This window comes from Myxine glutinosa, chromosome 1, assembly GCF_964187855.1.
Source record: "Myxine glutinosa chromosome 1, kmMyxGlut1.1, whole genome shotgun sequence".
Lineage (NCBI taxonomy): Eukaryota > Metazoa > Chordata > Myxini > Myxiniformes > Myxinidae > Myxine > Myxine glutinosa.
In genome coordinates this window covers 17,374,401-17,446,489 of record NC_136261.1, presented here as the reverse complement: position 1 = coordinate 17,446,489, position 72,089 = coordinate 17,374,401, and the positions used below count along the sequence as shown (strand labels likewise).

General features: G+C 42.7%; 1 protein-coding gene across 1 annotated transcript; it reads left to right on the top strand.

The window, feature by feature from the left end:
- Positions 1-35,367: 35,367 nt before the first annotated feature.
- LOC137419022 (uncharacterized) lies at positions 35,368-67,978 on the top strand. The gene is made up of 7 exons (XM_078780376.1): positions 35,368-35,382; positions 36,874-36,981; positions 37,169-37,245; positions 45,654-45,766; positions 48,495-48,539; positions 52,074-52,124; positions 65,494-67,978. Exons 1-7 carry the CDS (start codon positions 35,368-35,370, stop codon positions 67,851-67,853), a joined length of 2,769 nt encoding a protein of 922 aa, XP_078636502.1. The 3' UTR covers positions 67,854-67,978.
- Positions 67,979-72,089: the final 4,111 nt, after the last annotated feature.

The window sequence follows — 72,089 nt, the reverse complement described above, 5'->3', positions numbered from 1 at the left end:
AGGGTGCAATGTTGCGGATATGGGATTTGGCCTCCATATCCGTTTGTAAATATTCCCCTATTTCCCCAATACTCCCCAACTATCCCCAATCCCCCATTCCCTAGTCCCATTGTCTGTAAACAATACTCTGTAGAACCGACCTTCCCCTTTTTCCCCCATTAAATGTCGTACCCAGGTCCACCGCATCTCACGTAGACAACTTTCGGACATCTTGCTAGTTATTCTTAGTCTATGTCAGTTAAGGACTCGTTTCCATTAATTCTGACTCTTCGTTGCACCAGAATGTGATTGTATGGCACCAGTAGTGAGTTTAGGACCTCCCAATACCTCCCCCCAACCTCATCTCCGCATCCTCCCATCTTCCCCATGAAACAACAACAACAACAACAACTACAACAACAACTACAACAACAGAGGGGGGCGGCGCGGCGCGGCGCGGGGATTGTGCGTCCTCACTCCGGCTTGGTTAGCCGCCATTGCCCATGCGCTCCACGGGGTTACCACGAAGGGGCTGGCTGTCAGCTCCTCGTCAGGGGCGGAGCCCGGTAACCCCCCGCAGCCAGTGAGAAGCGGCGGGCCGATTCCATCTGGGGCGGAGCTAACGAGCCGAGGGCGTGTCACTCCCCGCCGGATATGCGCAGCCACTTACCGGACGTGAGAAGAGATGCGCCCCCAGCTTGGAGAAAGAACGTCACCTTCTAACGCTGACGCTGAGAGAGACCTCCCGCATCTCTGGACCGGACCGGGTCGATTCTGTCCCTGAGCCAAGAGTGCACCTTGAGCCATCGAAGACCTGCCCCTCCTTGCCATCAATCCCCGTGTGAGTCAGTTTTGTCCCGTTTATCTGTGGTCTGTCGGGAATAAGATAAGACCGTGTTTAAGTGCCCACCTTTCTATGCTGTCTCTCTTGTCTTTGTAATCTAACCTTCCGCAATATTATAACCTCCTCCGGAGGTCTTGAGAACCGTACCCCTGGTGTCGTGTCATTTAATCCAGCCGTTGTGTCCTTTCCTTCATTGATTTAGCATAGCGCGACTTAGTCAACGTTCGAGTGTAATCGGGTAACTTGTGCGAACACGGCGGCCATTCCGCTCGGCCCAGCATAACATCTTAATAAGTCGTGTCCGTAACAATATTAAAGGCTCAGTGAGATTCAATTAAAATGTTGGACTGGGCCTCAAGTACTTTTCAGTGGACGGTGAAAATTTGTACTATTGTATCACAGATTCAGAATGTCAAGGAACAATTTTGTAAGAAAACTAGCATCCAAAGTTTAGTCAATTTAATCTTGCATTTGAATGTGTTTACTACCTACACATGAATAAATCTTTTAATGTTTTTTTTCTCTCTCTCTTTTAAGGTTCCGCAGCTGATCAGGTCAACATCGGAGACTTTGTCGCAGTAGGAGTAAAGGGGAGACACAGAACAGTGACGTACATCGCTAGGGTAATTGTATAGCTCCATCAAGATCTAATTCGTTATTCATACATGACATGCAAAATCTTGCTGAACCTACTAAAACTGTTTATTTTCCGGTTTTGTTCTTATTATGTACATGCACTTGGCAAATCTTTAATCAGACAGTTAACATATAACAGAAATAAATTTCATTGGAAGTGTGCATATCCAAAGGTTCCACAAAGTATTGGTGCAAACACAATGTGATAGAGCTACCAGCCAATGACCGTATTATCATTACAGCAGGTTCCTTTTAACATCACACTTTATATGTTCTTTTATATCTCCCAGGTTCTGGAATTAGACAAGGGCCGTGGTGAGGTACAGGTGTCCTACTTGGAGGAGGTAGCACCATCAGCCTTCTCCTTGCCATCTGAAGGTGATCCAGTGTTCTGGCATCCCCTTCGTGACGTTACAACTCCTATGGGGATACCGTCTGTTAAGGGAACAGCCTCAAGACTGAAATTGGTTTTTAAAGATCTAACTCCTCTTAAGATTTATGTCTCAGAACAATGAATTATCAATACCTGTTTGGAAGGAGCACTGTCACCTAATACAAAGTTGATTTCAAAACATGCAGACAAATCAGGGATGCAGATCAGTGAAAGTTTGAGCAAAATCGGGCAGGTAATTTAAAAGGTTATGGACGTTTTAAGTTCAGAAATCCTTGAAACAAATTGGCAACTTTGTATTCGGTGACAGTGTTCCTTTAAAGTTTAAAGGGAAATGAAGTCCTGATTGTAAGTTGCTTTCAATAAGAAGATAACATGAAAGTTCTGTGGAAATACTCAATGGCAAGTCTTGTCATGTGAGTCTGATATCACTGTGGACAACCTGTAAATCTTCTGTTAATTGAATTACTCCTATATTAATTTCTCATGAATGCATATGATATGACTTGTTTGAATCATTAAAATGGCTAAGGATTTGTATCGGCAGATTTCCCTTTTAAAATGATTATTTTCCAATCCCTGTTTGCAACCATCTTATTTACATATGCACTGGTACATGTAATGTATTATTGCATGGAGTAGACGGTCGACAGAAAAGCAAGTTTGAGTATGTTTCACAAGAATGTTGGTGTATGCAGAAAGTCATGTAATATAAGAAAACTTTCAGATATTGTGACTAAGTACTTAGTGAAGGGAAACGGAGTACTCATTGTACGTTTGTAGTTTTGCCTGTCATTTGGCATCTTTAAAGCAGGGTCAACCATGGAAAATATATTCTGGATGAAAATATTTGAGTGGCAATGCAAATAACCAATACAATTTCATTCATTGTAGTTTAAATGCACATATTTTAATTTTATTTTCCACCTTGCTTTATAAGTACATGTACAAGAGACAGAAGAATGGTAAAGGAACAAGCAATGTATTACACTTTATTCAGCTAATATGATGACTAGTTTTATGCAGCATTGAATTATATGACATGTAAATGGTATATTGGGGAAGAAACTAGTCATCCTTTCATGCAAAATGTCCAAAGGCCAAATTTCACTAAATAGTTGTTCATGTATAAGGATTAACAAGCGTTACGCCTAGGTCCCCCGTCGGGGAAGTGATGTGAGTTGACAAAGTGGAACACGCAGAAAACATGCTATGATATGATATTTCGCTCACAAGGGTCAGACAAACATGGAGGCGGCTATCTTGGATTTTGACGTGGCGACCCACTTTACAATAGCGGTCTTCCTTATGCCGAGATACACCCACACACCAAATTAGAAGTTGGTACTTCACTTATCTTTCAAGATATTCTTCTCACAAGATTCAGACATACATGGCGGCGGCCATCTTGGATTTTGACATGGCGACCCAATTTTCAATAGCGTTCTTCCTTATGCCTAGATACACCCACACACCAGATTAGAAGTTGGTACTTCGCTTATTTTTCAAGATATTTCGCTCACAAGGGTCAGACATATATATGCTGGCGGCCATCTTGGATTTTGACGTGGCGACCCAATTTTCAATAGCGTTCGTCCTTATGCCGAGATACACCCAAACACCAGATTAGAAGTTGGTACTTCGCTTATTTTTCAAGATATTCATATCACAAGGTTCAGACATACATGGCGGTGGCCATCTTGGATTTTGATGTGGCGACCCAATTTTCAATAGCGTTCGTCCTTATGCCGAGATACACCCACACACCAGATTAGAAGTTGGTACTTCGCTTATTTTTCAAGATATTCATATCACAAGGTTCAGACATACATGGCGGCGGCCATCTTGGATTTTGACGTGGCGACCCAATTTTAAACAGCGTTCTTGCTTGTGCCTAGATACACCCACACACCAGATTAGAAGTTGGTACTTCGCTTATTTTTCAAGATATTCATATCACAAGGTTCAGACATACATGGCGGCGGCCATCTTGGATTTTGACGTGGCGACCCAATTTTCAATAGCTTTCTTCCTTATGCCTAGATACACCCACACACCAGATTAGAAGTTGGTACTTCGCTTATTTTTCAAGATATTTCGCTCACAAGGTTCAGACATATATATGGTGGCGGCCATCTTGGATTTTGACGTGGCGACCCAATTTTCAAAAGCGTTCTTCCTTATGCCGAGATACACCCACACACCAAATTAGAAGTTGGTACTTTGCTTATTTTTCAAGATATTCAGCTCACAAGTTTCAGACATACATGGCGGCGGCCATCTTGGCTTTTGACGTGGCAACCCGATTTTAAACAGCGTTCCTCCTTGTGCCTAGATACACCCACACACCAGATTAGACGTTGGTACTTCGCTTATTTTTCGAGATATTTCGCTCACAAGTTTCAGACATATATATATGGTGGCGGCCATCTTGGATTTTGACATGGCGACCCAATTTTCAATAGCTTTCGTCCTTATGCCGAGATACACCCACACACCAAATTAGAAGTTGGTACTTCGCTTATTTTTCAAGATATTCATCTCACAAGGTTCAGACATACATGGCGGCGGCCATCTTGGATTTTGACGTGGCGCCCCAATTTTCAATAGCGTTCTTCTTTATGCCTAGATACACCCACATACCAGATTAGAAGTTGGTACTTCGCTTATTTTTCAAGATATGCAGGTTACAAGGTTCAGACATACATGGCATCAGACATACATGGCGGCGGCCATCTTGGATTTTGACGTGGGTTGCACCCACACACCAAATTCGAATGCGGTCCTTCACTTACGCACGCACGCACGCCGCACGCACGCACACACGCACGCCCGCACGGACGGACGGATGGATGGACGGATGGACGGACGGACGGACAGGAAAGCCATAGTCCCCCTTTCGCTCCGCTGAGCGACGGGGGACAAAAATGTTGCATTTAATGCACTTAACATTAGCATGAGTTACATAAAATTAACTTGATAGCTTGGAAATTAGAAGTGGAATTTCTGATTTTATTCTGTATTTCAATCCAATTCTCTTGTGTGAATTTGAACATTGATATATATGAATGAATGATCGTTTTAAGGCCATTTTCCCCGCTAGAGCGGGGGTTAGCCTTGCGGGCCCCATGACAATCATGGTTCCCTGTTTGAGGCAATGTTTTTATGGCCGGATGCCCTTCCTGGCGCCAACCCTTAGTCGCCTCTTACGATGCGCAGGGATATGGTGTACCTAATCTAAACCGGGGTACACACCGGGATCATTCATCCCAGCAAGCTGGTACTCAATTTGCCGACCTCGGAAGGATGACAGGCTGAGTCAACCCACCTGGTGTTAATTTAGCGATCGACCGGGATTCGAACTTTATGGTATTGAACTTTATTTGAACATTGATGGTATTTTCTATTAAATAAAGAAGAATTAAAAAAAACTTGAATTCCAGTTCCATTTGTCTTTGTATGTGCTATGTATTAATGCAGTTCTCCATGAAGGATAAAAATGCTAGGTCATTAAACTCCCAGATAAACATGATCAGCATGGATCTGTGGGCCTTGTCATGTTGATATCCTTGAATCCTGCTCTTCTCTGCTAGGTCTTTAAGATCCAAGATAATCATGATCGGCATGGACCTGTCATTTCTCAAAATAATCTGCAATTGAAGCATATAATAACTTTCGTATATTTTGAATAACAATACAAATACACCCACACGCACACCCTCAAATTACTCAAGAATTTGTTGTATTGCTTTAATCATGTGTTTCAGTTTGATTTATGATCATCATACATGAAATAATTTGGTATTTTATTCTGTAGAAGTAAAAAAAAAAATGTAACAATTGAGTTCATGCTGTGTCCGTCCCCTGTTACGCATGTAACGTGTTCCTTATGAAAGGGCATATCTACTTTGAAGATCAGACAAAAACTTAAAGATGCATATTGATATGCCAAGACTCTATAACAGGAATGTCCTTTCTGTTGAGAGTTTGCATGGATGTGATCAAGAACTGTGAATGGGTTTTATGACTGCAAGGCAAATGTAATGGAAGAAATACTTTTTAACAGTGTGTGGTATGTATGAATACATTTGTATTCATTTATCCAAACTTATTCTTTTCTCTTGATCAGTTGTGTGATTCAACATGGTAATCCAGGCTCTTCAAAATAACATTGCTGAGATTGTTTTCATTGATGACTGTAACCTCTCTCCAGAGTTAGAATTCCGTCCTCTGTTACGTGAGTAATACGCCCTACAGTGAGGCACACATTGTGTAGCAGTTTGGTAGAACCTTCCGAAGTTATCTTAATACTCTGTATTTTGAAAAGGCAAGTATGTGTGCATTCATAATATACACTGAACTTTTATCATGTTTTATTTTCAATTTTGGGATATTGTTTCACCCATGTGGACACTTTACTATGGAAATAGCCATATAAGAAGTGACTCAACCAAACGTCTTATTGAGTTGAATATATCTTGAAATATTTTGAAAATGGGTTCATCCATTTTATATACTGCAACAAAAAAGTTTGTAATATGTAAGGGGTGGGAGTCCCTATATAGCGACGGATTGCGTTGCCCATGGCGCATGCCGGGTTTTTTTTTGATGTACGAATTCCCGTTCACAAACATTTACAAACATTCACAAATGTTTGCAAACTTGCAATGTTGTACTCAAAAATCCAGAAAATCGGGAAATCGCAAAAATGTGGAATTTGGGAAAATCGAAAAAATTGGAAATAAATAAATAATTTTTTAAAATAAGTAAATAATTCGAACGCCTCCGGTTTGTACCCCCAACTTCCTCTTTTGGGGCCAAGGGGGGGATACGGGGATAATGCTCTGCACCAGAACGCTCATTCTATATCTACTCATGTGACTCATGGTTCTCCCTCTAGGCCCCCCCCCCCCCCCCCCGTTGGTATTTTTGTGAATATAAGATTGTTCTTCTACTTAAATTAAGATTGAATATAAGATTGTTCTTCTTATTCATGGTTCTGCTTAAATATGTTGATATATTCCCCTGCAGTGTTTTATTAAGTGGTATATTACAACACGCTGTTTTTCTTCCGATTTAAAAGGCTCTTTTCAATTTCCTCTTCAACTCATTCTACTTCAAAAAAAATAAATTCAATCTCTTATAATTCTTCCTCACTGCATGCTCTAAATTCACATTCATTCCACCCCTCCTCCATCGTTCTTAAATGGATCGCCAACTTGAAAATCGCAACAAACCCAATTTGTCATCAATGTTCGTCTTTCATTAATCATCCACTTTCAAAACTCCCCCCTTGCCCCTCCCCTCCAAATCTCCCCCCTTGCCCCTCCCCTCCTAAAATCCCCCCTTGCCCCTCCCCTCATAAACTCCCACCTCGCCCCTCCCCTTCAAAACTCCCCCCTTACCCCTCCCCTTCAAAACTCCTCCCCAACCCCTCCCCTTCAAATCTCCCCCTACCACCCCTCTCCAATTTTCCCCCCTCCCCCTCCTCCAAGCTGCCTCCTTCCCACTTCGTCTCCCTTCTTTCTATCTCATACCTGCACCTCCCCCAACCTTCTACTTTCCTCTGCCCCCCCCTCAAACAACCCCTCACTGTGCCTCATCCCATCACCATCAAACCTTTCATCCTCCTCATCCTTCCCTTTCTTGTAACTCTTCTGTAATCTCTGACACACGATCAACTGCTCTCCCTACCCCCCCCCCTCTCATCCTTCATCTGACCCCACCCCTCCCCTCCCCTGTCCTGCACCCGATGCTCCCCCTCTCTCCTCATTAACGGTATGGACCTAAAACATCCGGGGCCTTCGCTCAAACCTGATTGATCTCTCCATTCATGTTGCTTCTGACAAACCAGACGTAATCTGCTTAACAGAAACTTTCCTCCTTCAAGATGTCTCTGATTCCTGAATATCTCTTCCTGGTTACTCCCTCCTCCGGTATGATAGACCTGAGCCTCGTCCTGGTGGTGGGGTTGCTATCTTTATCAACAACTCTCTTCCTCACTCTCGTTGCACTGCCCTCTCTCCACCCCACCCCCAGGAGTACCTCTGGCTACGGCTTCCTCTCCGCTCCCACCTTTTGTTCATATGTGTTCTGTACCATCCTCCAAACAGTGATGACTCCATTTACATTTCGCTGTCTGACAACATGGACCAACTTCTATCAACTCATCCAAACTCTCTCTTCCTCATATGTGGTGACTTCAACTGTCATCATGCCAGCTGTCTGGGTGTGGGTTCCTCTCTCACCAGCCATGGCACCTCAGCAAAGGACTTCTGCGACCCTTTGGGACTTTTACAATCTGTCAATTTCCCGACCCGGATCTCAGTCAATGGAGTATCTTCTCTTCTAGATTTGGTTATGACAAACTTCCCTGCAAATGTCTGCTGCACTTCTTCTGCTCCAATCGGTTCTTCTGATCATGTGCTTGTTAAAGTGGACATCTCTCTGGCCATTCTCAGAGAGCCTCCTCAGTGCCGACGAGTCTGGCATTTCACTCAGGCTGACTGGCACAGTCTGCAAGCAGCCATCAATCATCTGGACTGGTCTCCCATCTCTACTGCCTCTGACATCAATTCTTCCTGGGAATTCTTCCAAAGCAAACTGCTCTCTCTCATGCACAGATAGATCCCATCTCGTCTTCAGTTGTCTTACCCTTCCTCCCGTCCATTGTACACTGAATCTTGTGGTGAGGCAGTTGCCCTGAAACAACTTGCCTTTGCCTCTTGGAAGGCAAATCCAACTGAAGGCAATCTCAGTTCCTTCCACCAAGCTCGGAACAGGTGTGTGTCTACCCTCAGGAGTGCCAGGAAGCACGATCTCTCCACACTCAAGAATGAACTCTCAAACCTGTTTCCTTCCTCCAAACCGCACATGACAAAGCCGAATGCCTCAACTCTGTGTTTGCCTCAAAATCTTGTGTCCCAAACCCATCTCTCTCTGTTCCCACCTTACCCAGTCGAACCCAACTGCTCCTGGACTCTGTGTCCTCTCCTGACAAGGTGGAGAAGTTTTTGTCAAACCTCGACTCTGATTCTGCAACTAGACCAGACGACATCAGCCCACGGGTCCTAAAATCCTGCTCTGCCGCTCTATCTCACCTTCTATTTGTTCTTTTCACCCTCTCTTTTGCTCAAGGTCATCTGCCAGCATCTTGGAAATCAGCAAACATTGCCGCTTTACACAAAAAATGTGCAAAAACAGATCCTTGCAACTACAGATCAATCAGCCTGCTCCCAATTATCAGCAAATTCATGGAATTCATCATTGCTTCGGTTATCAAATCCTTCCTCTTCTCCAAAGGCTTGATCTCCGATCATCAATTTGGATTCAGACCAGGTCATTCTACTCTGGACATGTTGCTTCTGCTGTCTAAACAATGGATGGAGGTCCTCAATGCCAAACAGTAAATCAAAGCTGTCTCCCTTGACATATCACGTGCCTTCGATACGGTCTGGCAGCCAGCTCTGCTCACCAAACTCTCCTCCTATGATATCCATGGAAATCTCCACGCATGGCTTGCGGATTTCCTCTCTGGTCGTAGTCAGCGTGTGGCCCTGAATGGATTTCTCTCATCTCCCCCTTCCTGTTCTGGCTGGAGTTCCCCAAGGTAGTGTTCTGGGCCCTGTGCTATATCTGGTCTTCATCAATGATCTCTCTGACTCTCTGGAAAATCCTCTCTATCTCTTTGCTGATGACTCCACTCTCTGACGCTCCATTCCTCATCCCTCAGATCGGCAGTCTGCAGCCTCCTCACTCTCTGCAGACCTGAACAAAATCAGACTGGTCAAACAAGTGGAACATGTCTTTCAATCCTGACGAATCTCACACTCTTACTCTGTCTCTCCGAAAAGACCGACTGGAAAACCCTCCCATCTACTTTCTCAACCATCCTCTCCATGAAGTTCTGTCGCTCAAGCTTTTGGGTCTCACTATCTGCCATGATCTCTCTTGGGAAAACCACATTTTCAAGCTGGCCGCCAAAGCCAGTCGCTGACTGGGCATCCTCCGTCGTGCAAAGTCCTTCCTTGGCACACCTGAGGTCCTCACCACATACAAGGCTTTCATCCGCAGCTCAATGGAATACTGTTCCCCCCTCTGGGTCGGTGCTCCTGCCTCACACCTAGCTCGGCTTCACGCTGTTGAAACCAAAGCTTTCAGAATCATTGGAATCTCCTGCGATGAAGCTAACTCCGAGGGCCTTTCACTTACTCACCGCAGGCAGGTTGGTGGTCTTTCTGTCTTTCACCGACTCCTCTCCGGCCTTGCTCCTCCAGCTCTCTCTGTGCTCTGTCCCCCAAATATTCCTACAGGTCACACAAGATCTGCCAGCAACCCTCTTATGGTTAAACTGCCAAAATCTAGGCTCTCTGCTCACCTTTACTCTTTCATTCCCCTTTTCTCCCGCCTCTGGAACAAACTCCCCCACTCCCTTCAATCCCACTCCTCCCTCCAAGTCTTTAAAACAGCTGTTCACCACCATCTCTTATCTTCCCCCATCCACGGTTTCCACGGTTTTTCGAAGCTGTTCCACGATCCTCACGCACGCTCGAAGTTAAGTAATTGTCACATTTGTATTTTTGTCGAAACTGTATTTATCTTACGTGTGTGTACCTTTTGCGTGTCCCTCGGGGGATTATATTATCGGTGTTAATCTTTCAAACCTGTAAAAAATAGTCGAGTATTTCACGCCACGCGGCCTAGTTGTTGAAGCTTCCGACCTTGTGGCCTGGTTCTCTCCGGGCATCCAAAGCGGTTATTTTTTCATTCGTGTGTTTGTCAAATTTCAACTCGTTATTTTATCGTCCATGCGTTATTGTTTGTTTATAGTTAGTTTTGGTTTGAATTTCCTGTAACTCGTAATTAATTAATCATGTTCTGCTCCTCGTGTGCGGCCTTGTACCCCCGTCGGTGTTTGTTTACGTAAGGCCCCTACATCGTGTTTTGCTTGGCTCTTAGTTTTTTCCCTTCTACCCCGAACATAATACTCTTTGTCTAACGTTTTAAATACATTTATTTAAAATACCCCCACCCCCAACAACAAAAAAAAACCAAAAACGTTTATTTTCCTTTCTCCACGTGTGCTTTGTCTCATCCTGTACTTTCTGTTCAGGTGTGCTGTTCGCCCCGCCCCCATTATCTCCTTGCCATCCACCTTTTGCCCTGTCCACGTGACTCGTGGTGGTCCCTCTCGGCTCTCCCCCGTTGGTACTTTGTGCATATAAGATTGTTTACGGTTCTGTTTTAATATTATTTAAATATGTATAAACTTTCCCCTTCAGTGTTTTATTCAGTGGTGTATTACAACACGCTGTTTTTCTTCTTATTTAAAAGGCTGTTTTCAAATTCCTCTCCATCTCATTCCACGTCAAAAAAAAGAAATTCAATCTCTTATACGTCTCCCTCACTACATGGTCTAAATTCACATTCATTCCACCCCTCCTCCATCGTTATGAATCGGATTGCCAACTTGAAAATCACAACAAACCCAATTTGTCATCAATGTTCGTCTTTCATTAATCATCCACTTTCGAAACTCCCCTCTAGCCCCCCCCTTCCAAATCGCCCCCCCCCCCCTTGCACCTACACTCCGAAACTCCCCCCTTGCCCCTACACTCCTAAACTCCCCCCTTGCCCCTCCACTCCGAAACTCCCCCCTTGCTCCTCCACTCCTAAACTCCCCCATTGTCCCTCCCCTCCTAAACTCCCCCCTCACTCCTCCCCTTAAAAACTCTCCCCCAACCCCTCCCATTCAAATCTCCCATGGTGACCCCGGCTGCCCCCGAACGGATTCGGGGGCTGCAAACGAACACGGCAGTTTCGATCGAACTGCCGGAGTTTTGGAAACGACGAGCGGCCATGTGGTTCGCGCACCGCACTCGGCTCCTCCTCTACGACCGGAGGGGCGAGCCTGCTCCAGGACCCTCCGAAGGGACGCAGTTACGAGATGTGGGTGGCACTGCTGCTCATCTCTTGTGCGCGCACTGACGTTGGCGGCACGGCTGCTTCGTTACCTTCGCGCGCGCTGCTGCTCATCTCTTGCGCGCGCACTGACGTTGGCGGCACGGCTGCTTCGTTACCTTCGCGTGCACTGCTGCACATCACCTTCGCGCAACTTCACTCTACAACTACAGCTACAGCTCACGTGTAGAAAGCTGCAACTCGCGCAACTATTTCTCCGACTCTGCAACCTCGGGAGGCCCGCGAGGAACCTCGGCAGCCTCCCCTGAGGACTTGACCAGCCCCTCGGTTGGCTCAACCGCTTTTCGTGTGCACCGAGGCCGAGCACTGCTCGAGCCTTCTCGGCACTGCCCGCGAACTGCAACCTCGGGAGGCCCGCGAGGAACCTCGGCAGCCTCCCCCGAGGACTTGACCAGCCCCTCAGTCGGCTCAACCCCACGGCAGTGTTTTTTTTCACGCGTACCGAGGCCGAGCACTGCTCGAGCCTTCTCGGCACTGCCGAGCGCGCCTGCGAACTACGTACATGCCCGTGGAGTGCATTCTGGGGGGGCGCATGTAGCGGTTAACTTATTCGCATGTGACGCTTACCTTATGTTTGGTCATAATCCACGTGCACGGGCCTGTGGGGCTTTTGGTTTGTTGGACGTGACGCACACACGGTTGTCGGAGCCACGCCCTCCGAAGAGGGTTTCGGCTTTATAAAAGCGGTACGACTTCCGTTCGCGTTAGAGTGTGCTGGAGATTTCTGTTTGAATAAACGAGCTTCGAACCCTACGAAATGGCCTCGTCTTCTCGCCTTCCGCAACTCCTAAAATGGCACCAATACAACCTGACTGATGACATCACAATTATCTATTAAAATTCTACAGGAGGAGGCGCTCCTATGGTGAAGATGTCGTGTCAATTTGACCAACAGTTGCAGAGAAAAAAAAAATCATACTGGTTGGAAATATCCTCTCAGTATCAGATAGAAAAAAAAATTCATACGCATTGTACTTGTCGAATTATGAGGTCATAATGAAGGTTCTTATGACATCATTAACATGTGCTATTCCCCATGGGGAGTGATTGACAACGCACCAAGTTTCAGTTTGTCCTTGGAGTCGTTTTGGAGATTTGTGCAACGTTTTTCGTTTTTTGCAAGATGGCGCCTGTACCACATGAAAATTCCATGTCTATCGTTGCGGAGAAAATGAATTTCATAAATGCAGACAAGCACATACGATATATGTACATAAGTCGGGACTCAGCAGATCGCTCAACCTGTTTTCGCTTCAAGAGAGCAGGTTAATTAATAACTGACTAATTTACCAACAATATTGTGTTTGTGTGTGTGCGTGTATATATGTTTCTATTCCTTTGGGTCACTATTTAAACCGAGCTTCACGTAGCTTCATCAGATGGAAGAAGTTGGTCATGAAGAAGAAGCCTCTATATTTGGAGGTCAAAGGGCATCTTCAGGTCGAATTTCTAAAATTGTCATTTTTCATCCCATTGACTTGAAAATTGAACAGCGTTTGTTTATTGAGTCAATAAATTGGAAAACCAACTATTTTTTACGAGAACACCATACGAGGAATTGTGGGTAAAAAGTCAAGATTTATGTTTCGTTTTTGATTACGACGAATCTGCTTCCGCGAAACCCCGAATTTGTGTTGATCGTGTTCGGCGGGTTTTTATCACGTGGTTTTCGGTTTAAATCCTCATCGAGACTCGAGAGAGATGGAGGTTGTGGAAGGTGAACCTGATACCTGTGGACGGCAAAACACACTTTACCATTATTCAGGTAAGAGGACAAGTTCAAAAACCTTGTTAATGTTTTCATCACGTGATAATAATGTTGGGTTAACGTGACGCGTTCAAAACCTTGTTAATGTTTTCATCACGTGATAATAATGTTGGGTTAACGTGACGCGTCCAACACCTTGTTAATGTTTTCATCACGTTATAATAATGTTGGGTTAACGTGACGCGTCCAAAACCTTGTTAATGTTTCATCACGTGATAATAATGTTGGGTTAACGTGACGCTTCCACAACCTTGTTAATGTTTTCATCACGTGATAATAATGTTGGGTTAACGTGACGCGTCCAAAACCTTGTTAATGTTTTCATCACGTGATAATAATGTTGGGTTAACGTGACGCTTCCACAACCTTGTTAATGTTTTCATCACGTGATAATAATGTTGGGTTAACGTGACGCGTCCAAAACCTTGTTAATGTTTTCATCACGTGATAATAATGTTGGGTTAACGTGACGCGTCCAAAACCTTGTTAATGTTTTCATCACGTGATAATAATGTTGGGTTAACGTGACGCGTCCAAAACCTTGTTAATGTTTTCATCACGTGATAATAATGTTGGGTTAACGTGACGCGTCCAAAACCTTGTTTATGTTTTCATCACGTGATAATAATGTTGGGTTAACGTGACGCGTCCAAAACCCTGTTAATGTTTTCATCACGTGATAATAATGTTGGGTTAACGTGACGCGTCCAAAACCTTGTTAATGTTTTCATCACGTGATAATAATGTTGGGTTAACGTGACGCGTTCAAAACCTTGTTAATGTTTTCATCACGTGATAATAATGTTGGGTTAACGTGACGCGTTCAAAACCTTGTTAATGTTTTCATCACGTGATAATAATGTTGGGTTAACGTGACGCTTCCACAACCTTGTTAATGTTTTCATCACGTGATAATAATGTTGGGTTAACGTGACGCTTCCACAGCCTTGTTAATGTTTTCATCACGTGATAATAATGTTGGGTTAACGTGACGCGTCCAAAACCTTGTTAATGTTTTCATCACGTGATAATGTTTGGTTAATGTGACGCGTCCAAAACCTTGTTAATGTTTTCATCACGTGACAATAATGTTGGGTTAACATGACGCGTCCAAAACCTTGTTAATGTTTTCATCACGTGATAATAATGTTGGGTTAACGTGACGCTTCCACAACCTTGTTAATGTTTTCATCACGTGATAATAATGTTGGGTTAACGTGACGCTTCCACAACCTTGTTAATGTTTTCATCACGTGATAATAATGTTGGGTTAACGTGACGCGTCCAAAACCTTGCTAATGTTTTCATCACGTGATAATAATGTTGGGTTAACGTGACGCTTCCACAACCTTGTTAATGTTTTCATCACGTGATAATAATGTTGGGTTAACGTGACGCTTCCACAACCTTGTTAATGTTTTCATCACGTGATAATAATGTTGGGTTAACGTGACGCGTCCAAAACCTTGCTAATGTTTTCATCACGTGATAATAATGTTGGGTTAACGTGACGTGTCCAAAACCTTGATAATGTTTTCATCACGTGATAATAATGTTGGGTTAACGTGACACGTCCAAAACCTTGTTAATGTTTTCATCACGTGATAATAATGTTGGGTTAACGTGACGCGTCCAAAACCTTGTTAATGTTTTCATCACGTGATGATAATGTTGGGTTAACGTGACGCGTCCAAAAACCTTGTTAATGTTTTCTTCACGTGATAATGTTGGGTTAACGTGAGGCGTTCAAAACCTTTATGTTTTCATCACGTGATAATGTTGGGTTAACGTGACGCGTCCAACACCTTGTTAATGTTTTCATCACGTTATAATAATGTTGTGTTAACGTGACGCGTCCAAAACCTTGTTAATGTTTTCATCACGTGATAATAATGTTGGGTTAACGTGACGCGTCCAAAACCTTGTTAATGTTTTCTTCACGTGATAATAATGTTGGGTTAACGTGACGCTTCCACAACCTTGTTAATGTTTTCATCACATGATAATAATGTTGGGTTAACGTGACGCTTCCACAACCTTGTTAATGTTTTCATCACGTGATAATAATGTTGGGTTAACGTGACGCGTCCAAAACCTTTTTAATGTTTTCATCACGTGATAATAATGTTGGGTTAACGTGACGCGTCCAAAACCTTGTTAATGTTTTCATCACGTGATAATGTTTGGTTAATGTGACGCGTCCAAAACCTTGTTAATGTTTTCATCACGTGACAATAATGTTGGGTTAACATGACGCGTCCAAAACCTTGTTAATGTTTTCATCACGTGATACTAATGTTGGGTTAACGTGACGCGTCCAAAACCTTGTTAATGTTTTCATCACGTGATAATAATGTTGGGTTAACGTGACGCGTCCAAAACCTTGTTAATGTTTTCATCACGTGATACTAATGTTGGGTTAACGTGACGCGTCCAAAACCTTGTTAATGTTTTCTTCACGTGATAATAATGTTGGGTTAACGTGACGCTTCCACAACCTTGTTAATGTTTTCATCACGTGATAATAATGTTGGGTTAACGTGACGCTTCCACAACCTTGTTAATGTTTTCATCACGTGATAATAATGTTGGGTTAACGTGACGCGTCCAAAACCTTGCTAATGTTTTCATCACGTGATAATAATGTTGGGTTAACGTGACGTGTCCAAAACCTTGATAATGTTTTCATCACGTGATAATAATGTTGGGTTAACGTGACGCGTCCAAAACCTTGTTAATGTTTTCATCACGTGATAATAATGTTGGGTTAACGTGACGCGTCCAAAACCTTGTTAATGTTTTCATCACGTGATGATAATGTTGGGTTAACGTGACGCGTCCAAAAACCTTGTTAATGTTTTCTTCACGTGATAATGTTGGGTTAACGTGAGGCGTTCAAAACCTTTATGTTTTCATCACGTGATAATGTTGGGTTAACGTGACGCGTCCAACACCTTCTTAATGTTTTCATCACGTTATAATAATGTTGTGTTAACGTGACGCGTCCAAAACCTTGTTAATGTTTTCATCACGTGATAATAATGTTGGGTTAACGTGACGCGTCCAAAACCTTGTTAATGTTTTCTTCACGTGATAATAATGTTGGGTTAACGTGACGCGTCCAAAACCTTGTTAATGTTTTCATAACATGATAATAATGTTGGGTTAACGTGACGCGTCCAAAACCTTGTTGATGTTTCCATCACGTGATAATAATGTTGGGTTAACGTGACGTTTCCACAACCTTGTTAATGTTTTCATCACGTGATAATAATGTTGGGTTAACATGAGGCGTTCAAAACCTTGTTAATGTTTTCATCACGTGATAATAATGTTGGGTTAACGTGACGCGTCCAAAACCTTGTTAATGTTTTCATCACGTGATAATAATGTTGGGTTAACGTGACGCGTCCAAAACCTTGTTAATGTTTTCATCACGTGATAATAATGTTGGGTTAACGTGACGCGTCCAAAACCTTGTTAATGTTTTCATCACGTGATAATAATGTTGGGTTAACGCGACGCGTCCAAAACCTTGTTAATGTTTTCATCACGTGGTAATAATGTTGGGTTAATGTGACGCGTCCAAAACCTTGTTAATGTTTTCATCACGTGATAATAATGTTGGGTTAACGTGACGCGTCCAAAACCTTGTTAATGTTTTCATCACGTGATAATAATGTTGGGTTAACGTGACGCGTCCAAAACCTTGTTAATGTTTTCATCACGTGATAATAATGTTGGGTTAACGTGACGCGTCCAAAACCTTGTTAATGTTTTCATCACGTGATAATAATGTTGGGTTAACGTGACGCTTCCACAACCTTGTTAATGTTTTCATCACGTGATAATAATGTTGGGTTAACGTGACGCTTCCACAGCCTTGTTAATGTTTTCATCACGTGATAATAATGTTGGGTTAACGTGACGCGTCCAAAACCTTGTTAATGTTTTCATCACGTGATAATGTTTGGTTAATGTGACGCGTCCAAAACCTTGTTAATGTTTTCATCACGTGACAATAATGTTGGGTTAACATGACGCGTCCAAAACCTTGTTAATGTTTTCATCACGTGATAATAATGTTGGGTTAACGTGACGCTTCCACAACCTTGTTAATGTTTTCATCACGTGATAATAATGTTGGGTTAACGTGACGCTTCCACAACCTTGTTAATGTTTTCATCACGTGATAATAATGTTGGGTTAACGTGACGCGTCCAAAACCTTGCTAATGTTTTCATCACGTGATAATAATGTTGGGTTAACGTGACGTGTCCAAAACCTTGATAATGTTTTCATCACGTGATAATAATGTTGGGTTAACGTGACACGTCCAAAACCTTGTTAATGTTTTCATCACATGATAATAATGTTGGGTTAACGTGACGCGTCCAAAACCTTGTTAATGTTTTCATCACGTGATGATAATGTTGGGTTAACGTGACGCGTCCAAAAACCTTGTTAATGTTTTCTTCACGTGATAATGTTGGGTTAACGTGAGGCGTTCAAAACCTTTATGTTTTCATCACGTGATAATGTTGGGTTAACGTGACGCGTCCAACACCTTGTTAATGTTTTCATCACGTTATAATAATGTTGTGTTAACGTGATGCGTCCAAAACCTTGTTAATGTTTTCATCACGTGATAATAATGTTGGGTTAACGTGACGCGTCCAAAACCTTGTTAATGTTTTCTTCACGTGATAATAATGTTGGGTTAACGTGACGCTTCCACAACCTTGTTAATGTTTTCATCACATGATAATAATGTTGGGTTAACGTGACGCTTCCACAACCTTGTTAATGTTTTCATCACGTGATAATAATGTTGGGTTAACGTGACGCGTCCAAAACCTTTTTAATGTTTTCATCACGTGATAATAATGTTGGGTTAACGTGACGCGTCGAAAACCTTGTTAATGTTTTCATCACGTGATAATGTTTGGTTAATGTGACGCGTCCAAAACCTTGTTAATGTTTTCATCACGTGACAATAATGTTGGGTTAACATGACGCGTCCAAAACCTTGTTAATGTTTTCATCACGTGATACTAATGTTGGGTTAACGTGACGCGTCCAAAACCTTGTTAATGTTTTCATCACGTGATAATAATGTTGGGTTAACGTGACGCGTCCAAAACCTTGTTAATGTTTTCATCACGTGATACTAATGTTGGGTTAACGTGACGCGTCCAAAACCTTGTTAATGTTTTCTTCACGTGATAATAATGTTGGGTTAACGTGACGCTTCCACAACCTTGTTAATGTTTTCATCACGTGATAATAATGTTGGGTTAACGTGACGCTTCCACAACCTTGTTAATGTTTTCATCACGTGATAATAATGTTGGGTTAACGTGACGCGTCCAAAACCTTGCTAATGTTTTCATCACGTGATAATAATGTTGGGTTAACGTGACGTGTCCAAAACCTTGATAATGTTTTCATCACGTGATAATAATGTTGGGTTAACGTGACGCGTCCAAAACCTTGTTAATGTTTTCATCACGTGATAATAATGTTGGGTTAACGTGACGCGTCCAAAACCTTGTTAATGTTTTCATCACGTGATGATAATGTTGGGTTAACGTGACGCGTCCAAAAACCTTGTTAATGTTTTCTTCACGTGATAATGTTGGGTTAACGTGAGGCGTTCAAAACCTTTATGTTTTCATCACGTGATAATGTTGGGTTAACGTGACGCGTCCAACACCTTCTTAATGTTTTCATCACGTTATAATAATGTTGTGTTAACGTGACGCGTCCAAAACCTTGTTAATGTTTTCATCACGTGATAATAATGTTGGGTTAACGTGACGCGTCCAAAACCTTGTTAATGTTTTCTTCACGTGATAATAATGTTGGGTTAACGTGACGCGTCCAAAACCTTGTTAATGTTTTCATAACATGATAATAATGTTGGGTTAACGTGACGCGTCCAAAACCTTGTTGATGTTTCCATCACGTGATAATAATGTTGGGTTAACGTGACGTTTCCACAACCTTGTTAATGTTTTCATCACGTGATAATAATGTTGGGTTAACATGAGGCGTTCAAAACCTTGTTAATGTTTTCATCACGTGATAATAATGTTGGGTTAACGTGACGCGTCCAAAACCTTGTTAATGTTTTCATCACGTGATAATAATGTTGGGTTAACGTGACGCGTCCAAAACCTTGTTAATGTTTTCATCACGTGATAATAATGTTGGGTTAACGTGACGCGTCCAAAACCTTGTTAATGTTTTCATCACGTGATAATAATGTTGGGTTAACGCGACGCGTCCAAAACCTTGTTAATGTTTTCATCACGTGGTAATAATGTTGGGTTAATGTGACGCGTCCAAAACCTTGTTAATGTTTTCATCACGTGATAATAATGTTGGGTTAACGTGACGCGTCCAAAACCTTGTTAATGTTTTCATCACGTGATAATAATGTTGGGTTAACGTGACGCGTCCAAAACCTTGTTAATGTTTTCATCACGTGATAATAATGTTGGGTTAACGTGACGCGTCCAAAACCCTGTTAATGTTTTCATCACGTGATAATAATGTTGGGTTAACGTGACGCGTTCAAAACCTTGTTAATGTTTTCATCACGTGATAATAATGTTGGGTTAACGTGACGCGTCCAACACCTTGCTAATGTTTTCATCACGTTATAATAATGTTGGGTTAACGTGACGCGTCCAAAACCTTGTTAATGTTTTCTTCATGTGCTAATAATGTTGGGTTAACGTGACGCGTCCAAAACCTTGTTAATGTTTTCATCACATGATTATAATGTTGGGTTAACGTGACGCGTCCAAAACCGTGTTAATGTTTTCATCACGTGATAATAATGTTGGGTTAACGTGACGTTTCCACAACCTTGTTAATGTTTTCATCACATGATAATGTTGGGTTAACGTGACGCGTCCAAAACCTTGTTAATGTTTTCATCACGTGATAATGTTGGGTTAACGTGACGCGTCCAAAACCTTGTTAATGTTTTCATCACGTGATAATAATGTTGGGTTAACGTGACGCATCCAAAACCTTGTTAATGTTTTCATCACGTGATAATGTTTGGTTAACATGACGTGTCCAAAACCTTGTTAATGTTTTCATCACGTGATAATAATGTTGGGTTAACGTGACGCTTCCACAACCTTGTTAATGTTTTCATCACGTGATAATGTTGGGTTAACGTGACGCTTCCACAACCTTGTTAATGTTTTCATCACGTGATAATGTTGGGTTAACGTGACGCGTCCAAAACCTTGTTAATGTTTTCATCACGTGATAATGTTTGGTTAATGTGACGCGTCCAAAACCTTGTTAATGTTTTCATCACGTGACAATAATGTTGGGTTAACATGACGCGTCCAAAACCTTGTTAATGTTTTCATCACGTGATAATAATGTTGGGTTAACGTGACGCGTCCAAAACCTTGTTTATGTTTTCATCACGTGATAATAATGTTGGGTTAACGTGACGCGTCCAAAACCTTGTTAATGTTTTCATCACGTGATAATAATGTTGGGTTAACGTGACGCGTTCAAAACCTTGTTAATGTTTTAATCACGTGATAATAATGTTGGGTTAACGTGACGCGTCCAACACCTTCTTAATGTTTTCATCACGTGATAATAATGTTGTGTTAACGTGACGCGTCCAAAACCTTGTTAATGTTTTCATCACGTGATAATAATGTTGGGTTAACGTGACGCGTCCAAAACCTTGTTAATGTTTTCTTCACGTGATAATGTTGGGTTAACGTGACGCGTCCAAAACCTTGTTAATGTTTTCATCACATGATAATAATGTTGGGTTAACGTGACGCGTCCAAAACCTTGTTAATGTTTTCATCACGTGATAATAATGTTGGGTTAACGTGACGTTTCCACAACCTTGTTAATGTTTTCATCACGTGATAATAATGTTGGGTTAATGTGAGGCGTTCAAAACCTTGTTAATGTTTTCATCACGTGATAATAATGTTGGGTTAACGTGACGCATCCAAAACCTTGTTAATGTTTTCATCACGTGATAATAATGTTGGGTTAACGTGACTCGTCCAAAACCTTGTTAATGTTTTCATCACGTGATAATAATGTTGGGTTAACGTGACGCATCCAAAACCTTGTTAATGTTTTCATCACGTGATAATAATGTTTGGTTAACATGACGCGTCCAAAACCTTGTTAATGTTTTCATTACGTGATAATAATGTTGGGTTAACGTGACGCTTCCACAACCTTGTTAATGTTTTCATCACGTGATAATAATGTTGGGTTAACGTGACGCTTCCACAACCTTGTTAATGTTTTCATCACGTGATAATAATGTTGGGTTAACGTGACGCGTCCAAAACCTTGTTAATGTTTTCATCACGTGATAATAATGTTGGGTTAACGTGACGCGTCCAAAACCTTGATAATGTTTTCATCACGTGATAATAATGTTGGGTTAACGTGACGCGTCCAAAACCTTGTTAATGTTTTCATCACGTGATAATAATGTTGGGTTAACGTGACGCGTCCAAAACCTTGTGAATGTTTTCATCACGTGATGATAATGTTGGGTTAACGTGACGCGTCCAAAAACCTTGTTAATGTTTTCTTCACGTGATAATGTTGGGTTAACGTGAGGCGTTCAAAACCTTTATGTTTTCATCACGTGATAATAATGTTGGGTTAACGTGACGTTTCCACAACCTTGTTAATGTTTTCATCACGTGATAATAATGTTGGGTTAACATGAGGCGTTCAAAACCTTGTTAATGTTTTCATCACATGATAATAATGTTGGGTTAACGTGATGCATCCAAAACCTTGTTAATGTTTTCATCACGTGATAATAATGTTGGGTTAACGTGACGCATCCAAAACCTTGTTCATGTTTTCATCACGTGATAATAATGTTGGGTTAACGTGACGCGTCCAAAACCTTGTTAATGTTTTTATCACGTGATAATAATGTTGGGTTAACGCGACGCGTCCAAAACCTTGTTAATGTTTTCATCACGTGATAATAATGTTGGGTTAATGTGACGCGTCCAAAACCTTGTTAATGTTTTCATCACGTGATAATAATGTTGGGTTAACGTGACGCGTCCAAAACCTTGTTAATGTTTTCATCATGTGATAATAATGTTGGGTTAACGTGACGCGTCCAAAACCTTGTTAATGTTTTCATCACGTGATAATAATGTTGGGTTAACGTGATGCGTCCAACACATTGTTAATGTTTTCATCACGTTATAATAATGTTGTGTTAACGTGACGTGTCCAAAACCTTGTTAATGTTTTCATCACGTGATAATAATGTTGGGTTAACGTGACGCGTCCAAAACCTTGTTAATGTTTTCATCACGTGATAATAATGTTGGGTTAACGTGACGCGTCCAAAACCTTGTTAATGTTTTCATCACGTGATAATGTTGCGTTAACGTGATGCGTCCAAAACCTTGTTAATGTTTTCTTCACGTGATAATAATGTTGGGTGAACGTGACGCGTCCAAAACCTTGTTAATGTTTTCATCACATGATTATAATGTTGGGTTAACGTGACGTGTCCAAAACCTTGTTAATGTTTTCATCACGTGATAATAATGTTGGGTTAACGTGACGTTTCCACAACCTTGTTAATGTTTTCATCACATGATAATATTGGGTTAACGTGACGCGTCCAAAACCTTGTTAATGTTTTCATCACGTGATAATAATGTTGGGTTAACGTGACGCGTCCAAAACCTTGTTAATGTTTTCATCACGTGATAATAATGTTGGGTTAACGTGACGCATCCAAAACCTTGTTAATGTTTTCATCACGTGATAATAATGTTTGGTTAACATGACGCGTCCAAAACCTTGTTAATGTTTTCATCACGTGATAATAATGTTGGGTTAACGTGACGCTTCCACAACCTTGTTAATGTTTTCATCACGTGATAATAATGTTGGGCTAACGTGACGCTTCCACAACCTTGTTAATGTTTTCATCACGTGATAATAATGTTGGGTTAACGTGACGCGTCCAAAACCTTGTTAATGTTTTCATCACGTGATAATGTTTGGTTAATGTGACGCGTCCAAAACCTTGTTAATGTTTTCATCACGTGACAATAATGTTGGGTTAACGTGACGCGTTCAAAACCTTGTTAATGTTTTAATCACGTGATAATAATGTTGGGTTAACGTGACGCGTCCAACACCTTCTTAATGTTTTCATCACGTTATAATAATGTTGTGTTAACGTGACGCGTCCAAAACCTTGTTAATGTTTTCATCACGTGATAATAATGTTGGGTTAACGTGACGCGTCCAAAACCTTGTTAATGTTTTCTTCACGTGATAATGTTGGGTTAACGTGACGCGTCCAAAACCTTGTTAATGTTTTCATCACATGATAATAATGTTGGGTTAACGTGACGCGTCCAAAACCTTGTTAATGTTTTCATCACGTGATAATAATGTTGGGTTAACGTGACGTTTCCACAACCTTGTTAATGTTTTCATCACGTGATAATAATGTTGGGTTAATGTGAGGCGTTCAAAACCTTGTTAATGTTTTCATCACGTGATAATAATGTTGGGTTAACGTGACGCGTCCAAAACCTTGTTAATGTTTTCATCACGTGATAATAATGTTGGGTTAACGTGACTCGTCCAAAACCTTGTTAATGTTTTCATCACGTGATAATAATGTTGGGTTAACGTGACGCATCCAAAACCTTGTTAATGTTTTCATCACGTGATAATAATGTTTGGTTAACATGACGCGTCCAAAACCTTGTTAATGTTTTCATCACGTGATAATAATGTTGGGTTAACGTGACGCTTCCACAACCTTGTTAATGTTTTCATCATGTGATAATAATGTTGGGTTAACGTGACGCTTCCACAACCTTGTTAATGTTTTCATCACGTGATAATAATGTTGGGTTAACGTGACGCGTCCAAAACCTTGTTAATGTTTTCATCACGTGATAATAATGTTGGGTTAACGTGACGCGTCCAAAACCTTGATAATGTTTTCATCACGTGATAATAATGTTGGGTTAACGTGACGCGTCCAAAACCTTGTTAATGTTTTCATCACGTGATAATAATGTTGGGTTAACGTGACGCGTCCAAAACCTTGTTAATGTTTTCATCACGTGATGATAATGTTGGGTTAACGTGACGCGTCCAAAAACCTTGTTAATGTTTTCTTCACATGATAATGTTGGGTTAACGTGAGGCGTTCAAAACCTTTATGTTTTCATCACGTGATAATAATGTTGGGTTAACGTGACGTTTCCACAACCTTGTTAATGTTTTCATCACGTGATAATAATGTTGGGTTAACATGAGGCGTTCAAAACCTTGTTAATGTTTTCATCACATGATAATAATGTTGGGTTAACGTGATGCATCCAAAACCTTGTTAATGTTTTCATCACGTGATAATAATGTTGGGTTAACGTGACGCGTCCAAAACCTTGTTAATGTTTTCATCACGTGATAATAATGTTGGGTTAACGCGACGCGTCCAAAACCTTGTTAATGTTTTCATCACGTGATAATAATGTTGGGTTAATGTGACGCGTCCAAAACCTTGTTAATGTTTTCATCACGTGATAATAATGTTGGGTTAACGTGACGCGTCCAAAACCTTGTTAATGTTTTCATCACGTGATAATAATGTTGGGTTAACGTGACGCGTCCAAAACCTTGTTAATGTTTTCATCACGTGATAATAATGTTGGGTTAACGTGACGCGTCCAAAACCTTGTTAATGTTTTCATCACGTGATAATAATGTTGGGTTAACGCGACGCGTCCAAAACCTTGTTAATGTTTTCATCACGTGATAATAATGTTGGGTTAATGTGACGCGTCCAAAACCTTGTTAATGTTTTCATCACGTGATAATAATGTTGGGTTAACGTGACGCGTCCAAAACCTTGTTAATGTTTTCATCACGTGATAATAATGTTGGGTTAACGTGACGCGTCCAAAACCTTGTTAATGTTTTCATCACGTGATAATAATGTTGGGTTAACGCGACGCGTCCAAAACCTTGTTAATGTTTTCATCACGTGATAATAATGTTGGGTTAATGTGACGCGTCCAAAACCTTGTTAATGTTTTCATCACGTGATAATAATGTTGGGTTAACGTGACGCGTCCAAAACCTTGTTAATGTTTTCATCACGTGATAATAATGTTGGGTTAACGTGATGCGTCCAACACCTTGTTAATGTTTTCATCACGTTATAATAATGTTGTGTTAACGTGACGTGTCCAAAACCTTGTTAATGTTTTCATCACGTGATAATAATGTTGGGTTAACGTGACGCGTCCAAAACCTTGTTAATGTTTTCATCACGTGATAATAATGTTGGGTTAACGTGACGTGTCCAAAACCTTGTTAATGTTTTCATCACGTGATAATAATGTTGCGTTAACGTGATGCGTCCAAAACCTTGTTAATGTTTTCTTCACGTGATAATAATGTTGGGTGAACGTGACGCGTCCAAAACCTTGTTAATGTTTTCATCACATGATTATAATGTTGGGTTAACGTGACGTGTCCAAAACCTTGTTAATGTTTTCATCACGTGATAATAATGTTGGGTTAACGTGACGTTTCCACAACCTTGTTAATGTTTTCATCACATGATAATATTGGGTTAACGTGACGCGTCCAAAACCTTGTTAATGTTTTCATCACGTGATAATAATGTTGGGTTAACGTGACGCGTCCAAAACCTTGTTAATGTTTTCATCACGTGATAATAATGTTGGGTTAACGTGACGCATCCAAAACCTTGTTAATGTTTTCATCACGTGATAATAATGTTTGGTTAACATGACGCGTCCAAAACCTTGTTAATGTTTTCATCACGTGATAATAATGTTGGGTTAACGTGACGCTTCCACAACCTTGTTAATGTTTTCATCACGTGATAATAATGTTGGGCTAACGTGACGCTTCCACAACCTTGTTAATGTTTTCATCACGTTATAATAATGTTGTGTTAACGTGACGTGTCCAAAACCTTGTTAATGTTTTCATCACGTGATAATAATGTTGGGTTAACGTGACGCGTCCAAAACCTTGTTTATGTTTTCTTCACGTGATAATGTTGTGTTAACGTGAGGCGTTCAAAACCTTAATGTTTTCATCACGTGATAATATTAATGTTGGGTTAACGTGAGGCGTTCAAAACCTTGTTAATGTTTTCATCACGTGATAATAATGTTGGGTTAACATTATGACGCGTCCAAAACCTTGTTAATGTTTTCATCACGTGATAATAATGTTGGGTTAACGTGACGCGTCCAAAACCTTGTTAATGTTTTCATCACGTGATAATAATGTTGGGTTAACGTGACGCGTCCAAAACCTTGTTAATGTTTTCATCACATGATAATAATGTTGCGTTAACGTGACGCGTCCAAAACCTTGTTAATGTTTTCATCACGTGATAATAATGTTGCGTTAACGTGACGCGTCCAAAACCTTGTTAATGTTTTCATCACGTGATAATATTGTTGGGTTAACGTGACGCGTCCAAAACCTTGTTAATGTTTTCATCACGTGATAATAATGTTGGGTTAACGTGACGCGTCCAAAACCTTGTTAATGTTTTCATTACGTGATAATAATGTTGGGTTAACGTGACGCGTCCAAAACCTTGTTAATGTTTTCATCACGTGATAATAATGTTGGGTTAACGTGACGCGTTTAAAACCATGTTATTGTTTTCATCACGTGATAATAATGTTGGGTTAACGTGACGCATCCAACACCTTGTTAATGTTTTCATCACGTTATAATAATGTTGTGTTAACGTGACGCTTCCACAACCTTGTTAATGTTTTCATCATGTGATAATAATGTTGGGTTAACGTGACGCGTCCAAAACCTTGTTAATGTTTTCATCACGTGACAATAATGTTGGGTTAACATGACGCGTCCAAAACCTTGTTAATGTTTTCATCACGTGATGATAATGTTGGGTTAACATGACGCGTCCAAAACCTTGTTTATGTTTTCATCACGTGATAATAATGTTGGGTTAACGTGACGCGTCCAACACCTTGTTAATGTTTTCATCACGTTATAATAATGTTGGGTTAACGTGACGCGTCCAAAACCTTGTTAATGTTTTCATCACGTGATAATAATGTTGGGTTAACGTGACGCGTCCAAAACCTTGTTAATGTTTTCTTCACGTGATAATAATGTTGGGTTAACGTGACGCGTCCAAAACCTTGTTAATGTTTTCATCACATGATTATAATGTTGGGTTAACGTGACGCGTCCAAAACCTTGTTAATGTTTTCATCACGTGATAATAATGTTGGGTTAACGTGACGTTTCCACAACCTTGTTAATGTTTTCATCACATGATAATGTTGGGTTAACGTGACGCATCCAAAACCTTGTTAATGTTTTCATCACGTGATAATAATGTTGGGTTAACGTGACGCGTCCAAAACCTTGTTAATGTTTTCATCACGTGATAATGTTGGGTTAACGTGACGCATCCAAAACCTTGTTAATGTTTTCATCACGTGATAATAATGTTTGGTTAACATGACGCGTCCAAAACCTTGTTAATGTTTTCATCACGTGACAATAATGTTGGGTTAATGTGACGCTTCCACAACCTTGTTAATGTTTTCATCACGTGATAATAATGTTGGGTTAACGTGACGCTTCCACAACCTTGTTAATGTTTTCATCACGTGATAATAATGTTGGGTTAACGTGACGCATCCAAAACCTTGTTAATGTTTTCATCACGTGATAATGTTTGGTTAATGTGACGCGTCCAAAACCTTGTTAATGTTTTCATCACGTGACAATAATGTTGGGTTAACATGACGCGTCCAAAACCTTGTTAATGTTTTCATCATGTGATAATAATGTTGGGTTAACGTGACGCGTCCAAAACCTTGTTAATATTTTCATCACGTGATGATAATGTTGGGTTAACGTGACACGTCCAAAAACCTTGTTAATGTTTTCTTCACGTGATAATGTTGGGTTAACGTGAGGCGTTCAAAACCTTTATGTTTTCATCACGTGATAATAATGTTGGGTTAACGTGACGCGTCCAAAACCTTGTTAATGTTTTCATCACGTGATAATAATGTTGGGTTAACGTGACGCGTTCAAAACCTTGTTAATGTTTTCATCACGTGATAATAATGTTGGGTTAACGTGACGTGTCCAACACCTTGTTAATGGTTTCATCATGTGATAATAATGTTGGGTTAACGTGACGCGTCCAAAACCTTGTTAATGTTTTCATCACGTGATAATAATGTTGGGTTAACGTGACGCGTCCAAAACCTTGTTCATGTTTTCATCACGTGATAATAATGTTGGGTTAACGTGACGCGTCCAAAACCTTGTTAATGTTTTCATTACGTGATAATAATGTTGGGTTAACGTGACGCGTCCAAAACCTTGTTAATGTTTTCATCACGTGATAATAATGTTGGGTTAACGTGACGCGTCCAAAATCTTGTTGATGTTTTCATCACGTGATAATAATGTTGGGTTAACGTGACGCGTTTAAAACCATGTTATTGTTTTCATCACGTGATAATAATGTTGGGTTAACGTGACGCATCCAACACCTTGTTAATGTTTTCATCACGTTATAATAATGTTGTGTTAACGTGACGCTTCCACAACCTTGTTAATGTTTTCATCATGTGATAATAATGTTGGGTTAACGTGACGCGTCCAAAACCTTGTTAATGTTTTCATCACGTGACAATAATGTTGGGTTAACATGACGCGTCCAAAACCTTGTTAATGTTTTCATCACGTGATGATAATGTTGGGTTAACATGACGCGTCCAAAACCTTGTTTATGTTTTCATCACGTGATAATAATGTTGGGTTAACGTGACGCGTCCAACACCTTGTTAATGTTTTCATCACGTTATAATAATGTTGGGTTAACGTGACGCGTCCAAAACCTTGTTAATGTTTTCATCACGTGATAATAATGTTGGGTTAACGTGACGCGTCCAAAACCTTGTTAATGTTTTCATCACATGATTATAATGTTGGGTTAACGTGACGCGTCCAAAACCTTGTTAATGTTTTCATCACGTGATAATAATGTTGGGTTAACGTGACGTTTCCACAACCTTGTTAATGTTTTCATCACATGATAATGTTGGGTTAACGTGACGCATCCAAAACCTTGTTAATGTTTTCATCACGTGATAATAATGTTGGGTTAACGTGACGCGTCCAAAACCTTGTTAATGTTTTCATCACGTGATAATGTTGGGTTAACGTGACGCATCCAAAACCTTGTTAATGTTTTCATCACGTGATAATAATGTTTGGTTAACATGACGCGTCCAAAACCTTGTTAATGTTTTCATCACGTGACAATAATGTTGGGTTAATGTGACGCTTCCACAACCTTGTTAATGTTTTAATCACGTGATAATAATGTTGGGTTAACGTGACGCTTCCACAACCTTGTTAATGTTTTCATCACGTGATAATAATGTTGGGTTAACGTGACGCATCCAAAACCTTGTTAATGTTTTCATCACGTGATAATGTTTGGTTAATGTGACGCGTCCAAAACCTTGTTAATGTTTTCATCACGTGACAATAATGTTGGGTTAACATGACGCGTCCAAAACCTTGTTAATGTTTTCATCATGTGATAATAATGTTGGGTTAACGTGACGTGTCCAAAACCTTGTTAATATTTTCATCACGTGATGATAATGTTGGGTTAACGTGACACGTCCAAAAACCTTGTTAATGTTTTCTTCACGTGATAATGTTGGGTTAACGTGAGGCGTTCAAAACCTTTATGTTTTCATCACGTGATAATAATGTTGGGTTAACGTGACGCGTCCAAAACCTTGTTAATGTTTTCATCACGTGATAATAATGTTGGGTTAACGTGACGCGTTCAAAACCTTGTTAATGTTTTCATCACGTGATAATAATGTTGGGTTAACGTGACGCGTCCAACACCTTGTTAATGGTTTCATCATGTGATAATAATGTTGGGTTAACGTGACGCGTCCAAAACCTTGTTAATGTTTTCATCACGTGATAATAATGTTGGGTTAACGTGACGCGTCCAAAACCTTGTTCATGTTTTCATCACGTGATAATAATGTTGGGTTAACGTGACGCGTCCAAAACCTTGTTAATGTTTTCATCACGTGATAATAATGTTGGGTTAACGTGACGCGTCCAAAACCTTGTTAATGTTTTCATCACGTGATAATAATGTTGGGTTAACGTGACGCGTCCAAAATCTTGTTGATGTTTTCATCACGTGATAATAATGTTGGGTTAACGTGACGCGTTCAAAACCATGTTATTGTTTTCATCACGTGATAATAATGTTGGGTTAACGTGACGCATCCAACACCTTGTTAATGTTTTCATCACGTTATAATAATGTTGTGTTAACGTGACGCTTCCACAACCTTGTTAATGTTTTCATCATGTGATAATAATGTTGGGTTAACGTGACGCGTCCAAAACCTTGTTAATGTTTTCATCACGTGACAATAATGTTGGGTTAACATGATGCGTCCAAAACCTTGTTAATGTTTTCATCACGTGATGATAATGTTGGGTTAACATGACGCGTCCAAAACCTTGTTTATGTTTTCATCACGTTATAATAATGTTGGGTTAACGTGATGCGTCCAAAACCTTGTTAATGTTTTCATCACGTGATAATAATGTTGGGTTAACGTGACGCGTCCAAAACCTTGTTAATGTTTTCTTCACGTGATAATAATGTTGGGTTAACGTGACGCGTCCAAAACCTTGTTAATGTTTTCATCACATGATTATAATGTTGGGTTAACGTGACGCGTCCAAAACCTTGTTAATGTTTTCATCACGTGATAATAATGTTGGGTTAACGTGACGTTTCCACAACCTTGTTAATGTTTTCATCACATGATAATGTTGGGTTAACGTGACGCGTCCAAAACCTTGTTAATGTTTTCATCACGTGATAATAATGTTGGGTTAACGTGACGCGTCCAAAACCTTGTTAATGTTTTCATCACGTGATAATAATGTTGGGTTAACGTGACGCATCCAAAACCTTGTTAATGTTTTCATCACGTGATAATAATGTTTGGTTAACATGACGCGTCCAAAACCTTGTTAATGTTTTCATCATGTGACAATAATGTTGGGTTAACGTGACGCTTCCACAACCTTGTTAATGTTTTCATCACGTGATAATAATGTTGGGTTAACGTGACGCGTCCAAAACCTTGTTAATGTTTTCATCACGTGATAATAATGTTGGGTTAACGTGACGCGTCCAACACCTTGTTAATGTTTTCATCACGTTATAATAATGTTGTGTTAACGTGACGCGTCCAAAACCTTGTTAATGTTTTCATCACGTGATAATAATGTTGGGTTAACGTGAGGCGTTCAAAACCTTGTTAACGTTTTCATCACGTGATAATAATGTTGGGTTAACATTATGACGCGTCCAAAACCTTGTTAATGTTTTCATCACGTGATAATAATGTTGGTTTAACATTATGACGCGTCCAAAACCTTGTTAATGTTTTCATCACGTGATAATAATGTTGGGTTAACGTGACGCGTCCAAAACCTTGTTAATGTTTTCATCACGTGATAATAATGTTGGGTTAACGTGACGCGTCCAAAACCTTGTTAATGTTTTCATCACGTGATAATAATGTTGGGTTAACGTGACGCGTCCAAAACCTTGTTAATGTTTTCATCACGTGATAATAATGTTGCGTTAACGTGACGCGTCCAAAACCTTGTTAATGTTTTCATCACGTGATAATAATGTTGGGTTAACGTGACGCGTCCAAAACCTTGTTAATGTTTTCATCACGTGATAATAATGTTGGGTTAACGTGACGCGTCCAAAACCTTGTTAATGTTTTCATCACGTGATAATAATGTTGGGTTAACGTGACGCGTCCTTCGTACAAGAACCAATGACATTACTATCTTCCTTTGTGTTCGGATCGACCTCGCCAGGTACCTCAGCTCACAAGGTGGTATTTTATCGTGTAAATCAGTGCACCTTCGCTGTGGAAAACCTGATCGGGGAATCGTGCTACTATTTAATGTCTACAGTACACTGTGCAGGTGAACGTCACAGGTAGCTCAACTGAAAAGTCGGCTCTGGAATGGAGGGTTATAGAGAACTGTGGATCAAGGAATAATAACAGGAGCAATCGGTTTGGATCGGACGAGACACCAAACTTCTTTTTCTGCACAACGATTTAACAAAGCAAGGCAAAGATGGCGGTAACAACGACGCTCACACGAGGCTCAAGCAAGAAGCCGGAAGCCTCCCAGGCTCCTTTCCGGTGGAAATAAATGACAAGAAAAAGGTAATAATCACAGGCTCGCACTACAACGATATGGCATCAACAGATTGCATGAAAACATTTCTGAGCAGTAAAAACGTTCACGTGTGTAAACAAAGCGGCAAAGACCTATGAACAGCCATCCCCAAGTTGCCTCCACACTGGGTTGGTGCGCCATCTTCGGCAACGATGTGTTTCCGCCTAAAGGGTGCTCCGTTGATGTTGGTAATGACAAATAGCCTCTCGACCACGCAGAAGCCAGTACTGTATGTCCGACGCACTTCAGGGAGATTTCGCTCTGGACCACAGTGAAGTAGTTGGTCATCATATTCTCGAATGAGGAGCTTGGTTACTCGATGATGAGGATTCAAAACAATAGGATGCACAACATCTTGTTCAAGGATATCTGCCTGTTGTAGTTTCCCTCGACTCTTGATGTGATGAGATCAGTCGGCCTCAGAGGGGTAAATCGTTATCCGTGGCAAGTGTCTGGACTTTGTCCGGAAAACTATCGTGCTGTGAGTGCTGAAACAGAATAATCTCTTTCTCCCCACACTGGTGAGTGCTTGAGGTAGGACAGTCTTTGTTTGAGGCAACCCGGTTGAGATACTGCTGTGCAGTCGCAACCAGGTCATTCCAAGTTTTGTTCTGTGAAGGGTCGGGTAAGGCCTGCATGTCCACCGACATTGTTCCCCAAAACGTTGACTTCCGGAATTCAGTCTGCCAGAGGCTCTCCACATTTTTCATTTGGTCTGGTGATGAAGGCATGACGGCAGCAAACAGGCAATGTTACTGAATTGCACTTTCTTGCAGTACACTGGCTGGTCCTTGTGGTGACCAGCCTAGTTTGGCAGAAACTGCCACTGGAGCACCCTTCAGGCCGAACCACATTGGTTGCCTTGGTAATATGAGGTGCAGTAATCTGACCCGATTTAATATTGTTGGTTGAGCCTTGTTCATCAGAGGGAGTGGTATCCCAGCTCGGTGGAGGTACCATCTCTGAAGAGAAGCTACTGGGTAAGAATACTCATAAGCGCAGCAGTGTGGCAGTGAATGCTGCATCTATCGCATACCTTTGGGTCGGGTTCTTGACCGATGATATTTCAAGCTTGACAGAAGCACCAGGACACTGCACCGCATCTTCCTGCACTGTCTTGAGCAGTAGTTTTTCAAGTTTACCCACTAAGTTCAACTGCTCGATTGCTGAATTCAAAAGCATGCTCCTTTCGGAATCGTCATCAAAAGATGGCATGGTCTCTATGGATCCTTGTGGGCCATAAAGAAGCACCGTTACGACCTTTATCATGACATCATGCGGAAGGGAAGGCTTGTCAAGGTACACTGCAGGTGATGATGGGCCTGTCAATGGGACAGTGTTACTGGATCTCTGTGCGGCATCATGTAGGATAGTTAGATTCAACAGTTTGCATGTCATGCACGGCTTCATCAGTATACAGCGATCAGCTGGGTGTGTCCAACTGCACCTCCAGCAACGGTCAAGTTCCGTCATCCACTTGATATGGTCTCGGGAAAGCTTCCTGAATTCTGCACATGAACCGAGGTAATGGTCACTGGTGTTACAGTGAGAACAATAAGGCTTGTGCTTGGTTGTTGAAGAAACATTAAGCGATGGCTGCGTCCTTGTGCCAGCCATTGGTGACTCAGATTTGTGAAACACATATGTGTGATTGTTCCTCCTCGCAAGATGAAGAACGCTGTTCCTTTTTCTCTCATCCCTGGCCCTCACGTTTGTGGAGCACAGCAGCTTGGTTTGCCATACGTTTAGCTTGGAACTTCCCCTGCATCCAACCTGTCAGATGGTGTAAAGTGTAGGTCTAATTGTAATCGGCATTCAAGAGTCCTAAGTGAATGCAGTGCTCAACAAATCCATCACGATAACTTCATGGCAGTTTGCTAATTAGCCTGTCTACATGTGAGCAACATCGTCATTGAAATCCATGTTCACCCTTGAGAGATTGCAACATACCCACAAAGGAGTGCACTGCGAGGTCAAAGTCTTCAAAGGCCTCTGCATCTCCAGTCCCAACTGGTGCCATGTTCATGATAGCGCCACTTTCACTCTGTACGAGTTGCCTCGGCTGTCCATACTTGACCTGCAGGGTTCGTATGTGTGATTACTCTTTCGGGTATCCAATGCCAGCTTGAGAAGCGCAAAAGCACTTTCTCTGCCACTCTGGAAATAACGCAAACTCCTAATTGATACCGCACAGGATGAAGCTATCAGCAAGTCCATGAGGTTGGATGTGGCAGGCGTCGTGGATGGATAAGCTGGATGCCTGTGTGGTGAAGTCAAAGATGTTAGGTGCGGTGCCTCATGACACGTTAACATTTTGTGGGATTAAAATCTGAAGGTTGGAATGGAGCAGTGCTCGTTATGGATATTGCCAGGGTATGTTTACCTGTTGACATCCCTGTAGCCTCTTCATGGGTCCCAGGTTTGACCAGACTCGATCAAAACACGTAGTTTGATGCGTCTGCTTCACATTCTCACTGGGTGATTTATTGTCATTAATGATTAATTATGGAGTGGGTTGGAGGCCTGCAGTGATTTATATTGCCGGCTCTGGCTGCAGTTGCGGTAGCTGCGCTGGCAACAGCCTGATTGGTTGAGATTATGGAGTAAATTATGATTCTCCACTGTGCAGAATCCCACGCTGGGGGATCTCAATCTCCTGCATCCAATAACGACACTATTGAAGGAACTGCGCTCCAACGCGAGTTGAAAGAATTGACGCGACCAAAGACGGAATTCGTCCGAGTTGCTTTATTGAAACAAAACAGCTCAGGTATTCTGAAAAGCCCGTTTTTCGGGCAACAATATATATACACATTTATGTCGGGAAGTTTGCCCGGCAAAAGCTATACCGGGCATGCCCGGGTATCAAGGGCGAGCCTTGGAAAGGCGAGTCTGGACCTGCCCGGGCGTGTTTGGCTGCGGCCTGGCAAGTCGAGGCTGGGCGTGCCCGGGTGCTCTGGGCGAGCCCTGGAAAGGCGATAGCGGGCATGCCCGGACGCTCTGGGCGAGCCCTGGAAAGGCGATAGCGGGCATGCCCGGACGCTCTGGGCGAGCCCTGGAAAGGCGATAGCGGGCATGCCCGGACGCTCTGGGCGAGCCCTGGAAAGGCGAGAGCGGGCATGCCCGGGAAAGACGAGACCGGGCGTGCCCGGGAGGTTCGGGCGTGCCCGGGAACAGTGAGTCCGGGCATGCCCGGGAGAGGCGCGTCTGGCCGTGTTCTGGCCGGTGCAAGGCGATTATGTACATCCAGCGGTAACCGCTACACTATCATCCGTTCTTCCTCCAGTTCCCGTTCAGCCTTCCTTCGACATATCTGTCTTGTTCGATGGATGGCCTAGGCTTCGCGTTCCCTCAGAGACTGGCACTTGATGTCATTGGCCTGGCGCTCAATCTCTTGAACCTGAAGGACTTCATCGCGCAGCTGTTGCCCACATTTTTCATGTCCGTCTCTCACTCTCACTCTCTCTCTCTCTCATCCTCTTCGACTTGACATCTTGGTTCCTCTTTCTGTTCTTTCTGTTCTTTCGGTTCCACTTTTCCATTAAAATAGCCGATTGGACAGCACTCATGTGGGATGTAATATATGTTCAGCTGTAACCAGAGCAATGGCAGCGTTGTGAGCTATGTGTACTGCATCGTGAGGCTGCTATTTGAGTACTGTTGGTAGTCAGGATGTCGGCAATATTCTTGTCCAAGATTTCCTTGTCCAGCTGTTGACATCCGGTTCTAAGGAGTATGAAAAGTAGGCTCTGGAATCCTAATGTGAGGCCAGCTAGTGTGGAGGATAATAGAGAACAGTGGATCCAGGAATAATGGCATGATTAACCTGTTTGGGTAAGATGAGACACCAAACTTCCTTTTCAGCACAACTGTTCAATAAGGCACGGCAAAGATGGTGGCAACAATCTCGCTCACACGCGTAAGAAGCAGGAAGCCGCCGCCTTTCCAGTGGAAATAAATTATAAGAAAAAGGTAAGAGATACAGGCACGCACTATAACAACATGGCATCAACAGATTGCATGGAAACATTTCTCAGCACAGCAGTAAATAGGTTCACGCATGTAAGTGTAGCAGTGTCAGAGGTGTGTTATTTCTGGGGTCGATAGTTTACGTGAAAGTTTTGACTCGGAATTGTAGTTGCCGTTGCTTGGTTGGCAGACTATGGCTGCTGGTTACATCGTTTTTGGAAAGCACTGCTTATGTTCTGTGCCGCTGATGCGGTGCCTCGGTTACCAGTAAGCTGGTACCCATTTTTCCAACGTTGGAAAGATGACAGAAGACTGAGTCAACCCACCTGGTGTTGTTTCAACAGCAGGACAGGTGCTCAATCTCAACACCCGAAGATCTTAATCCAGCACAGCCTTGGAATTGTGGGTAAAAACCCAATATTCCTCCTTTGCTTTTGAATGTGACTAATCTGCTTCCGCGAAATCCCCAATATGTGCTTGCTCGTGTCCGGCGAATGTTTTATCACGAGGTGTTTGGTTAATATCCTCCTTGTGTCCTCAGAGAGAGACAGGAAGATGGGGGTTGTTGAAGTTGAACCTGATACCTGTGGACTGCAAATCCCACCTTCCGATTATTCAGGTGAGAGGACAAGTTAAAAAACCATGTTGATGTTTTCTTCACGTGGTAATAATGTTTGGTCAACGTGACATGTCCTTCGTACAAGGACCAATGATATTACAACCTTCCTTTGTGTCCGGATGGACCTCGACTGGTATCTCACCTCACAGGTGATATTTTCTCGTGTAAATCAGTGTACCTTTGCTGTGGAGAACATGATCAAGCCATCGTGTTAGTATCAGTAAGGTCTACAGTACAGGTGTACGTTACATGTAGCTGCTGTACCTTTAAGGTCCCCTTTTACATTTTTCGTTCCATGACCAATAAACCATCTTGCCTTCCCACAGTTGGTTTTTCCCAGCCCAAGTTTCCCATTGAATTGCGTTTTTGGGATTCGGTTTCTTGTACACCTCTCCTTTCCTATTCCTCTCCAGGCGCTGCATGACGTCATCGCCGGGCCCCGAAGGTGCACTTGTCGGAATTTACGACTCCCTAGATTACGTCATGGTTCCTTTACTCCTATCTTCTGTTCTCCCAAAGTCCCAAACCTCATTCCCTTCTGCTCACCTCCACTCATTCATTCCTATTTTTTTTCCAGCCTGTGCAACCAACTTCCACATTCTCTTAATCTCATTTTTCTCTCCATGTTTTCAAAACAGCTGTTCACCATCACTTCCAAATTTTTCCCCTCCTCTCCAAACGCGTTTTCCTCCCAATATCCCTTCATCGTCTCACCCCGAAGGAGTTGCGAGACAATTGTAACACCACTCTCTATCGAGATGTATTTTTACTTTAAAAATTTGTTTTCTTTGCAACTGCCTGTCCAATCAATGCAAAACCTTAAACATAGGAGGGAGTACCCTTGGAGAGTATTTTATTTATAATTCTGATGTCATAGGTCACATGGTATGGCAGCCATATTGGCTCAAAGGGAAAAAATGGATAATTCCAAATCCGCTCAACGAAAAAGATTGAAGCTTGCCATATGTCATCAACTCCCCATGGTGTATATATGAATGAATGAATGATCGTTTTAAGGCCATTTTCCCCGCTAGAGCGGGGGTTAGCCTTGTGGGCCCCATGACAATCATGGTTCCCTGTTTGAGGCAATGTTTTTATGGGTCGGGTGATAACGTATATGGTTATCACCATATATGTTATCCCCATAACCCATATACCCCCATAACCGTATGTGGTTATGTATATCGGGTGATAACGATGACATCATCGGTGAAGTGGTATTCCAACTAAAATTGGTTGAATCAAAACCCTTATCCTGAAACTTCGTGTGTCTGTTCTGTGAATGAAGAAATAAATTTATGACTATCGGTCACGTGGTCTGGTGGCCATATTGAACCACCTTTAGAGGCCATTTTTCCCCGCAGAGCAGGGATTGGCCTTTTCCGGGCACCGTCCGTGGTCCCCTTTTTGAAGCAATGTTTTATGGCCGGATGCCCTTCCTGCCACCAACCCTGTTTGTTGCCTCTTGCGACACACAGGGAATTACCACTGAACTGGTACTCAATTTGCCGACCTCGGAAGGATGACAGGCTGAGTCAACCTCCCTGGTGTTAATTCAGCAATCGACTGGGATTCGAACTTAGGATCCAAGGATCCCAAGCCAGCACCCTCACCGCAAAGCCAACACCAGGGTCTGGTGGCCATATTGGATTGAAAATAATGGAAACGAGTAGAGCTGCATTCAAAGTGCACCACCGCCATGCCAAATAAATATAAAAAAATACTTAATAAATGGATTATAATTAAGTAACTGGAACTGCCACTTTATAACTGCTGTCAGTGATGACCGGTTTACTCTGCCTTCCCGCTTTCATACAACCCCAATTTCATTGGACATGCTTTGATACAACCCCCCTTGGTGGATACAACCCTGATACACAGACACACACAGACACACACAGACACACAGACAGACACACACACACACACACACACACACAGACACACAGACAGACACACACACACACACACACAGACACACACACACACAGACACACACACACACACACACACACACACACTAAGACACACACACACACACACACACACACACACACTAAGACACACACACACACACACACACACACAAACACACACACAGAAACACACACACAGAAACACACACACAGAAACACACACACACACACACACACACACACACACACACATTTAATTAATTGTACAGTTTCGGTTGTTCCTTAACTTAACTATAAATAATTTAAAGGATTGCTATAAATGATGTTAATTTCACAACATCCCATGTTCAACTTTATTTCAATTGTAAACCTCAAACATAGTTCCTCTACCTAAAGCAAGACCCTTAACCTGTAAGCAACTGACTAGTTTCCCGACTGCATGGATCATCAGCTGGGCACCGTTCCTCCTCAAGGTTTCAATCCTTTCAGCCCAGGACCTCTCCACACGGCGGATCCACAACCTCGATCATGGATCCACATCAATAGATGGTACATCAGTATATCCACAACCTCAGTTGCGTCCAGGCAGTCAGTCAACCCATCAGTGCAACATCACTTATTCCAACTTTACTCCTAATAGGATTTAATGTATTATCATATATTTATAACTTTCCTTACACACTCGATAATATGATATCATTAAATCATGCACATCTTACCTTAAATACACCAATCTACTTTTCCAGCACGACCACACCACCGACCTCTCGATCAAACTGTATTTCGAATGTTCAAACTGTCAATGAAAACGGTTTTTTGCATGCTGCCGTATCCTAGCAACCACTGATTCCTAGCAACATTGATTTGTAGTATATTTAATTATTATATTGTGCTGCATTTACAATTTACATAATGATCTCATGAATAATATTTTTACTATTCGTATTGTATTTTACTAATTCGATTTGGTGCTTTTTTGTGATATTAAAGAAAACTTGTTTTAATCTACCAACTACAGCTCCCTGTGCTAGCAGACGTCTGACTAGTTGTTGTAATTTATTGACCAGTTCAGAGCTGTGTGTGGTTGCTCTCACAGTCCAAATTATTTCACCTGCAACCGTACGATAAAATAGCTTTTTAGGAATGTTGCTGTCCAAGAAAGGCATTCGGACAAAGTGGAATGGTAAGGCATCTCGTTTATCAAATAATTTGGTGTGAAATTTATTATTATGGATATCAATTTGTAATTCTAAAAAGGAAACTGCAGTGGAATATTGGTTTTCCTTTTTTCATTCAAGTTCTTTTGGATATATATCATCATGAAGCTGCTCAAATATAAATCCATCATTAATTGCCAACAAATCATCAATGAACCTGAAGATGTGACTTTTCACTCAAAACAATATGGCGGCCAAACCACGTGACCTGTGACGTCATATTTACCATTAAAATATTCTCCAGACCGAGCCTCCTATGGTGAAAATTTTCTCTCAATCGGTCCAATTAATTGCAGAGAAAATGGTTTTTGAAGGAAATTACTCATTAAAATGGCAGTAGCACTGCCTGGTAAGAAAAACGTTGCGTTTCTTCTTCTTTCAACAATAAAGACTTCTAACTTTGAGACCGTACAACCAATCAGGTTGAAATTTTACACACATGTTCCGCTTGATGAGAGCTACATTGCATTAAAAAGTCAAGTCGGTCAATGCAGTGGTTCAAGAGTTAAAAGCTTTTTAGGATTTTCCTTCAATTATTTATTGCGGCCAAACCATGTGACTTATCAAAACGTCAAGTATGATTTAAACGTCCCCCCATGGGGAACATTTGTGTAAAGTTTCCACTCGATAATTTCACAAATTATGGAGAAGATAGCATTTTTAGTTTATGCTTAAAAACGTCATAACTCTGAAACCATGTGACGCATGATGTCATGATCACTGAACTTTTTGTTCGTCATGGGTATGCGATTATGCATGCCAAGTTTGGGCTCGATCTGTTCAGCCGTTGCGGAGAAAAAAGGGTTTTTGTGTTTTTTGCGAAAAACAATATGGCGGCCGAACCATGTGGCGTTTGACTTCGAAATTTTTTGCATTCTGAGTTTGTTTTTTTTAAACTAAGAATCTGGGAAAAAAATATCATTTTCGTGGGAGCAAAGATGTGTTTGACGAATTCTAACGCCTTAACATTAGCATTTTTAATATACTAAATATGTTTTTTGGTCCCATTGCAGAATTTCCTGTCAAACCGACCAGCGGTTGCTGAGAAATTTAATTTTAAAGTTTTCGGAGGTGCAAAATAGGGTGGAAGAATAAGAAAAATAATAAGAAAAACTTTGGGAATAATAATAGGTTGCTCTCCATTTCATTTCATGGAGAGTAAACCTCATTAATCAATCAGAATTTTAAAAAAATAAAAGATACTGTTTTGCCACAGCACTTGCTCACTATTGTGCCAAAATTACAGCTTCCCAGCTCAAAGGATGGCTGAGATATTGCCCGGACAAGCAAACAAACAAGAAAACAAGAAAAAAGAAAAAAACAAGTAAACAAGTAGAGTGACATTCAAAGTACACCACCCTCATTTCAAATAAATTAATAACATATCCTGCAGCATACGACATGTCGTCGTGCAGCACATGGAGACGGAATTGGGAGGGAGCGGTGTACAATAATAGATTGATTAATTGCATAATTTAAATATTTAATTGATAATCGTAAAATAATTAATTTCTTAATAAATTGGCCAATAGCATACCTAAACCACCACCGTTTCGTCCAAATCTGTTACTTTTTGAAAATCGATTTTGTAATGAATTGAAAAATTAAATAATGAATTGATTAATTGATTCATCAAGAAATCAAAAATTCCTTTTACAGCCAAATTACTTGGTCACTGTCATGTCCAACTCTCAGCTTCCTCACTCAAAAGTTGCCTGAGATATAGCCCAGATGAGAAAGAAAATAAATAAGTACTGAATAAATCGATAAGAATTAAGTGTTCATTCAATCAATTGTTTGATCAAAAATTACAGTTTTTGCCAAAACATGGGCTCACTATAGTGTCCAAATTTCAGCTTCCCAGCCTCAAAGGATGTCTGAGATATAGCCTGGACAAACTAACAAGAAAACAGAATGAAAACAAACTGAGAGAAAACTGAGTACTCCCTTTCGGCACCGTCATTGGTGGGCCCCATTCGGTGCCATATTGGATTAAATGAAAACTAGAACACCACACTCTTCAACGTCACAACGTCGACCGATATGCCTCCGCCCACATTATTACAGCATTATACATAATTGTACAAAGTTTGATTTAAATCCATTCAACTGTTGTTTAGTGTGACATTTTTACCTGTGTTACGGATTCGTCACCTCTGCCTTTGTTGTTATTATATACTTGTAGGATTTTTAGTTTCAGGTAATATTGTTAAGATTTTTGTGTGAAATGAAGATGACTTCAGTGAAAGGTAAAATTAAACGTTTGTGGAGGAAAAAGGAAAACTCTGCAAAGAACCGGAAGGAGGAGGAAGAGAACTGCCATGAGAGAGATACAGCCATGAATCGCATCAAGGCTGTGAGCGGACTTTTTTGATATTGGTCGTGAATGAGTTGAGGCTTCCCAGGGGAGGGATTGCCCGCGACATCGTCCTATATTGCGATTGCAATTAAACCTGCTTCTCAGGGTTCATCGCCAAGTGTGAGTCGTCGTTGGAGAAATCGAGTGCCTCCATTACGGGCCAAGACGACATTTTGTCCTCGAAGAAGAAGAGGCTGTCCGCTTGGTGCATCTTGTCGTGTCGTTGGGATTTCCATATCGACCTTACCGTGTGGAGCGCCGTTGGTTTACGTATCGGCTCAATTCCCATATCGACCTCTCACCTCGAAACTCCTCGTTCGCCGTCGTGCCGATACCTGCCTCTTGTTCTCATCGTTCTGCACGGCTTCAACCAGCGCGTAGATCCGTGGACGGACTTTGGGGAAGGTCACATTCAACTCACGTTGGTCGTATTGTGAGTTTATTGATTTGAGAGCATTGGGGAATGATGGTACCATCATATGTATTGTTCATTTGATGCAAGTGACCTTTTCATTGTACTTTGTGTAATAGTGTTATTAATGTGTATGTGAGAGTTCTTAATACAATTACTTGTTTTGTTCTACAATTGCATTGGTGTGGTTTTACCATGGTTTATTGGAACACGCAAAATAACAAATCTTTCTGCTGTGTTCCCGCTCCCGACTCTGAGGCGCACCGTAACCGGGGTTTGGGGAGGCAATACGTAACACCTGACAAGACTTCTGACCTCACCAAAATATAAAAAAATCAATACACTCTCCACCTTTGATGCCAAAATATAATCAGGTCATCTATGCATCATGAAATGTACTTATATCAAGTTTGGCTAAAATCCAATCACTGGGTCACAAGTTATCACTGCAACCAGATTTTTACCGAACTAGACCTTTAACCTCTTGACCCCAAAATTTCATCAGTTCATATTTACATGCACCAAGTTTGACTTAAATCCCTTCAGCTGTTCTCAACTTATCATATTTTTATGTGACATGACGTTTGGCCTTTAATCTGTTGATTCCATAATCCAATCAGTTAATCTTTGCATCATACATACTGATAATAAGTTTATTCAAAATCCCATCACTGGTTCACAAGTTGGTACGGCAACATAATTTTCACTTAAATGACCTCTGACCTTTGACCTCTTGCCTCCAAAATTGAATCGGTTTATCTTTGCGTCCTAATATATAATTTTGCCAAGTTTGGTGAAAATCCCATGACTGGTTCACAATTTAGCTCGGTTCACAGAATTTTTACCTGACGGTACGTCTGACATTTTACCTTTGACCTCTTGACCCCAAAATCTTATCAGTTAATATATACATTATGATCCATACCTGCACAAAGTTTGACGAAGATCCCTTCAGCTGTTCTCAAGTTATCGCGGGAACAAAAACCTATCGTGGACAGCTGGCGGACAACCTGAAAACATAATGCCTCCGGCGACTTGGTCAACTGAGGCATAAAAATGGAAAACTCCGAATCCGCTCAATGAAAAGATTGTAGCTTGCCAAATGTCATCAACTCCCCACAGGGTATATTGGGTGATAACGATGACATAATCAAGGAAGTGGTATTTCAGCTAAAATTGTTTGAATCAAAATTCTTATCCTGAAACTTCGTATATCTGTTCGGTGAACGGTTTAATTAAATTTATGACTTGATCCGTCACGTGGTCTGGTGGCCATATTGGATTGAAAATAATGTAAACAAGTCGAGCTACATTAAAGGTACACCACCGCCATGCCAAATAAATAAATAATTACAAAAATAAATCGATAATAATTAAGTTAGCAATGAAGCGATTGATTTATCGGAAAATAAATGATGCGGTTTTTGTCAAAGCACGTGTTCACTATTGTGAAATTTTCAGCTTCCTAGCTCAAAGGATGGCTGAGATATCGCCCGGACAAACAAACAACAAAGAAAACATACAAATGCAGTGAAAACTGAATACTCCCTTTCGGCGTGCATCATTGCCAGGACCCCTTCTGCAGCTGGCGATGATGTCATGCACAAAAATCGGCAATACAAACGCTACAGACAAAACTTCTCCAGAACTGCCGTACAGATCGAAGCGAAACTTCATACACATGATCGACTAGCCATTGGGAGTACAGTTAGAATTTTTTTTCACATGCATCTTCATTGATGCAATTTCGCATAATTGTGCACATAAATGGTCGACAAATATCCTAATAATCATTAAAACTATGGATAATGGCAATGTTTGTGACATCATAGGGTACATATGGATATATTGGCCATTAATATCAGTGTGCCATAATAATAGTGTGTTCAGTTCATGAGATTATTTTTGCTCAGAATGAGCGCACGAGGCGAGACTGTGCGCCCCACCGACTGCCGTTCCTGTTTGTCCAGGTTTTCCGAGATTTTATCATTCCGTGCTGCCACTGGTGTTCCCCGCCCCTCCTTCTGCTGTTTATTTTGTTCTGTTCCGCTCTTGCTCTTTCACAAGCCTTGACTTTGTGTGCAACAAAAAAATACAATTGGAGAGGGAAGAAGGAATTGTTTAATGTGTGAATGAATGTCTGCTTTTACAGTTTTGGATTTTGTCTGCACACAAACCTTATTATTAGTCTCGAATGTGATGTCTTTGCAGATCTTCACATTATAAAGGTTGAACCTGAAGCATTGGAAGCTTTGGATCAAAAAGGTGATGAGAGTTTTGCACTCTCTCAATATATTTTGTTGCTTATTGTTTTGTGAATCACTTTGTGGAGATTTCATGGTATTGTTGAATTGATTCAGCAGCATTCTGACTCAATGCTGTGCTTTTTCCATTATATTTTCTTGTCGAGATGGATTGGGAATATTTGGTGGTTGGGTTGGGTGGTGGAGGGAGGGAAATTGCACTTCATGATTTTGCACATCATGACTTCATGATTGCATGGCAAATTACACTGCAGAAGTTTGCGGAAAGTAGCTTTGGGAAAGCACGTTTTTTTGTTTGTTTTTTTGTTTTTGCGTACGAGATCGAGGCTCGTGGAAGAGCGAACAATAATCATAAAAAAAACACAAGAACAAACGGACACATAAAACATAATGAAGGGAGCGGGAGACATGATGGGGAGTGAGAGGGAAGCACACAAGTACAACAGTAAAGAACAGGGACATCGGGAGATCTGTGGAAGGGAGAGGGCTTGGGGGGGAGGCGGCATGGGAAGGGGGGGGCGGGGAGGGGGTGGGAGAGGTATAAAACACAAGGACACTGCTCGGACTTCCAGGAAAGAAGTTGGGATTTCAAAAAAGTTTATCTGGGGTGAATTAACGGGGGTATAAAAGATCAAGGTTTTGGATGGGGGAAGATAAGAGATGGTGGTGAACAGCTGTTTTAAAGACTTGGAGGGAGGAGTGGGATTGAAGAGAGTGAGGGAGTTTGTTCCAGATGTGGGAGTAAAGTGGAATGAAAGAGTGAAGGTGAGAAGAGAGTCTTGATTTTGGCAGTGTCACCAGAAGAGGGTTGCTGGCAGATCTTGGGCGACCTGCAGGAATATTTGGGGAACAGAGCACAGACGGAGCTGGGGGAGCTAGGCCGGATAGGAGTCTGCAGAAGACAGAAAGACCACCTACCTGCCTGCAGTGAGTGAGTGAAAGGCCCTCACCATGAGTCTCATCGTGGGAAATTCCAATGATTCTGAAGGGCTTTGGTTTCAACAGCATGAAGCCGAGCTAGGTGTGAGGCAGGAGCACCAGCCCAGAGGGGAGAGCAGTATTCCATTGAGCAGTGGATGAAAGCCTTGTATGTGGTGAGGAGCTCAAGTGTGCCAAGGAAGGACTTCGCACGATGGAAGATGCCCAGTCGGCGACTGGCTTTGGAGGCCAGCTTGGAAATGTGGTTTTCCCAGGAAAGATCATGGCAGATAGTGAGACCCAAAAGCTTGAGTGACAGATGTTCTGTGAACTGGAGGGACAGATCATGACAGTGACAGAACTGGAGAGACTGGTTGAGAAAGGAGATGGGAGGGTTGTCCTGTCGGTCATTTCGGAGAGACATCGTAAGAGTGTGATTTGTCAGGATTGAAAGACATGTTCCACTTGTTTGACCAGTCTGTGATTTTGTCCAGGTCTGCAGAGAGTGAAGAGGCTGCAGACTGCCAATCTGAGGAATGAGGAATGGCACGGCAGAGGGTGGAGTAATCAGCAAAGAGAGAGAGAGGCTGATGAGGAATCGAGTTCTGAAAGGAGTATCGAGTTTGAGAGGCAGACTCGTCAGAGGCATTACACGAGTTGGAGATCAGTCAGAAGTGCTTTGTAGATTGGAGATTGAGACAAGAGCTGCAGCATTTGGAGTATCGGATCTAGAGAGGCAAGTCAACGTCCAAGCTACAGTCGGTGGCAGTTATAGTCGAGTTGTGGCCTCAAAGATTGGAGCCAGACTGTATGCTGTATTGGTTTGGGGAATGCACTGATGAGCACGCCTCCATTCCAGTCCAGCTCACCTTACTCTGTGCCATTCTCCAGCACCTCAAAGGACGGAAGGCCACCCTCCTCGACATCCTCATTTCAGGAAGAAAGTTTGTTTGTTTGTTTGTGCATTCGTACCCTGCAGGAACCAGTGCAACCAAACTTTCCATGGCATCCTCTTTCATCCAGAGGAAGGTCGAGGTCTCTGCTTGGAAAGAGAAAATCACATCAGATAAAACCAGATAATTGCCCTTCATGCTTTTGTCAGGTCTTGTGTTTGTACACTGCCTGGGTATTTTCCTGGGAGCGATAGAGTAATTTGAATTGTGAAGATTGGATGTTGAGGTTGAAGTGATTTGTTGTTTTTCGGTTTTATATGCAGAAAATACACAGAGATATCAAATGAATCCAATGAAAATTGACTATTTTGTGACCTAGACCTTTTGACCAATTGCCCTCTTGACCTATTGCCCCTCAAAAACAAGAGGCTTCGAGCTTGTCACTGCCTCTACCAGGTGCTCACGTTTCATGAAGATCAGCGTACAACTCCTGCAGGCGATTAACATCCAGACAAACAGACAGGGGTAAAACGATAACCTCCTCAACCTTTGGTGGTTGAAGTAACAACAAGGATGGAATACTGTTTGATACAAATTAATGTAATTGTTTCTCATCCACATTTTCTTGAATTACAAGTCTTCATTCAACTCGGTCTTTCACCCTGAAGTTGTTCACCCGCAATGTCTCGAATTACGAGTGCACTTCACAGCTGTGTAGGTATTTCGTGCCCTTTTAAATACATGCTTGCCGTACGGTAACTGTCCAGCATGTATTGTTTTTGGTAAAATGTGGAGAATCTCAGATTGTTGCGGAAAGAAAATGTAACTGTTTAGTGCAGGAATGTCTGGTTTTTTTTCATTTTAAATTTTATCGACACACGAACTTTGTTATTAGTCTCTCATGTGATGTGTTTGCAGATCTTCACATTGTAAAGATTGAACCTGAAGCTTTGGATCAAAAAGGTGATGAGAACTTTTGGACTCTCTTTCAATTTATTTTGTTGCCTTTCGATTTATGAATCACTTTGTGGAAATTACACAGCAACTAGTATAAAGCCCGTCAGAAATGAAGGGTTGGAGTAGTTTTTGACAGTACAGCCACGTGAACATGCCAAAGGCTGAAGTCTGGGCCTCATGTCAGGTGTGCTTGTATCATCTTTATTTATTAGACATCATGCAGACGTAAACGAACACTCGTTTTACTTTGCGCACATTGCACATCGCGTGCAGCGAATTTCACCTCCCTGTTCGTTGTATTTATTGTGATTTTAAAAAATACCGCTTCTGTGCACCGACCTTGGGGCTCATTTTGCAAGCCACCGTCGACCATTCCAATGTAACAGAAATAATTACTCTTCTTTTAGGTGTTCAGTGTCGTTTGTGTCATTTTTGTCTTCTGTTTCATCGGCGTCTTTTGGGTCATTTGAGGCCTTTGGGTCCTCTAGGTCTTTTGAGTATTTGGGTCCCTTTTTTTTTTCTTCTTTTTTTTTTGTATACTGAATCGAGGCTCGTGAAAGAGCAAACATTTACATCACAAACAGATCAACCAGACAAACATAATATATAAAAAGAGGGAGCGGAAGACAAGATGGGGAGAGAAGGAGAAGCACACAAACGCAACATTTGAGAGCAGGGAGATGTGGGGGAGGGAGAGGGCTTGGGGGGACGAGGCGTGGGAAGGGGGGGGGGGGTTCGGAGAAGTATAAAACACAAGGACTTCCAGGAGAGAAGTTGGTATTTCAAAAAAGTGGATTTGGGGTGAAATTAGCAGGAGTAGAAAAGATCAAGGTTTTGGATGGGGGAAGATAAGAGATGGTGGTGAACAGCTGTTTTAAAGACCTGGAGGGTGGAGTGGGATTGAAGAGAGTGAGGGAGTTTGTTCCAGAGGTGGGAGAAAAGAGGAGTGAAGGTGAGCAGAGAGTCTTGATTTTGGTAGTTTAACCGTAAGAGGGTTGCTGGCAGATCTTGTGCGACCTGTAGGAATATTTGCGGGACAGAGCCCAGAGAGGGCTGGGGGGGGGGGGGGGCAAGGCCAGAGAGGAGTCGGTAGAAGATGGAAAGACCAGCAACCTGCCTGCGGTGAGTGAGTGAGAGGCCCTTGGAGTTAGCTTCATCGCGGGAGATTCCAATGATTCTGAACGCTTTGGTTTCAACAGCGTGAAGACGAGCTAGGTGTGAGGCAGGAGCACCAGCCCAGAGGGAAGAGCAGTATTCCATTGAGCTGCGGATGAAAGCCTTGTATGTGGTGAGGACCTCAGATGTGCCAAGGAAGGACTTCGCACGATGGAGGATGCCCAGTCGGCGACTGGCTTTGGAGGCCAGATTTGAAATGTGGTTTTCCCAGGAAAGATCATGGCAGACAGTGAGACCCAAAAGCTTGAGTGACAGAACTTCTTGGAGAGGATTATTCAGAAAGTGGATGGGAGGGTTGTCCAGTCGGTCTTTTCGGAGAGACATCGTAAGAGTGTGAGATTTGTCAGGATTGAAAGACATGTTCCACTTGTTTGCCCAGTCTGTGATTTTGTCCAGGTCTGCAGAGAGTGAGGAGGCTGCAGACTGCCGATCTGAGGGATGAAGAATGGAGAGACAGAGAGTAGAGTCATCAGCAAAGCGATAGAGAGGATTTTCAAGAGAGTCAGAGAGATCATTGATGAAGATGAGAAAAAGCACAGGGCCCAGACCACTGCCTTGGGGAACTCCAGCCTGAACAGGAAGAGGAGATGAGAGAAACCCATTCAGGGCCACACGTTGACTATGACTAGAGAGGAAGTCCGCCAGCCATGCGTGGAGATTTCCATGGATACCAAAAGAGGAGAGTTTGGTGAGCAGAGCAGGGTGCGTGACCGTATCGAAGGCACGTGATATGTCGAGGGAGACAGCTCTAATTTCCTATTTGGCATTGAGGACCTCAATCCATTGCTTAGAAAGCAGAAGCAGCATGTCCAGAGTAGAGTGACCAGGTCTGAAACCAAATTGATGATCAGAGATCAAGCCATTGGAGAAGAGGAAAGATTTCATATCTGAAGCAATGATGGATTCCATGACTTTGCTGATAATTGGGAGAAGGCTGATTGGTCTGTAGTTGCTGGGATCTGTTTTTGCACCTTTTTTTTGCAAAGCGGTGATGTTGGCAGATTTCAAAGCAGATGGCAGATGACCTTGAGCAAAAGAGAGGGTGAAGAGAATAGAGAGAGGGAGTGAAAGAGCGGAAGAACAGGATTTTAGGACCCGTGGGCTGATGCCGTCAGGTCCAGTTGCAGAATCAGAGTCGAGGGTTGACAGAAACTTTTACAACCTTGTCAGGAGGAAAGGACACACAGCCCAGGAGCAGCTGGGTACAACTGGGTACGGTGGGTACAGAGAGGGATGGGTTTGGGACACAAGATTTAGAGGCAAACACAGAGTTGAGGCATTCAGCTTTTTCATGTGCGGAGTCAGCTGTGTGGCCTAGGGTGGTCCAAAAAACATCGATCTCTCCGATTTTGATGCTCTACTGGATTATTGTTAGAAATGGTCTAAAACATTCACCCACCAAATATTTTCGCTCAATTCCATCGAGAAACTCATACACACTTCAATTGAAATATGGCGTTTTTCAACAAATTTGGCTAAATGAGAACAATCCAATAGCAACCTAGGTGGAAAAAGTACATGCACTATTGTACGGTCATTTTGTGGTTCATGACTTTTTGCATGCGCTTGCACCTGTGAGTGTGAAATCATCATGGTCGAAACATGTTTGACAATGCTTGAAACATGTTTGAAACATGTTCATACATGTCTGACTCATGTTTCGACCATGAGGACTTCACAGGGGTATGTACCATCAATGACATTATTTCGGAAAAAAATATTTCTAAAGTCTTTGTAAGTCATTAAAATTGACCAAAATGACAAATTTATATGTTGAGTGTGTATGAGTTTATAGATGACTCAGATGCAAAATATTTTTTGGGTGAATGATTATGACCATTTCTAACAATAATCCAATGGAGCATCAAAATCCAGATAAAAAAGTGATTTTTTTGCATTTTTGGACCACCCTAGTGTGGCCGTTTGAGGTGAGGGAGGGGATGGAGGCGGAACAAACACCAGAAACAGATTTGACCAGGCGCCACCAGGATTTGGAAGAGGGAGACAGACAAGAGAGTTCGGTCCTGAGAACAGAGAGATATTGTTTCCTGGCTCTCCTGAGGGTGGACACACTTGTTTCGGGCTTTGTGAAAGGAAATGAGATTTCCTTCCGTTGGATTTGCTTTCCAGGAGACGAAAGCAAGTTGTTTCTGGGCAATAGCCTCACCACAAGATTCTGTGTACCATGGATGGGAGGAAGGGTATGACAACTGAAGAAGAGATGGGATAAATCTGTGCATGAGAGAGCAATTTACTTTGGAAGAATTCCCAGGATGGGTTGATGTCAGAGGCGGTAGAGATGGGAGACCAGATGGAATATTTCCTTACATTTTAACTCTTCACCAATTTGCTGTTTTTTTTCAGTTTCCTTTGTGAAGATTGAACGAGCTGATTGGGATGCTGTGGACACTGCAGGTAATAATAAAGTTGCTTTCCTTGTATTTTTATCCTTGTTGAGGTTCACACTTGCACATTTAAAATACACCAACTTCAAGTTCCCCTGCACTTGATTGATTTTTTGGAACTTGCGAGTCATGAACACTTCAAGGCTAGAATTGATCCTGGATTGGTTATGCTTTGTCGCATAATGCTGGAATATCCACTCTGCAGCCATGGAGATCAAACCCACACCATTGACGGAAATGCAACAAGCTTTCCTGCACTCACCACCAAGCTTTCATGCACTCACCACCAAGCTTTCATGAACTCACCACCAAGCTTTCATGCACTCACCACCAAGCTTTCATGCATTTGGTGCGCATGCGCAAGAATGGAGGTCACGTCTCTTCAAAGCTGTCCATGCGCCGCCGCTTTCGAAGTTAAGTAATTTTTCACAATTGTGTTTTTGTCGAAACTGTATCTTTCTTTCGGTGTGTGTAACTATTGGTGTGTCTTTTATGGGATTCTCGGTGTTGGTTTTTCATACCTGTGTACAGAATCGTCGGTTAGTTCGTGTCGCATATTCTGAGGCCTAATGTAGTAGGCTACCCTGTCCGACCTTGGCTTGAGGCTTTGTTTTTGTCTCAGCGGTTCATCGATTGCACTGCAATTACTTTTGGTCTCTGTTTTTCACGGTCTTTTCACCCCATACTTCCTTATTTTAAAATCTCAACTCAAAAAAAAAAGAAAAAAAAATTCCTTCTTTGTTCTTATCCGTTTGTTCGTTCTTATTTGTTCGTTCGTTCTTCGACCACGTTGTTTGTGATCACGTGATCACGTTGTTAAAAAATTTTTCAACTGTCCCCTGAAGAACTGTATTCTGTCGTATACTATAACACCTTTTCCTCTTCTTCTATAAAAGGATGCTTTCGACTTGCTCACCAAATCTATTCATTCCAAAAAAAAATTCCATCTCTTGCAGTGCCTCTTTCATACATTCCCTAAACTCTCCAGCACTCCACCCATCCTTCAGCGTCCTCAAACGTATTTTTGACTCGAAGGTCTCAAACTCATTTTGCAATAAATGTTCGTTTCCCATTAATCGTACACTTTTCAAAATCTAATCTCACCCCTCCCCTCCAAATATTCCCCATCACCCCTTCCCTCCAAAACTTCCCCATCACCCCTCCCCTTCAAAACTTCCCCATCCCCCGTCCCTCCAAATCTACCCCCATTGCCCCTCCCCTCCAAATCTTCCCCATCACCCATCTCTTTCAAATATTCCCCCTTGCCCCTCCCCTCCAAATCTTCCCCATCACCCATCCCTTTCAAATCTTCCCCCTTGCCCCTCCCCTCCAAATCTTCCCCATCACCCCTCCCCTCCAAAACGTCCCCATCACCCCTCCCCTCTAAATCTACCCCCTTGCCCCTCCCCTGCAAATCATCCCCATCACCCATCTCTTTCAAATCTTCTCCCTTGCCCCTCCCCTCCTAAAATCCCCCCACACCCCTCCCCTCCGAGACTCTCCCTCACTCCTCCCCTCCTAGACTCCCCTCTCACCCCTCCTCCTCAAAGCGTCCTCCCCGCTTCTTCCCCCTTCCAACTTTCACCTTCATCTCCCTCAACCTTCTGCCTCACTCTTCCCCCTCCTCAAATAACACCTCAACCAATCACCATCAAACCTTTTGTCCGCCCCATTCTTCCCTTTCTCCAAGCTATTCTGAAATCTCTGACACACCTTCAACAGCTCTTCCTCCTCTTCCACATCTTACCCTACCGCTCCCCCCCCCCCCCCCTGTTCTGTATCCGATGCTCCCCCTTCCTCTTCTTTAACAGTATGGACCTCAAACATCTGGGGCCTTCGCTCAAACTTGACTGATCTCTCCATGCAGGTTGCTTCTGACAAACCAGACGTGATCTGCTTAACAGAAACTTTCCTCCTTCATGAGGTCTCTGATTCCTTGGTATCTCTCCCAGGTTACTCCCCTCCTCCGGTATGATAGACCTGAGCCTCGTCCTGGAGGTGGGGTTGCTATCTTTATAAAAAAAACTCTCTTCCTCACTCGTCCTGCACTGCCCTCTCTCCACCTCACCCCCAGGAATACCTTTGGCTACGGCTTCCCCTTCGCTCCCACCTTTTGTTCAAATGTGTGTTGTACCGTCCACCAAACAGTGATGACTCCATCTACATCTCGCTGTCTAATAATATGGACCAACTTATATCTACCCATCCCAACTCTCTCTTCCTCATATGTGGTGATTTCAATTGTCACCATGCCAGTTGGCTGGGTGTGGGTACCTCTCTCACCAGCCATGGCTCTTCAGCAAAGGACTTCTGTGACTCACTGGGACTGACACAATCTGTCAATTTTCCCCGACCCGGATCTCAGTCAACGGAGCATCTCTCTTCGGGACTTCGTTATGACCAACTTCCCTGAAAATGTCTGCTGCTCTTCTTCTGCTCCAATCGACTCATCTGATCATGTGCTTGTTAAAGTGGACATCACTCTGACCATTCTCAGAGAGCCTCCTCAGCGTCGACGAGTCTGGCATTTCACTCAGGCCAGCTGGCACGGTCTTCAAGCAGCCATCAATCATCTGACTGGTCTCCCATCTCTACCGCCTCTGACATCAACTCGTCCTGGGAATTCTTCCAAAGTAAATTGCTCTCTCTCATGTACAGATTTATCCCATCTCGTCTTCAGTTGTCATACCCTTCCTCCCGTCCATGGTACACGGAATCTTGTGGTGAGGCTATTGCCCAGAAACAACTTGCTATCGTCTCCTGGAAAGCAAATCCAACGGAAGGAAATCTCATTTCCTTTCACAAAGCCCGAAACAAGTGTGTGTCCACCCTCAGGAGAGCCAGGAAACAATATCTCTCCGTTCTCAGGACTGAACTCTCTTATCTGTCTCCCTCTTCCAAATCCTGGTGGCATCTGGTCAAATCTGTTTCTGGTGTTTGTTCCCCCTCCATCCTCTCCCTCACCTCAAACGGCCACACGACTGACTCCGCACGTGAAAAAGCTGAATGCCTCAACTCTGTGTTTGCCTCTAAATCTTGTGTCCCAAACCTATCCCTCTCTGCACCCACCATACCCAATCGTACCCAGCTGCTCCTGGACTCTGTGTCCTTTCGTCCTGACAAGTGGAAAAGTTTCTGTCAACCCTCGACTCTGATTCTGCAACTGGACCTGACGGCATCAGCCCACGGGTCCTAAAATCCTGTTCTTCCACTCTTTCACTCCCTCTCTCTGTTCTCTTCACCCTCTCTTTTGCTCAAGGTCATCTGCCATCTGCTTGGAAATCTGCCAACATCACCGCTTTGCACAAAAAGGTGCAAAAACAGATCCCAGCAACTACAGACAATCAGCCTTCTCCCAATTATCAGCAAAGTCATGGAATCCATCATTGCTTCAGATATGAAATCTTTCCTCTTCTCCAATGGCTTGATCTCTGATCATCAATTTGGTTTCAGACCTGGTCACTCTACTCTGGACATGCTGCTTCTGCTTTCTTAACAATGGATGGAGGTCCTCAATGCCAAACAGGAAATTAGAGCTATCTCCCTTGACATATCACGTGCCTTCGATACGGTCTGGCAACCCGCTCTGCTCACCAAACTCTCCTCTTTTGGTATCCATGGAAATCTCCACGCATGGCTGGCGGACCTCCTCTCTAGTCGTAGTCAACGTGTGGCCCTGAATGGGTTTCTCTCATCTCCTCTTCCTGTTCAGGCTGGAGTTCCCCAAGGCAGTGTTCTGGGCCCTGTGCTTTTTCTGGTCTTCATCAATGATCTCTCTGACTCTCTTGAAAATCCTCTCTATCTCTTTGTTGATGACTCTTCTCTCTGTCGCTCCATTCCTCATCCCTCAGATCGGCAGACTGCAGCCTCCTCACTCTCTGCAGACCTGGACAAAATCACAGACTGGGCAAACAAGTGGAACATGTCTTTCAATCCTGACAAATCTCACACTCTTACGGTCTCTCCGAAAAGACCGACTGGACAACCCTCCCATCCACTTTCTGAATAATCCTCTCCAAGAAGTTCTGTCACTCCAGCTTTTGGGTCTCACTATCTGCCATGATCTTTCCTGGGAAAACCACATTTCAAATCTGGCCTCCAAAGCCAGTCGCCGACTGGGCATCCTCCGTCGTGTGAAGTCCTTCCTTGGCACACCTGAGCTCCTCACCACATACAAGGCTTTCATCCGCAGCTCAATGGAATACTGCTCTCCCCTCTGGTCTGGTGCTCCTGCCTCACACCTAGATCGTCTTCACGCTGTTGAAACCAAAGCATTCAGAATCGTTGGAATCTCCCGCGATGAAGCTAACTCCAAGGGCCTCTCACTCACTCACCGCAGGCAGGTTGGTGGTCTTTCCGTCTTCTACCGACTCCTCTCCGGCCTTGCCCCCCCCCCCCCCCAGCTCTCTCTGGGCTCTGTCCCGCAAATATTCCTACAGGTCGCACAAGATCTGCCTGCAACCCTCTTATGGTTAAACTGCCAAAATCAAGACTCTCTGCTCACCTTCACTCATTCATTTCTCTTTTTTCCTGCCTCTGGAACAAACTCCCTCACTCTCTTTAATCCCACTCCACCCTCCAGGTCTTTAAAACAGCTGTTCACCACCATCTCTTATCTTCCCCCATCCAAAACCTTGATCTTTTCTACCCCCGCTAATTTCACCCCAATTCCACGTTTTTGAAATAGCAACTTTTGTCCTGGAAGTCCTTGGTGTCCTTGTGTTTTATACTTCTCCCACCCCCCCCCCCCCCTTCCTACGCCTCCTCCCCCCAAGCCGTCTCCCTCCCACACATCTCCCTGCTCTCAAATGTTGTGTTTGTGTGCTTCCCCTTCTCTCCCCATCTTGTCTTCCGCTCCCTCTTTTTATATATTTTGTTTGTCTGGTTGATTTGTTTGTGAAGTAAATGTTAGCTCTTTCAGGAGCCTCGATTCAGTCTACAAAAAAAGAAAAGAAAAAGAACTCACCAGCAAGCTTTCATGCACTCACCAGCAAGCTTTCATGCACTCACCATCAAGCTTTCATGCACTCACCAGCAAGCTTTCATGCACTCACCAGCAAGCTTTCATGCACTCACCAGCAAGCTTTCATGCACTCACCAGCAAGCTTTCATGCACTCACCAGCAAGCTTTCATGCACTCACCAGCAAGCTTTCATGCACTCACCAGCAAGCTTTCATGCACTCACCAGCAAGCTTTCATGCACTCACCAGAAAGTTTTCATTCACTCACCACCAAGCTTTCATGCACTCACCAGCAAGCTTTCATGCACTCACCACCAAGCTTTCATGCACTAACCACCAAGCTTTCATGCACTCACCACCAAGCTTTCATGCACTCACCACCAAGCTTTCATGCACTCACCACCAAGCTGTGAGTCAGGGATTTTACCTGTATCCATTTTTTTTTTTTTTTTTTTGTTTTGTTTTGTTTTGTATACAAGATCGAGGCTCGTGAAAGAGCGAACATTAATCACACAAAAAGACAAACCGACACATAAAACATATAACATAGGGAGCGGTAGACAAGATGGGGAGAGAGGGGGAAGGACACAAACACAACATTTGAGAGCAGGGACCGAGAGACATGGAGACATCGAGAGATCTGAGAGAGGGCGAGGGCTTTGGGGGGGGCGTGGGAAGGGGGCGGTGGGAGAGGTATAAAACATATGGACACTGCCAGGACTTCCAGGAAAGAAGTTGGAATTTCAAACAAGGTGGATCTGGGGTGAATTAGCGGGGGTAGAAAAGATCAAGGTTTTGGATGGGGGAAGATAAGAGATGGTGGTGAACAGCTGTTTTAAAGACCTGGAGGGAGGAGTGGGATTGAAGGGAGTGAGGGAGTTTGTTCCAGAGGCGGGAGAAAAGAGGAATGAAAGAGTGAAGGTGAGCAGAGAGCCGAGATTTCGGCAGTTTAACCATCAGAGGGTTGCTGGCAGATCTTGTGCGACCTGTAGGAATATTTGGGGGACAGAGCACAGAGAGAGCTGGGGGTGCAAGGCCGGAGAGGAGTCGGTAGAAGACAGAAAGACCACCTACCTGCCTGCGGTGAGTGGGTGAAAGGCCCTCAGAGATAGCTTCATCGCGGGAGATTCCAATAATTCTGAAAGCTTTGGTTTCAACAGCGTGAAGCCGAGCTAGGTGTGAGGCAGGAGCACCGGCCCATAGGGGAGAACAGTATTCCATTGAGCTGCGGATGAAAGCCTTGTATGTGGTGAGGAGCTCAGGTGTGCCGAGGAAGGACCTCGCACGACGGAGGATGCCCAGTCGGCGACTGGCTTTGGAGGCCAGCTTGGAAATGTGGTTTTCCCAAGAAAGATCATGGCAGATAGTGAGACCCAAAATCTTGAGCGACAGAACTTCTTGGAGAGGATTGTTGAGAAAGTAGATGGGAGGGTTGTCCAGTCGATCTTTTCGGAGAGACATAGTAAGAGTGTGAGATTTGTCAGGATTGAAAGACATGTTCCACTTGTTTGACCAGTCTGTGATTTTGTCCAGGTCTTCAGAGAGTGAGGAGGCAGCAGACTGCCGATCTGAGGGAAGAGGAATGGAGCGGCAGAGAGTGGAGTCATCAGCAAAGAGATAGAGAGGATTTTCGAAAGAGTCAGAGAGATCATTGATGAAGACCAGAAAAAGCATGGGGCCCAGAACACTGCCTTGGGGAACTCCAGCCTGAACAGGAAGAGGAGATGAGAGAAACCCATTCAGGGCCACACGTTGACGACGACTAGAGAGGAAGTCCGCCAGCCATGCGTGGAGATTTCCATGGATACCAAAGGAGGAGAGTTTGGTGAGCAGAGCGGGGTGCCAGACCGTGTCGAAGGCACGTGATATGTCGAGGGAGACAGCTCTAATTTCCTGTTTGGCATTGAGGACCTCCATCCATTGTTGAGACAGCAGAAGCAGCATGTCCAGAGTAGAGTGACCTGGTCTGAAACCAAATTGATGATCAGAGATCAAGCCATTGGAGAAGAGGAAAGATTTCATATCCGAAGCAATGATGGATTCCATGACTTTGCTGATAATTGGGAGAAGGCTGATTGGTCTGTAGTTGCTAGGATCTGTTTTTGCACCTTTTTTGTGCAAAGCGGTGATGTTGGCTGATTTCCAAGCAGATGGCAGTTGACCTTGAGCAAAAGAGAGGGTGAAGAGAACAGAGAGAGGGTGAGATAGAGCAGCAGAGCAGGATTTTAGGACCCGTGGGCTGATGCCGTCGGGTCCAGTTGCAGAATCAGAGTCGAGGGTTGACAGAAACTTTTCCACCTTGTCAGGAGGAAAGGACACGGAGTCCAGGAGCAGCAGGGTACGACTGGGTATGGTGGGTACAGAGAGGGATGGGTTTGGGACACAAGATTTAGAGGCAAACACAGAGTTGAGGCATTCAGCTTTTTCACGTGCGGAGTCAGCTGTGTAGCCGTTTGAGGTAAGGGAGGGGATGGAGGGGGAACAAACACCAGAAACGGATTTGACCAGACGCCACCAGGATTTGGAAGAGGGAGACAGATAAGAGAGTTCGGTCTTGAGAACGGAGAGATATTGTTTCCTGGCTCTCCTGAGGGTGGACACACACTTGTTTAGGGCTTTGTGAAAGGAAATGAGATTTCCTTCTGTTGGATTTGCTTTCCAGGAGACGAAGGCAAGTTGTTTCTGGGCAACAGAAAAGTTCTAATTACTCCTAATTACTTAGGAAATCACTTTAGAACTCCGGACAATGTACAAGAGAATTTATTCAAGATAAGGCTTACGTAAGGAAGAAATTCTGAGTCCCCACGACTCAGAAATCTTAGCCACACCAAGTCACACTGGCATTAATATACTTTGCACAAGGTCGAAATAACTGTCAACATGCTTTTTGTGTTCATTCCTTCAACCAATACGGATTGCTGCCTCGCAAAGAGAAATAGTACATAGTTGTCGAGGCGAGGTTAAATAAATGCAATGCTGTTTTAAAACATAACCAGAGCCTCAAATCTCACTCGTCTACAGGGCACAGTGCAACATGTAAACTTTTTGTGTTGTCCACAATTTGGCTCCATCTGTATGAGGAGTCTGATGAAATCCCCATCACACTCAGCCACAAGTTTTCATGCACTCACCACCAAGTTTTCATGCACTCACCACCAAGCTTACATGCACGAGTTGTAAATGTGGCCTGATTTCAGTTCGAACGTTTCTACCCATCTACTGCTTTACTTCCCGCACAAATCATTTCCGTACTTTTTGTAGTCCTTGAAGGACGAAAATTGGAGAATTGTAATCGTGATGACGAGTGTGTTTAGACATACGCATTGAAATGTGGTGCATCCACCACAGCTTGGTGTGTTCTGTGTCAAATTTTGTCCGAAGCCGGTCATCTCAATTTCAGACGACCCTAGTGTGTGCGATTCTCAGTCAACATTGCATGCTTTCTTGGTGGAGGCCATTCATGCAACACTATCAAAGGAATACGTGAAAAAATAGTGAAGGGAAACTTTTGAAGGTGGACAAGAAGATGTATAATTTTAGTCTTCATTGTCGAAGACTCATGGAGAAGCTTTTGCATAGTTCATGCAGGACAAGGAATGTCAAGCAGTGGCGTATGATGTGTTTTTAGCCTGTTTCCCATGCAGGGGTTTTGCAATCACTTCTGTGTGTATCTATCTGTCTGGCTGTCTGTCTGTCTGTCTGTGTGCCTGTCCGGGCTGTAACTTCTTTGCCATTTGAGCTTTTGTCATCAAATTTTCAACAAAGCTTTATCATGAGAACTAGTGTGGATCACTTCGCTACGCTTGCCTGCCCACACGTCACCACAGATGCATGGGCTTGTTTTAACTGAGGATAATGACCTGACAACTTGAGTTGCTGTGTTGTTATGATTCACACCAATCATAACATGGCTATTTTTTTCTGCACATTTATTTGTAATATTGGTGATATTATTGATTTGTAATTTGTGTAACTAGCAAAAGTAGCCGGCGTTGCCGGGCAACGCAGAGTTGCTTTGTGCCAGGAATTGGAAGAGAGGGGGGGAGAGAGGAGGGGAGGAAAAGGGTGATGGGAGGGTGGAGGGGAGGGGTAGGAGGGAGATGGAAAGGGGAGAGGGGGTGGTGAGTGGAATGGAGGGATGGGAAAGTGATGGGCAGAGGACAGGGGAGGGGAAGGGGATCAAGAAGGGTAGCGGAACGAGAATGGGGAGAGGGAGAGAGAAAGAGGGGAAGGAGGAAGAAAGGAAGGGGGTGATTATGGATGGGGAGAGAGAGAGAGGGGGGACATTGTTGTGAGGGGTGGAGAGGAGAGGAGAGTGAGGGGTAGAGAGGAGAGGTTAGGTATTGTGGTTATTTTGGGTCTTTACTGGTCTTGGGGATTTTAGGGGACTTAAAGGGTCTTCAAAGTTCTAAGGAGACTGAGCAGTCTAACTGGTCGAAATGTATATTCCAACAGTCAGTAATTAATTGATGTATGTAATTAATAGCCAGGATACAACTGATATTCAAACTGTACGTAATTAATTGATGCATAGTGTGGGAGCTAATGGTTGCTTTGTCAAACTTTTCTCATTAGTCTGCTGAGGATGCACATGTCATGCTCTGTGATCTTTTTTTAATCTTGCTTTTGTTGTTCTGACCACAAAGCTTGTCTGTGCTTCTCTCTGCTTATCTGAAGATTTTAAAACACATTGTGGGTTTTTCAGGAGAACAGGCCATTCCGTGTTGGAATCTGACCTTCAAGATTGTATGCGTGGCATACTCTTGGACGAAAAACACTTACAATATTGTTCTTGCCTGCTTATAAATGAAGCTCACTGGGAAATATATTTCGAGAAAGGACGGCCAGTTTCGTGCCCTCCTAATCTCCCGCACGTGTTGTACCGGCTACGTAATAAAGACAGCTCATATTCTCAAGGAGTTTGTCCTCCATTCTTATTGAACAGCGGACAACGAACCCTGACAATAGTAACACAGCCTCGCCGCCTCATGGCTTCACGGACCGTGTTTTTTGGTGTTAATATGTATTTGAAGAAGACGAGGAAAAAGAAAAAAAAAATCGACATTTTTACCCATAAAAAATGAAAAGCTTAAATGTCTTGAGTCAATAAGTATTCAACCCCTTGACGATGCCACTCCAAATTGAGCTCAGGTGCATCCAATTTCCTTCGATCATCCTCTGATGTCTCTACAACTTGATTGGACATGATTTAGAAACAAACACACCGACATAAGGTCCCACAGTTTACAGTGCACTTCAGAGCTGAAACTCTACCATGAAGGAACTGTCCATATAATTCCAAGATAATTGTGAGGAGGCATAGATCTGGGGTAGGGTACAAAACTATTTCTAATGTTGAAAGTTCCCAAGAGCACAGTGAGCTCCATCATTAGGAAATGGAAATAGTATGGAACTACCCAGACTCTTCCGAGTGCTGGCCGTCTGAACAAATTGAGCAACCTGGCAAGAAGGACCTTGGTCAGGGAGGTGACGAAGAACCCAATTGCCACTCTGACAGAACTACAGAACTCCTTGGCTGAGATGGGAGAACCTGATGGAGGGACTAGTCTCTGCAGCACTTCACAAATCTAGGCTATATGGGAGAGGGGCCAGACAGAAGACACACATGAGAAAAAGGCACATGACAACATGCCTGGTGCAAAAAGGTATGTGAAAGACTCAAAGCATGAGGTAAAATATTCTGTGATCTGATGAGATGAAAATTTAACACGTACTTGAATGCAAAGCGCTACGTCTGGCAGAAACCGAGGACATCTCATCACCCATCTAACACCATATCCCTACCGTGAAGCATGGTGTTGGCAGCATCAGGTTATGGGGATGCTTTTCAGCAGCAGGGATTGGGAAACTTGTAAGGATAGAGGGAACAATGAATGGAGCCAAATACAGGCTTGAGAAATTATTTGACAAGAACCTGCTTCAGAGTGCAAAAGACCTTATGCTGCGGCGAAGATTTATGTTCCAACACGACAATGACCCCAAGCATGCAGACAAAGCAACACTGGAATGGCTTAAGTACAAGAACCTGAAAGTCCTTGAGTGGCCCAACCAAAGCCCAGACTTGAATCCCATTGAAAATCTGTGGAAAGACTTGAAGATTGCTGTTTTTTGTGGAGAGATTGCCAAGTGGTTAAAGCATTCGAGCAAGCACTCCATTCAAACCCCTTAAGGAACGGCTGGCTTGGCTGGTCAAACACAGACTGGTCAAACAAGTGGACCATGTCTTTCAATCCCAACAAATCTCACACTCTTACCATGTCTCTCCGAAAAGACCGACTGGACAACCCTCCCATCTACTTTCTGAACAATCCTCTCCAAGAAGTTCTGTCACTCAAGCTTTTGGGTCTCACTATCTGCCATGATCTTTCTTTGGAAAAACACATTTCCAAGCTGGCCTCCAAAGCCAGTCGCCGACTGGGCATCCTTCATCGTGCAAAGTCCTTCCTTGGCACACCTGAGCTCCTCACCACATGCAAGGCTTTCACCTGCAGCTCAATGGAATACTGTTCTCCCCTCTGGGCTGGTGCTCCTGCCTCACACCTAGCTCCTCTTCACGCTGTTGAAACCAAAGCTTTCAGAATCATTGAAATCTCCTGTGATGAAGCTAACTCCGAGGGCCTTTCACTCACTCATCGCAGGCAGGTAGGTGGTCTTTCTGTCTTCTACCGACTCTTATCTGGCCTCGCTCCCCCAGCTCTATCTGTGCTCTGTCCCGCAAATATTCCTACAGGTCGCACAAGATCTGCCAGTGTCCCTCTTGTGGTGAAATTGCCCAAAATCAAGACTCTATGCTCACCTTCACTCCTTCATTCCTCTTTACTCCCGCCTCTGGAACAAACTCCCTCACTCTCTTCAATCCCACTCCTCCCTCCAGGTCTTTAAAACAGCTGTTCACCACCATCTCTTGTCTTCCCCCATCCAAAACCTTGATCTCTTCTACCCCCGTTAATTCACCCCAGATCCACTTTTCTTTTTTGAAATCCCGACTTCTTTCTTTCTTGGAAGTTCTCGCAGTGTCCATGTGTTTTATACCTTTCCCACCCCCCCCCCCCACCTTCCCATCCTTCCTCCCCCCAAGCCCTCTCCCTCTCATGGATCTTCCGTTGTCCCTGTTCTCTGCTGTTGGACTTGTGTGCTTCCCTCTCTCTCCCCATCTTGTCTCCCGCTCCCTTTATTGTATGCTTTGTGTGTCAGTTTCTCTTTTTTGTGATTGATGTTAGCTCTTTCAAGAGCCTCGATCTTGTATACAAAAAAAATAATAATAATAATAATAATTGAATTGCCTCACCAATAAGATGCTGGGGAATGCAGTTGTTTTGAGGTCAAAGGTGAAGGCCACAAAATTGTTGATATCCATGTGATTGACTTTAAGGTCAAGGAGGGTTTACATATTGGGTGATTGAAACCTTTTTGTGTTGATGTCTGAAGGGTAAGGTCGCATAAAATCGTAATTTTTTTTTTTTTTTTTTGCTGTTTTTGTCATGTTTGGCATACGGAAGAGGAAGTCCGAATACAAAGTGAATGCGGACGGTCTTCACATCATCAGATGCTTTCTGGTTACCTCCGCCACCATAGGTGGATGGAGGTTATGTTTTCACCCCTGTCTGTTTGTCCGTTTGTTTGTGAACAAGATATCTCAAAAAGTTGTGGATGGATTCGGACGAAATTTGGCAGAGATGTAGCGTATGTCACAAGGCCAAAATTGTTAGATTTTGGTGAAGATCCGGATTCGGATCCGGCTTCTCGAATTTTTTGAAGTGATTCTTCACCATTGGGAGACAGGGCCAAAAACGATACACAGCAGGATATCTCAAAACGTTGTGGACGGATTTGGGCGAAACTTGGTGGACCGGTTGGGTGTCTGACAAGGACGATTCAATTCGATTTTGGTGAAGATCTGTATGTGGATTCGGATATGAGAATTATTTAATTTCATAAGTGACTTTTCGCCATTGGGAGATAGCGCCAAAAACTATACATTGCGGGATATCTCAAAAAGTTATGGATGGATTTGGACGAAACTTGGTGGACAGGTTGTGTGTGTGACAATGACGAATCAATTTGATTCTGGTGAAGATCTGAATATGGATTCGAATATGAGAATTATTTAATTTTTCAAGTGATTCTTCACCATTGAGTGATATGGCCAACCAGGCGGAGGTCTCCTCTCTGCTGAGTGCCGTTCTAGTTTCCTTTTAGAATGATGTGTTTTTCTTTCATTGCAACAAACTTCCATATTTATGTAATAATCAGATTGTTTCAGAAATGTTGGACATTTGTGAAATTGGACATTTGAGATGGACTTTAACTGTCCACATTGCATTTACAAGGATCCTTCATCAACCAATTCAAATTCATGTCTGTGATTTGTTTCTGCCCCTTCAACCCCTTCTCAGGCAGTCAAAGTGAGCATACTCAGAAGAATTCTGACATAAATGTTCCAGGCTGCTTTCCTCATGTCCAAGTCAGACTTCACACAGAAAAGCAAGAACAGCAACCATGGAACAAGAAACCTAAACACAACTTTGAAAGAACTGATTGTGTTCATTTGTTGAGGAATCATGGAGAAAAATCTGTTGTTGCTGAAAGGTTATCCCATACATCAAAGTTTTTGCAAGGAGAGCTGAAAGGATACATCGTGGGAAAACTCTACAAGTGCAAATTTTGCAACAAATCATTTTCAAAATCAAGTCATTTCAAAAGCCACATGTTTAATCACACAGGAGAAAAGATGCACAAGTGTTCCGTTTGCAACAAGACATTCATGCGGAGACACCATTTCCAATCTCATCTTAGAATCCATACAGGAGAGAGGCCTTACAAGTGCACAACATGCAACAAGACATTCACACGGAGATACAATTTCCAATCTCATGTTCGAATTCATACAGGAGAGAGGCCTTACAAGTGCACAATCTGCAACAAGACATTCACACATTCAGGCAGTTTGCATTCTCATCTTAGAATTCATACAGGAGAGAGGCCTTACAAGTGCACAATCTGTTCCAAAACATTCACATGGTCAGGCAATTTGCTTTCTCATCTTAAAATTCATACAGGAAAGAGGCCTAACAAGTGCACAATCTGCAGCAAGGCATTCATGCATTCAGGCAATTTGCAATCTCATCTTAAAATTCATACAGGAGAGAGGCCTCACAAGTGCACAATCTGCAGCAAGGCATTCATGCATTCAGGCAATTTGCAATCTCATCTTAGAATTCATACAGGAGAGAGGCCTCACAAGTGCACAATCTGTAACAAGGCATTCACGCATTCAGGCAATTTTCAAAGTCATCTTAAAATTCATACAGGAGAGAGGCCTTACAAGTGCACAATCTGTAAAAAGACATTCACACATTCAGGCAGTTTGCGATCTCATCTTAAAATTCATACAGGAGAGAGGCCTTACAAGTGCACAATCTGTAACAAGACATTCACACAGTCAGGCAATTTGCACACTCATCTTGGAATTCATACAGGAAAGAGGCCTTACAAGTGCACAATCTGTAACAAGACATTCATGCATTCAGGCAGTTTGCAATCTCATCTTAAAATTCATACAGGAGAGAGGCCTTACAAGTGCACAATCTGTAACAAGACATACACACAGTCAGGCAATTTGCAGTCTCATCTTAAAATTCATGCAGGAGAGAGGCCTCACAAGTGCACAATCTGTAACAAGACATTCACGTGGTCAGGCAATTTGCATTCTCATCTTAGAATTCATACAGGAGAGAGTCCTTACAAGTGCACAATCTGTATCAAGACATTCACGCTGTCAGGAAATTTACAGTCTCATCTTAAAATTCATACAGGAGAGAGGCCTTACAAGTGCACAGTCTGTAACAAGACATTCATGCATTCAGGCAGTTTGCAATCTCATCTTAAAATTCATACAGGAGAGAAACCTTACCAGTGCACAATCTGTAACAAGACATTCACGCAGTCGGGCAGTTTGCATTCTCATCTTAGAATTCATACAGGAGAGAGTCCTTACAAGTGCACAATCTGCAACAAGACGTACACGCAGTCAGGTAGTTTGCAATCTCATCTTAAAATTCATACAAGAGAGAGGCCTTACAAGTGCACTATCTGTAACAAGACATTCACGCAGTCGCGCAGTTTGCATTCTCATCTTAGAATTCATACAGGAGAGAGTCCTTACAAGTGCACAATCTGTATCAAGACATTCACGCTGTCAGGAAATTTACAGTCTCATCTTAAAATTCATACAGGAGAGAGGCCTTACAAGTGCACAATCTGTAACAAGACATTCACGCAGTCAGGACATTTGCAATCTCATCTTAGAATTCATACTGCAAAGAAGCCTTACAAGTGCACAATCTGCAACAAGACATTCACACAGTCAGGCAGTTTGCAATCTCATCTTAGAATTCATACAGGAGAGAGGCCTTACAAGTGCACAATCTGCAACAAGACATTCACACATTCAGGCAGTTTGCAATCTCATCTTAAAATTCATACAGGAGAGAGGCCTTACAAGTGCACAATCTGTAACAAGACATACACGCAGTCAGGCAGTTTGCATTCTCATCTTAGAATTCATACAGGAGAGAGGCCTTACAAGTGCACAATCTGCAACAAGACATTCACACAGTCGGGCAGTTTGCATTCTCATCTTAGAATTCATACAGGAGAGAGGCCTTACAAGTGCACAATCTGCAACAAGACATTCACACAGTCAGGCAGTTTGCATTGTCATCTCAGATCTCACTCAGAAGAGATTTGCCAATGACTTGGAACTAAATGCTGCACAAACCAAGGATCTGAAAAATGAGGTCAAGAACTCTTGGAAATTGAAGAAAGTTGAAATTGTACCAGTGATAGTCGGAGCAACAGGGATGATCAAGACGACCCTTACTGCGTCATTAAAAATACATTCCAGGGAATATCACGACAAAAGAGCTACAAGTGGAGGCTGTCAGTGGTACAGTGAGGATGCTAAAAAGACCCCTTGGAACAAAGCTATGAGAATGAGGTTTCACAATCTGTTTTATGAATTATGATCCCTTCCCAAAGAAGGAGGTGGAGATTTTCAGTTCTGGGAGAACTTTCTTCCACCTCCTTGAACCCTCATATGGAGACAACAATCAACAAGATATTCACATTCTCAACATAGAAAACAAAGAATTACAACTTAGCAGATGACTTGTATACAAAAAGAAAAGGTGGCCTTGCTATTGAGGTGTCTGTATCCACATACTTTTGTATAAACAACCTGAAAATCAGGAATATGGCCAGGTATTAGAATTTAACAAGCATCACCGCACTGTGGTCACATCCTGCAACACAAGGAAAAGTGCAACTAGCTTCAGAACAGCTGAATTTCATGTCAGTCAGACCAACGGTTGCCGAGAAAATGCATTTTTAAAATGCAGACACTCACATGCGCAACTGATTGCCTAACCCTGCTTTTTGCTTCGTGAGCACAGGGTAAAAATTAGGACCACGTCTGATGTGCATCAAAAGGTAAGGGTGCGTCACAAGGATGTATCCATCGATGGTGAAGTGGTGTATCTCAGACTTCTGGCTGTGAATGCACACACGAAGGTGCTTTTTAAAAGAGCTAGCATTTGTGAATGCTCCACTACCACTAAGTCTCTTTTCTGAGGATGGTGCCATTATGTCCTGCACCCAGTCATATTTAATGCAAAAACTTAAAGAGTTAGTACCTGGGCCAAGATTGCAGAAATCCAGAGATGCAATGCTATTATCTTTGATGGACATGCAACCATGCAGATTATGGTACCTCCTACCACAGTGACCCTGGTGAAGATATGTTTTAGAGACATGGCTGAATGTTTTATTGGCCGTATCATGCACAACAGCAGAGTCACACCAGAGGACGATGTCAAGCAGATACACATCATCATAAACAAGTTAATGGAGAACAATATCAAGGGCCAGACCCATGGAAAGAGAGGTGCGTGCTGAGGCCAGGTATGCCCTGTACATTGTTTTGTCAAACATTATTAAATAATTGTAATCGGAATAATTCTAATTCCAATCAAAATATATAGAATGAAACTATTCCATGAAACTAAATAATTGGGTCTGCTCAGCAACAGTTGATGCTGAACAAACTGGCAAGCAGGTGCAGTGTAATTGGGGCTGAGGAACATCACCCGAGCACGAGTGGCCGGTGTGTTTTGCCTCGGGGAAGGAAAGCTGTGAGCCGGCTGGAAGGTCACAAATGGGTCAAGGTTTTTGTCAACCATATAAGGAGATGTTGCTTTCAAGCTGGCACGCAAACCGAGGTGTTGGGCCTTTGTGTGCACGCAAGCCAGCAGTAATCAGATGAACTGGGCTCGACATTTTATCCACACAGGGAGCAGTTACATATTTTGGTTGTGATTCTCCTGCACTAATACTTGGGGCGCTGTAAGGCCCATCTTGGAGTTTTGTTTTTAAATGATGAAGGGTTTCCACATTATTTTGGAGTTTGGCTTGATGCTTGAGCCAAACCAAGCTCCCCACATGTGTGATGTAATAAACTATCTTATTATTTGAGTTTTGCATTTTCAGTTCAATAAAAAGATTGAATAGTTTCGACAAAATGGCGCAGTGACCAGGGCTCAACAGATCCGGAGGAGAGGAGAAGGAATTGTCACCGGGTGGAACAACAAGCACTCTGGCCGATCCAACAGGGTGAAAAGGAAGGAGACCTCTTGAAATGCCTTTAGCTGAGGGCGTTGCTGTCACCTGGTGATCTGTTCTGCCTTTCCCTTCCCCGACAAGTATGAGGCCGGACCATAATTTAACGGTAAGAATGGACAAAGATTGTTTGTTTAAACTAATTGGGGTGGATTCAGATTGAAATAAGTTAAGCCAAGGAAGAAAGGAATGCTTTCGCTCGCTGTATGCTGATGTGGGAGTTGTCCTTCTGTCTCAAAAATAAGACAACTTTCACTTTGTTGACAAAGGACCATTTATTAATTAGCACTTCTTGCTAGCCCTTTTTGATTAAATAATTTTAGCCAGCCCTTTTTGATTCCTCCTCTCTGCGGAGGCATTCTTCCATCCATAAGATAAATACTTTCCAATCTACCTTACTTTTTGTTCCTACAGCCTTTGCTCTTTTCCCAACTCCTTCCGTATGTTTTCAATGCACTTTCTCCTGAACAATCTTTGAACATTTTTTTTTTTTAATTTAAATGGATATTGCCCCAGATAAGGTGTACAGCCACTCTAGGTAAGGGGCTAAGAGAAAGTGAGAAAAATATAAGGATAAATAACAAGAAAACATCCAAGACATCAGAAGTAGCAGATGTCCGGTAAAATGCAATTTAACCTCAAATATGTAAGAAGTATGAATTGACATTCCTCTTTGGCAGAGTAAATCGCAGGATAATGGGAAGCATGTTACAGGTAGTGAATTCCAGAGCAAGACAGCACGAGGGATAAAACTATCTGCATCGCCTTTTGTTCTGCACTTTGGATCAGCTCGAGTGGATGGGTGACCGGAGATGGCAAACCGAGTCTTGCATCTAAACACTTGTATGGGAGGAACCAAGTTAGAAAGTCCAACAGAACATTTGCCATGAAAATATCTGTAGAACAAACCAAGAGTGGCAATCGACCTATTGTGAGAGAGTTGTTGAAGAGTTGAACCCATCTCCACACCAACCAGGTTGACTATGCGTTTCTGGAGCCCATCAAGTAAAGATAAGTGGCAGGCTGGTGCTCCAGCCCAAATGTAACAACAGTACTCCATGAGGGGACGTACACTCATACAGTTGCCTTATACAGGTACATAATGGCCTCAGGAGGTAAATACCTCTGCGCTCGATAAAGACAACCAACCTGCTTGGAAGCACTCTTCGCAATACCAGAAATGTACTTATCCCAACGAAGGTTGGAAGACGTGTTCAGACCAAGAAGCCGAAGCTCCGATGAGTCTGTTAAGGTTGAGGATCCCACGTGCACAGATGGGCAAGACCTGGTTAGCATGTAGCGAGGAGATGTCTTGCAAAAACCTCCTTCTTGGGCTTTACATACAGTGCTTTGAGAACGTCGATAGCAATGTCGTATGTTTGGTGCGTTTTGATCAATGAGCATGTTCAGCTTGTCCAGGTTGTGAGTAGCTATGTTCGAGAAGTTCAAGAGGTTGCGGTGCCAACTGTGCTCGAGTTCGGATCAGCAGCAAATCTCTCCGGTTTGAGGAACTTGTCTATGGTGGATCGCATTGAGTGGATTAAATTGTTGTAGAATAGAAACAAGCCGACTTCAGTACAAAGGCTTTAATCCACCCAATCAAAGCGATATCTGAAGCACAAACAAAACATGTATAAACACAAGCATAATTAAAACTGCGAGCAGTGATTATCCGGGGACCAAGACGCCCCACCCTGATTGGACAAGTGCGCGCCAGAGTCTTTGACAACGGCAGCCTGGATCCGATTGTTTAAAGTTTTAACTGAATTGATCGAAAAATGAAGGAGGAGATGCATTTTAAAAGTTTGCATGAAATTCAATATGGCCACCAGGTCACATGACCTATGACGTCATATTTAAGATATGCATCTAATCAAGTGATATTAAAGGGAGGCGCAAAGCGCCCCTCCCTTTATAAAAGGGATCATTTCTCTGTATGCAGTTTTAACTTGAGTACTAAAAATACGTAACTCAGCTTCTACTGGACGAAATTGGCTGCAAATTTCAGAAGTAAATGCTTTGTACATTGGGGTAATATGTTCCAAATTTCAGCAACGTCTGTGTCCACATTCTTAAATTTTATTTATAAAACCCTCAAAATCACGTTGGTGTCTGTCCGTCCATCCGCCCAAAATGTGTTTGCTCTTACATCTCAAGGACTATACATTGAAACTAGCTGAAACTTGGGAATATACATTGGCCAATAGATCTAGTTAATGGCTTTCGAAACAAATTCCACCGAAGTGCTATAGTTTTGGTTTAAAATTAAATATATAAAATACATAAATATATAAAAATCAGGTGTAATAAAAGAATA

Excerpts from the sequence above, each read along its gene's own strand:
- LOC137419022 (XM_078780376.1), top strand. Across the intron at positions 36,982-37,168 it reads AAATAAATTATAAGAAAAAG|ACTATGGCTGCTGGTTACAT; the intron begins GTAAGAGATACA and ends CTTGGTTGGCAG. Across the intron at positions 45,767-48,494 it reads GGAAGCTTTGGATCAAAAAG|ATCTTCACATTGTAAAGATT; the intron begins GTGATGAGAGTT and ends ATGTGTTTGCAG.